This window comes from Homalodisca vitripennis, chromosome 4 (assembly GCF_021130785.1).
Source record: "Homalodisca vitripennis isolate AUS2020 chromosome 4, UT_GWSS_2.1, whole genome shotgun sequence".
Lineage (NCBI taxonomy): Eukaryota > Metazoa > Arthropoda > Insecta > Hemiptera > Cicadellidae > Homalodisca > Homalodisca vitripennis.
This window is the reverse complement of record NC_060210.1, coordinates 32,663,527-32,724,474: the sequence shown is the minus strand read 5'-3', so window position 1 is coordinate 32,724,474 and position 60,948 is coordinate 32,663,527. Positions and strand designations below refer to the sequence as shown.

Sequence of the window (60,948 nt, the reverse complement as noted above, 5' to 3'; positions counted from 1 at the left end):
ATCTTGTAAAATAAACAGAAAAAAGTTACAAGAACCAAACGAAAATATGTCCCAAAATTGTCATCCATTTTTTTTAATAACTTCGTTAATTTTCATTTTACAACAAAAAGTTACAAGAGTATAGTTATAGAGAATTTTACTAACACAAAAAAATGTATAAAAAAAGTTTTTGTAAAACGAATAGTTTGTATGATAAATTAAGTTCGTACCCCTTTTTTCAAGATGGCGGCTGAGAGACAAGAGTGGCGACCCCACAAACTTGGAATTAAGCTTCTTCTAACCCCCCTGTTGAGGTTAAAAAAATAAAATTGCACCCTCTAAAAAAATGCAAAACCATATGTGACTATTTGTAAATCTATTACATTAACACTTACTAGTCTACTGTTGTACCAACAGTCTGCATTGTGGAAGTGCTATAAATAGATAATTTGGGATTCTCTTGAGTAAGTTCTGGTGCATCATCACATTTCCGGTGCACTTTCATTTTGCCTTTGAAACGTTTGGACGTTATTTTTATAGCTGAATAAAGTTTGTAAAACTGTGCATGATAGCCATCGTTTAAAGATATTTCATTCGAAATTTCGATAAGTTTTTCTGCGACCTGGTTTCACTATATGATACTCCAAAATAGTTATACATTTTTTTAAAGTTTCCAGTGTAAACTTTTAAATTTTTTCACACGTTTCTCCTTCACAAAATACACTTTTCATACTTATACCACTCATTATTTTAATGCATATAAACTTATTATTAAATTCACAAAATTGTTTTAAGATACAACAATCAAATCAAAGCGTCATTTCAAATGTTGCCAGATTCTATTGCCTAAGACTACAACAGCAAACATGTTATTGTGATCAGCTGAGATGGCATCACGGCGACAGATGGTAGTGTGGGGATAGTATGAGAGAGATATAAAGAAAGAAAGAAAAGGAAAGAGACGTGGAGTGTGTAGCAAATGTAATAGCTTTAGCTACATCACCCCATGAAAATCGTCACATTATATTTTTTCGTAATCCTTAAAGGATTTTCTTCAAATTAAAAAAATTCAAATGCGCTACAGTATTTCAAGATGACTTTTTTATAACTTTGTGACTCGCCTATTTCCTTATACCACGCTCAAACCATCAGATTATTGAAATATACACTTTTCTTCATGTACTTAACTAACTTACCTAGTCTTCATCTGACGCACTCAAGTTTTTCTGAGGATACATTTTTGTACTAATCTGATGCACTGCCCTCACCACACGCCTCTATATTAAGGGTTCATATATGGTAGGGGTCATTACAGGGTACAAAGTTTCTCCTATGATTTTCTGACATGCTCAAGTAAAGCAAAAAATTTCCGCTTGGGCTATCCTAATATGAGATGCGGTACATGTTGCTACGCATTTCATTATTGCATTGTTATTGTTAGACTGTCTTGGTGGTTTGTTAAATGTGATCCAGTGCTTAAATAAATACTTTATACTAACGTGTAACCCGGTGAGCGCACGATTGCTTAATTTTCGAGGTAAATTAATTTTTTAGATACCACTTAGGGTAAACAAAATCATTGAAAAAACAAGTTGAAATAAATTTTTTTGTGCAAAAGTGGGAAGCCTACATAGATTTGCTTCCTATGTAGGCAAATAGGATGACACGACGCTGTTACTTGCTGAACACTCACCAGATGAACTCGCCGTACAGTCATATATTGCTCTGGAATTGCTTACCAATACTGCCATGAGAACGATCTTGGCGTGAATGTTTCCAAAACCAAGCAGCTGGCTTTCGGAAGAAGAGGTCTTGGTTCAAACTGTGCCTGGTGTGTCTTTGGAAGAATACTCTGCATTTCTTGGAGTAATTATAGACAACCAAATCTCTTGGTCTCGGCATATAGATGCCTTAACAGCTAAACTCAGCTCCTGTATTTATGTTCTAAAGCGCATCAGACAATCACGTAGTCTAGAGACTGCTATGATCGCCTATTATGCGCTCTTTCAGTCACACCTGCAATATGGGCTGGCTGTTTGGGGAGCATCAACAGCAACAAACACAAAACGTATCTTAGTATTGCAGAAAAGAGCAGTGAGAATACTGGCCAGTATAAACTCTACAGACTCATGCAAAGAAGTTTTTGCGACATTAAATCTAGTTTTTTTAATTCCATTGTTATTATTCACATTATACTGTACATTGAAACAATAAATGATTCTCATACAATGTTAACTCATTATATGTAAAGTAGATTTTTAAGTAGTATGAACCTCTCAGTAGTTTTTTAACTAACCAATAAAACTATACAACTTCTGCCAATTTACATGTATTAATAACCAACGGGAATTTGATGAAAATAAAAACAAATTTTCATTAATGAATTTTATTCAGAAACTAGATACTTAAAAAAATAATTCACTAACAGCGGGAGGGGTCGGGGGAGGGGTTAAGGTAAAACTTATGTACAAGCAGGATGTTTATACTAATTTAATATTTTCATATAGTTTTACAATTCTTATTCCAATAAAATTGTACTTCAATATTTAAACATATCACATAATCATATTCTTAAAATTTAATTTGTATTACTGTCAACATATTATTGCATCATTATGTAACAAAATTTGATATTTAACTATACAACAATTACAAAATTATGCAATACAATTTATTTAAAAAATACTTTACTAAAAAGCAAAAAGTGTTAGAAAATATATGTTTACCTTTGTTATTAATTACTAATTTGTTAAATAAATGAAGAAACATTAGTTAGGAGGAAACCATACATACATTGCACTAAAATATTACAGTATCACTACAGTAAACAATTTTATGAAACCTATATCTTACAAAAAATAATGTTTGTTTAGTAAAATCAACAACAAATGCTTTCTAATGCATACAAATAATTAAAACATCAAAAGAATACAAATACTATTGAAAATGTTGAATAATATTCATAAAATTTTCCTTAAAAATGAGTTTAAACAATATAAAAATTTGTGAAAAATATTACAACTACACTGCGCTAGTAAAATCTACCAAGCCTTTAATACATTTTTCCAAATTTTCCTCAAAATTCAAATATTCTTCTGCCTTAACAAGGTTTTATAGAAAACACTGTTTTGTAGCAACAGATTGAGACCTTAATTTTCATTATTAAACATTACATCATATTCGTTGCTATGAAATATGTTCATTTAGACTTTAAAGAATACAAAAATCACTTAGATTTCAGCTGTTATAAATAAGCTGTTTTGATCAAATGATAGAATTTCAATCAGGTTTTTTTAACTGAGCAGTAATAAAATATGTAAAATCTTACAATGTGCATTTTATTTTATTTTGATAAAACACTGCATTAAAGCTAACTATAGTATGAGGACATATCATTGCAAGCCCGGCAGTTTAGCTTTAATATTTATTATTAATGTAAAAAAAATCTCAATCAATAGTTTTAAATACTAATTTTACAGCAAGAAACTAATCTTCTATATGGATGCAAAGTTTAAATTGTGTATGACAGACATAAGTGCATTAAACAACAGTGTATTTCACACAGTTCAGGCTTGCAACATGTCTTGTACTATAACCAAATAATGGCATCAACTTTTACTGTTAATACAGATGATGCTTAATTGCCTTATAAGATTAACATGACATCAATTTATTTAAAAAATATGATTATACTTTGAAATTATAAAATTAAATACACAATAATATATGCAAAATATGTTTCATCACTCTTAAAAAAGTAGGGTAAGTAGAGTGCTATTATATATGTAGGACAGTATGACGTGTGACTCAGTAATGGTCACATGGTACTTATTATGTAAATTAAAATATTTTATTCATAAAATGAATTATGTTCAGCAGATAGATGACTAAATAAAGTATGACTAAACTGAGTTTTAAAATGCTAAAATTAAATTCTTGTGATTACAGTGGAACCTTGATATATCTAATCTCCATATATCAAATTCCCTGATAAATTGAAGTTTTATCATTCCTCTAGAATGTTTACTTCAATGCTAATTTTACCTCTATACATCAAATTTTTACCCTTAACTCTGCCTACTGTTAACATCTGTACGAGGTTTAATAAAATTCTATCGATGTTTCAGTTTATCAGTGCAACAAACAAAAGTACATTACCGTACTTTTCATGTCTTGTGACTTGAAACCCTCACCACTCTGACACTCCTTTGTTTTCTATTGTCACCAGAGGTAAATCACCACTCCACCCTATTTGTTATGGACGTTACTGTAATTTAGGCAAATTTCCAGTGAACCGTGGGTAAAGTTTCCAATATTTCATGTAAAGGTGCAATGGCAAACATATTGTATTTATTTAACTTTTTCAATGATTATTTCATGTTCCCATTTATACTGTAATACTGTACGCGTCACTAAAATCATAATCAAGCCTACATTATTACTGAAGTTGTAAACCTCTTTATATGGAAATCTGTCCCAAACACCCTTGATATACCAAATCTCACAATATCAAAATTCTCTATGTATAGAAGGTTTGTATTTTCCCTTGAGATTCGATATATACAGGCTCCACTGTATAATGCAAAAGTAAATACATTTTAAATAATGATTAATATAAATTTAAAAATATCGGCTAATCTTCTTCTTTCCATTTTGTAGGCACACATTTTATTTTGTTTATATAGATTTAATTTTGTGAAATGGAAGTCCCTAGAAGCGTAACATTTGGACAACAATAGTATTAAGCTGTGATACAGCAAAAAATAGATGAATATACAACAGCTATCTTTACAGTGACTATTACATTTATAAACAATTAAAAAGGTAACTGGCAAGTAACAAACAGACATTTTTTCTAGGAATATTATATATTTTAATTTTTATTACAATTATGAGTCCATTCTTTATAATGAATATCAAGTTTACAAAATATGAACCGGCTAAGGAAACTAATTTAAAATAAAGAGGAAATCAGTTAATATAATTTTTGATAACATTATTTAACGGCTGGAAAATGAAGAAAACAGCAATATCTGTGAACTTAAACTCATATATAATTAATTGGATAGCAATTTACATCTTGTTTTTTTTAATGAATACTGAAAGTTATGAAATCCGTTTTCATGTATTTATAGCTGACACAAAAGAAAAATGGCAGGGAGGGTTAAAATAGCTTAGGAACAAAACATTCAGTTAGATACTAAAGAATTAGTTTGAACATCATAGGTCAATCAATAATTTACTTGTAGTCCACAGCTATTTAAATTCACTACACCAGAAAAACAAGATATTTTTTATTGTATTCATAAAAAAAATGTTTTTTAGTCTCCAGATTAAAAGATGCATATTTCTGTATCAACATTTACTACCACAAACCCATTTACCACTAGTGGAAATACAAACACAGCTTTAAATAAACTTTTTTAAATATCAATAAAAGCATTTGAATATACAAATATGTACAATAAAGTATGAGTAAGCATAATTATCTTGCATACATTATGTTTTGTAAGGCCTCATTTTCTTCCTCGTAATTTTCTCTTAGGTGGTGAAGACTTCACTGGAGATATGCTTTTTCGCCTGAAATAAGAAAAATAATCAAAATGCCAGGAATTGCAAAAATCCAGGAATGTAGATATACAAGAATCACCTAACTCACTGATATTTGTGAATAATTTTTGTGCTATTTACATTATGAAACTTTGTGTGAATCCAAAATAATTCCCTGCAATGTTAACCCTTAAGCGCGGTATAAGAATATGTCCATGCCATCAGAATTGCACAAAACGCAGCATACCAGGATACCCGTATTGTCGTACTTTAGTTTACTGTATACATTATAATTCATGAAAATGCTGTAAATGTGGAGAAATGCATAAATGTATTGATTAATGACCATCAAGAAGCAAATTGGATTGCATGTCACGTACAAAACCAATAAAAAAAAACCAGTGCTATTCTTTTATTGATGCTTACAATGCAAGGTGCGGCATGGCCATGTATATTTTAGTCTCACATTGCAAGATCACACAAATAAGGCTACTTTCTCTAGAGAACTCCAAAGTTTGTATAGCAGTCCTAGTACCCAACATACTTGCTTATAGGCAAATGTATACTGAATATAAATTATACAAATTAGTATTAACAGATTAACTGTATTTTTTAACAATTAAATAGCATTAAGACATTAAAATCTAAGCTTCTATAATATAATGAAATATTTTTAGATTTGGGACGAATTCATATTCATAACACAGTTTTAAACTTTAATTTCATGTTAAAGTGGAGCCTCAGATTTGCAGCCGGCAGCTGACTCACGTTCCCTCTGAATAAAAAAAAAAAAACAACAAATTACATCAATCTTAAGAAACAAGCTATTTCTATCTATTTATTAACCCTTTTAACCCCTTATTGGACTTGCCAGAAAGCCCATGGCGATAAGGGACTGTAGTGCAGAATTGAGGGAAAATACATCTAGTTTTCTTATTTTTGAAGATAATTTTGAGGTTTTTGTTTTAAATTGTTCACAAATAAGTGTACTTTTAGATGTAATAGTTAAAAAGTACTTGTACAGAATGATTTCTTTTTTTTTAGCGATATATACATAACATTTTTTTATATTTTTTATAGTTTGGACATACATAAAGGGCAGAAAAAAAAATTGTAGGCCCTGAAAAATGAAACAATTTTTGCTGTACACATATTTCTTACTACACACACAAAATATGAAGAACTTATCTAGATAAATGCAGAAGATATATCCTATTCATTGTATTGCTGCATAAGCACTTCTTCATATATTTCCATGTCAGTAAAAGTATACAGATATGTATACTTGTTTTTGCACTTTTGAAGTAATAACAATTGTAATTGTTTGTAACACTAAAACTTGTTTAATTTTTCAAAAAAGTAAAAGAAATAATATAATATTTACAATATATACATTTTATATAAACAACTAAGTTTCATTGTCTTCAAAAATAGCACCTTCACCACTAATAATATTGTTTATCAAAGTGTTTTCACTCACTGGTGACTTTTCTCTACGACGTTTACTCATGTTTTTACTAATAATACAATAAATCACACGAAAAACAACCGCTTTCAATCACGCAAATAATTGAGGTTATAACTTCAGCATACAACAACAAATGCAACTGAAGTCGTCTGACGGCTGACATCGACAAATAAACTACACTCAACGACGACGAAATATAATGCCAATTGGAAGGTTTATTGTTTTTGCATGTAGCCTGTTTCTTCACCGACCACTATACCAAAACTGAGGCATTTGGACATATTATTAGCGAGCTACGTTAAACTCTCGAGACGTCCGGTATATCGAACGTTGGGCATTTTAGCTAGACCACCTCTGTCCGATATATCGGATGCCGGGACTAAAAGGGTTAATATAAAATTAGCCTATATGCAATGAATAAATTGGGATTGAAACGTTTAATTGAGATTGCAGTTGTTATTATTAAAAAATGAATCAATGTTAACTTATGTGTTAGTAGAACCTTATTCACACAGAGCAAGCACATCTGAGTCCATATTAAGATTTTTGTTAAGCCAGAAATCAGACAACGAAAGATTTTTCTCACCAACCAACTGCTTCTCCTCATCCCAACCAACAGATATTTACTTAACAATGACAAATCAGCCTGTTAGTCCCGGACACTTCCCTGGTTGTTTGACTTTAGTATTCATCATTAGTTTTGCTACAAAATAAACTTTGAATGATAATATTTCAAATTTCAAATTAAATTGAGTAATAAATTGCCATTGTTAAATTTGATTCAGCCTTTTAGATACTCCCACATCCTTGAACTTAATATATTTTCTGTATTTATACAAAATTAATTTACATCTATGTTACTTATATTTCATTTATATTAAATTATAATAACTAATATCAATACTAGTAATTTTAATTTGTTTACACCTTAGATTTTCAGACTAAGTTTAATAACTGCAGTGTATTTCAATATTACTTCTGTCAAATTAAAAAAAGAGCATTCTAATTTTAAAAGATATATAAAAAATACACAGTTTTAAGCACATTTATTGCTTTTTTGGTTTAGAAACAGAGTTGAAAATTACTTTCAATGTCAGTTATTTAATGTGGATAAGATGTTTTTTGAAAACAAAGACATGGAGTGCAAATGTCTTATTGGTAGAATATTTGATTTTCCTCTATAAATCCCATATAATATAGGGTGTTTAGATAAATCTTCATAACTTAACCCTTTAACCACCACGCCAGAGATATATCATGCAACTCTAGTTTGTGAACAACCACCATGCCCGAGATATGCCGTGCAACTGTAGTTTTGTGAACAACCACCATGCCCGAGATATGCCGTGCAACTGTAGTTTTGTGAACAACAGCTATGCCCGAGTAAACTCTTGTTTTCATATTATCAGCGGTTTTATTTTTGTTGTATTAGCTGTTTTATTTTTGTGTTACTTGGTGCTCTATTATGTTAGAAATGTCTAAGAAGATAGACGTCCAGTCGGTGGTACAAACTTGTAAACACTATTCAAATTGGACGCCACATGCTTTCTATCGTACACGAGATTGGGAATGGTTAAGTTGATATTTTACAAGGCGTTTCTGATGTTTATTTGTAGACAGTTGTGTGTGATAGTAGCAATATGTTGTAATGACAGGACGAAGAGGATCTACTACTACTGTTACTAGAATTTCTTAGTTCACAGTAGGGTCCTGAAGATTTCTCAGACGGCGACAGATGGACCAGTGATGTCTCAATAGAAAACTGGGTGGAAATAGATACAGTAACTGAGCTAAGTATTCATGTAAACTGATAATGATTCTGTTGGCACTGTAAGTGATACACAAGTCTCAAGTGTGTAAGCACACAACAAGATGGAAACAAACATTACAACAGTCACTAAGTAGATTCAGAACTCTTGTAACAAATCAGCACAAACCATGAAAATAAATGTATTTGAATTTTTTAAACATTTATTCCTCACTTTATTACTACGTGTTTCCAGTTTTCATCTTGGATTTATAAATTAACTACAAATTTGTTTCAAATTTGTCTACAAATATGAAGTGTTTGTATTTATTTGTCTAATGTTACAATTACTAGAAATTTCAACACAGTTTATTATTTTTTTTATAACTTTTAAGGATTATATGTTACTTATTATACTTTTTTGGTTAGATTCATTTGAAGCATTTAATTTAGAACAAAACAAATTTAAATTTAAATATTTATCTAAATAAAATTGTGTTCAGTAAGTTTTAGACAAAAGCCAGCAAAACCAATGATTTTCAGCATGCTGCAGCATCAAGTAGCTGGCACTCTAAGGGTTAACCCTGGAACTGACTATAATTTTTTCCCAAAACGCCAGGCACTTTTTGTGATTCTGTAAGGGTTTGTTATTTTAATCACTGCTCTCTATTTTTCAAGATACATACATTTTTTAAACATCAGTGTTTTTAGAAATACAAATGTAGTTTACAACAATACAAATACTGAATCATTTTAATTAAGAAGTTTGTTGGTATTTTTTAATAGTACATCTATAAAAACTACAAAGTCTGCAAAAATCTGTAATTCCACAAGTGTGTTTGTGTAATTATGACAGTTTGGATTCTATTGGATGACCTAATTTTGTTTACTAAAATGTAATTTGTGTAGAAGAAAAAGATAGACTTGGTTGTTCAATAGTTTATGTAAAAGCAAAAAATGTGAAATAAAGGCCTAACCTTTTTTAGGTATTTTTGTTTTCATCAATTATTTATACACCTTTAGAAAGTACATTTATATAAATTTACAAAAATGTACAACAATGTACTTTTAACTTTATTATTTTCAAAGTCAATAGGACACAATGAATTCAAATCAAATCAAATCAAATCAAATCAAAATGCCTTTATTTACAAGCGTTTCTCAGTACATACACTGTTTTGCAGAACAACTCAAGTCATTTAATGGCCTTAAATACTAAATAACAAAGAACTTGCGATTAAAACTAAAAGGAACAACATTGGATTATACTAAATACTAAAACTTATACACTAACAATTTAAATACGTTATTTATCACCACATATGTAGTCCTTAAGTTTTAATTTAAAAGAATTGCAACTGTATTGCTTAAGGCTAAGGGGGAGGTCATTGTACAATTTAGGGCCGAAAAAATACGAAAAACTTTTCCTCCCCGACTTCATGCCTGACTTTTCGAAAGTCAAGAAGGTAGCCATGGCGGGTACTCTGCGTTGCGAGACCCCCTCCCGGAACAACAACCGCTCGCTCAGGTACTGCGGCTCCTGGTGTGATAGGACCTTGTGGACCAATTGTGCAAGTCAACATCCTGCAGACGGACTCCACTGGTAGCAGGCTGGCAGCATCTCGAAAGGGGGACACGTGATCAAAACGTTTCAAGTTGAAAATGAAACGCACCGCAGAGTTTTGAAAGTCTCTGAATACGTTCTACGTCCCCCCCGCGAGATGCTGTTACCATAGGCTGGATAGCAGTAATAAATGACGGAAAAAAACCATCGACTGCATAAGCTGAAGCTTCGCAAATTCCGGCAGTAGAGATCTGAATCTGTATAGACCTCTTAATCTGCCAAGTGCACGTTGTATGACATAAGTGACGTGTTCAGAGAATGTTAAAATCGCTATCAAGCATGATGCCGAGCGTTTTCAACCTGTCACTCAAGGTCAAAAACTCCCCATCAAGAGCAATCCCTCACACCACTGTCTGTCAAGGCCTGTATTGTGTTGTGTGGTATAGTATGAAGGACAGTGCACTTGCCAACATTGAGCTTTAACCCATTGTCTACAGGACCATTTACTGGATGTTTTCAAGATCAGAGTTTATATGGGCAAAAGCCACCTGAACTGAGCTAGGGTCATAGGACAAATGCAACTGGCAGTCATCAGCATACATATGAGCCGTGTACAGTGTTTAATAATACACTTTGGGAAGTCAAGTGGTGTACAGGTTAAACAGTACAGGACCAAGACAACTTCCCTGAGGCACACCTCGCTCCCTACTTAGAGAGGCAGATGTCTCGCCCTCAACCCCTTGTCACCTGGCTTCTTCCTCCAAGATAAGACTTCACCCACTCAATAGCGTTTTCTCCAAAGCTGTAATAGTGCATCTTGGCCAACAACATTTTGTGACTAATTGAGTCAAATGCCTGCGAATAATCCAACATAACAATGGAGTTGTATTTTCCACTGTCTTTAGAGTCAATCAAATCTGAAAATAAGTTCATCAGGGCAGTGCAAGTACTATGATTATGTCTGAAGCCAGATTGAGTTTTAGGAAGAATGTTCTTATCATCCATGTGGCTTCATCAATTGCTTAGTAACAATTTTTCTCCAATATTTTGGACATCGCTGGTAAAATCGATATTGGCCTAAGTTGATTAACACTATGAAGGGTGGGTACCTTAGGTAGGGATGAAACTATACTTTCTTTCCATCTTTGTGGAAAACATGCCTTCAGACAAGGACTCATTTATCAAATGTGTGAAGGCACCTAGTGCATATGGACTCACGGCTCTTAATCATCCTGAATAGTAATTTCATCGCTGCCCGCTGCTCTGGTTTTTATTTCATTCATTGCTGATTTTCACATCCTTGTCAGTGACTGCATGGAAGTTAAAATTAACGTCATCATTATTTAACTTGTTCGAGTTCAAATAAATTACTTTTTCTTCGCTAACCTCATTTGCACTGCCCATCTCAACAAAGTATCTGTTAATATCATTTTATATTCAAAATTATGAGGTAAACAGTTATTGGTAGAATTTCCAACTACATTACATTTCTTGAGGCACGTCCAGAAATCTTTTGGGTTACTTGAAGATGATAATTTTTCAGTGAAAATATGACTTTTTTGCTTTCCATATCATCAGGTTCAATTTATTTCGTGCCTCTTTGTACAGTTCCCAGTCTCCATTAGTTCTGGACTTCCAATATTTTCTATGCCAGTTTATTTTAATTTTTGTATTCTTAATTATTTCATCATTTCTCCAAGGAGCCTTCTCTTTTGTAACTCTTTTACAAACAAGAGGGGCGTGTTCATCAAATACCTTTTTAATATTCCTTGAAATAAAATTGTTCAATATTATCTATTCCATCTAATTGCGTTTGCACTATTCCAGTTAACATTTGCGATTGCAGCTACAGCCCTTTCTTCATTGAAATGTTTAAAATCTCTGTAGATAATCATTTTAGGCGTTTTTTTCTTATATTTAGGAACTTTAACCGTGCAATAAATAAGCCTGTGATCCGTTATTTTTATTCCTCTGTGATCTATAATACTAGGTGCGTCTATGACGCCGGTCCTCTCGATTTCAGCCGACTGTCCACGATTATGTGGTCTAACAAGGTGGCTGAAGTTGCAGTAACTCTTGTTGGTTCATTTATAAGTTGTAATGCGTTTGATTCTTTCAAGAGTCGGCGTAAACATTTAGCTTCATGGCATGTCTTTGATAATAAATTAATGTTAAAAATCCCCGAAACACATTACTGTGTTTACTTCCATAGCCAGGCAAACAAAGAGAGAGTGTAGAAGAGCTGACATCGAAGTGTACCTCACGTGTGGCGCCTGTAAACCACACACAGACCAAACCTCACCCCTTCCACTTTGGCAATAATGCAAAGAGTTTCAACTCCAGGGTCCACATCCGCTAGAGTGTATCGCTCGAAAGGAATACTCTCTCTCACGTACAGGGCCACACCTCCACCTGTCGTATCAATAGAGGAGTCGTTTAGGGTACCTTGGCGATCACAACGAAGCAGAGTGTACCCCGGTATATTGAAACCAACTGATGAGGTTTCAGGACGAAGCCAGGTCTCAGAAACCCCAAACGCATCAAAAATCAAAGTCACGCACGAAAGAACTCATCTCATCAAAGCCTGTATTAAGAGACCTCATGTTTAGATGCGCGACCTTGAGACGTCTTTCACCCCCCCTCTCGGCTAGTTTCCCGACACCCGCGAGGTGTCCAGACTTCCACAGGCATCGTGGTTGTCATTAATGTCCTGCACGGGTTCGGGACTCGGGGCCGAGATTTGAGACAACTTCATCCTGAAAACACGGGGGACAGGTGTTTTGTGCATCGGGAAGTTGCAAAGCTGCGGAGATAGCCTCCACAAACAGTGAGCCTAAGCGGGCGACACCTCTTCTATTGAAGTGTACGCCATCCCGGGTGAGATCCCGCTTACCCACACAAGTATTGGCCTCCACGAATTCAACACCAAAGTTGTTGCACATGAGCTCCAACTGGGCGTTGAAGTCGTAGAGGGCCCTGTAGCCAATATCTTTTCGAATTAAAACACTGTCTAGGAAAACTTTTGAAGTTTGGAATCTAGTCCTAACAGTGTAAAGCAGATCCGCCATAGCATGAAGTGCCTCACGCTTCCCATGCCCACCATTGTACCCCGAACCCCCCCGATAGCCTCGTCGAACATTATTACACCCTACATGAATATAAATTACACTTAAATCTACACCTATATAGTTCAAACAATCGGTCCCTTAATGTCTAAAATTTTCCCTCCAGGGCAGCACTCAAGATAAGCTCCCCGAAGAACACATTCCCTGCTAGAATATCTCATGTGCGAGTCACCTATTAGCAGAACATCGTTGAAGCCTTTATTTTTACTGCTGCCCTGGGGGGTAGGGGAGGGAGTGCGAGATTGAGGCACTGGAGGACTGACAGCAGGCATAGGGGAGGCAAGCAGAACACTTCCTTGCTGGTAGTTGGAAGGTCTGGAGTCCGCCGCTCTGGTGCTGGGGTGCTCTCCAACAGGGCCAACTCCTCCAACAAGCTGTCATCAACCGAGACACTCCCGCCTTCTCGCCTGGGTCTCAGCTCGCCTCAGCTCCGCACGCAGACATCTCACATCAGCCTCCAGTACCTCGACACTTGTTAACAACTGCTGGCGCTCTACAGTCAACACATCAATCTTCTCTCTGCACTCAGCGAGCAGCCTAGCACTGTCCTCGGGCCTGCACTGGTTAACAGAGATAGTCTCACGTTCATTCTCCTCCCTACACACCTAGCCAATTGTGTGCTGAGCCTAGCTATGTCGGCTTTCATATTGAGCTTCCAGCTCACAACACTCCACCGACATGTTCCTGTAACTTTTGTCCAGGTTTGAAACACCTTTGCTCAGCTGAAGAGAGATTTTCCCTCAGAGTTTCAAGTTCCTCACTAAGTTCATTGTTTGGATTTGGAAAGTTCATTCAACTTAGTTAAAACCAAAGTAATGTGAGGAATAAGTTTAGATATTGTGTCCTCACCGAATGTGGCCTGAACAAGATTTAAGTTCATTGTAGAACCGGGATGCAATATCTATCACCTCTTGATCAATGAAAAACATGCCATCAATAACATTTAAACATTTCGCTTGATCTGGTGATGGGAGGCATTTTTTGTCAAAAACAATAAAATATCTAACCTAATCTAATAATAAATATATATTTTAATAAAATATTAAAATAGTCAATAAATAAAATAAATTAATTTAAAATGTAATATAAAATAGCAACAATAATATAGTTATAACATATAAAACAAAACAATACTTTAAAAACCTAACAACAACGAACAACTACAAATAACAAGGCTTCAATAACTGAAAAATGTAAAGACATAAATATAGTCTATACAGATGCCTTCAAGTTAAGCGGCGATTTAAGTAGAGCTCAGATGTTGGTAGGTTGCGTCAATTTATTGAAGGCGCAAGATAAAATCCACCGTAGCAGCAGAGTGTAGTACAGCGGCTCGGCGCGTGACGAAGGTTAGTAGTGGGACAACTAGTGCCGCGATGTTGGTAGCGCCAGCTGTGCCTTGCAGATGCGCAGTAGTCCCAGTTGCCGTTCCGTCTGACAGGCCGCTACAGACTTTCCTTCTCCGCTCCAAGTAGGCTATGTTAGTGACGAGACTGACATACACTACTTACAGCTGCGTGTCGTTTTCTTTGGCAACTTGGAATGTTCTCCTTTGACACTTATTATTACATTAAAAAACTTCCGTGAACAAAATAATAACTATAACAGTTTAAAATATACAACAATCACGGAGCATAAAAATAAGTAGACTTGCAAGGCTGAGCAGGTTTACCAACCACGAGTCAATGGTTCATTGAAGCCAGATAAAACTTCACCCATAACAACCAAACCAACATTGTCTTCTGATTCACTACCAAATACATTCCTAAAATCATTACTGTTCAAATTAGCACTTATTGTGGAACATACAATAAATTATTTACTCCATAATACAAATATCATAACACAAATATAATATGAAGGCCAACCTGCATTGCCATTAAAATTCAATCAATCCATTAAAATCTTACACATTTTTCACTTTACTAATTCATAAAACATTACACAAATACCTATTTATACACATTTAACAATGAAAAATCTAAAAGATATATAGCGAACAATACACAAATGGTGTAAAAAATCAAGAAAAACACTATAGCAACCAGATGGATGCTTAAATTCTTATCTTCTAGCTGAATCTGTGATTGTACAACAGAACAAAAATAAAATACTAGTTCAACATCTTCAGTGATGATACTGTTGCTTAGAGAAGCTCTTCTTTGTTTCAATATGCTTTTCACTACTTCCAGAAAGCGACAAAGTAAAGCTATTTTTGAGGCATTAGGCATTTTAGGATTTTACAAAACATAATCTTTTCAAACAACTATTGTACACAAATTCAATATTTGCTTACAGTCTTGCTTTCATAATAATATATGCAATATATGTATAAGAAGAAAAACTTTCTCCAAGCATACTGCTCACAGTGATAAGTGAAAACTAATGATTTGATTTTCTTCTGCTTTCCCTTTACTTTCTAAATTGTGGAATTACTTAACGCCTATAATCTGAGTTAGTTGAAGTTTTTAAAATCAATCCAGTTCGAGAATAGTAAAAGGCTTAACCCCTTAAGAGCTTTGGCCAAATTAATTCTTCGCCAACTAATGACTAAAATAAGAGCCACTGATGAGTTAATCCGTTATGAAGCTTTGAACTGTATTATTTCGACCATTAAACAGGTGTTTCAACAAGCAGGAAAACAGTGAAATAAATAATAGTACGTTGTTTACTGGTTTGTTGCCTAGATAATGTGTGCAAGCTGATTGATTGGCTTACATTTGCATGAGAAGTTTGCTCAAATCTAGCGTGCACCGAGAATCGTGTTACTAGTGCAGTGATTATGATTTAATTTGTGTGTGGCTTCTTGCTTCAAGGTTTCCCATTCCGAAAAATATTTAAACTGGCATTCACAAATGAGTGTATTTAAGTAATGTGTGTAATGGATGAAAAAGTGTTGTAACTAAATTTTTACTAATTTAAAAGACCAACGTCAAATTCAACAAAATGCAATCAAATATCGGTGTTTTTTGCAAGTGTTTAGCTGAAAAATATCATTTTGGACTTGTTGTGGTTAAAAATAAACCAATAACTTAAAACGTGTAATATAAACAATAAGCACCTTTTTGATCATTTCTGACATTTTTAAGACTATTAAGGAATTAAGTGTAAATCATGCATGACTTTCAAACATCTAAACATTCATCATAATAAATCAACTGAATAAAACTTACTTGACAGCAAATTTGACTGCTGACCCAGCTTTTGCTACAGATCCTCTTGTCTTCTTTTCTGTGGCTGGTTTTTGTGTTGTTTCTTCTGGCATTGTAACTGATGCCCTGGAATCAATAGATTGATTTTATACTTACTATACACAATTCTGGTTTAATAGATTTTACTTTTGTGAGCTGGTCTAACTTTCAAGTGCAATTTTTCTAACAATATAAACTTTTTTTAATATAGCAAAATATTGTTAATAAGTTAATTTGCAATTATGTATGATTACTAAAATTGTTTTGCATGGTATGAAAGACATTCTATTGGAATTACATTTTTTAGAAGTTACACTTATCTACACTGCAATTAATGTTCTCTTACAATTTTGATTTTTCAGATCACCCTAGATTATACACGGTTAGACGAATTTAGTAAACTATTATATTTTTAGTAGTATGAGCTAAAACACAGTGAGAAAATCCCAATAATTGCCCACCAATAGTCATGTATCTCAATCCTTTAGGCATCAGACCAAATATGGTAATAACAATCCCCTGTAACTCGCAGCTGTTTCGCAGGGCACTAAGAAATAATATTTAATTAATAACTTTTAATTTTAATAAAAAAAATAAATAAGAAAGAGTTAAATGTGACACTTTAAATACTATTTACTATACACAAACATACTGTGTTGATAGTTAAAAAAGTAATTTGTAATGATAATTTAAATAAATATCTTCAATGCGAAACCAACAGCTAGGTTGCAGCAGGTATATTACATATTGCTCACAAAGCAAGAAAAAAATAACATTAGCACTCAAAAGTTATGGATTTCCATGAGCAAAACAGTCAAAATATAACAGAAATAAACAGTTAATAAGGCTATTTTTAAAGTTTTTCATTTTTATATTTTTACGTTTTTGTACAAACGCGAATCAAAAAGCATTTTGCATTTCATGGTTAAAGAATGGTTCATTCTCCCTATAAAGATTAAGGAACATTAGTATTTGATTTAAATAGCATTATATACAACTGGCATTATGGATGGATATATTTAAGAAACAAATATCAAGGCAAAGAATATGCTGGACCATGGGGTTCAAAACATTAAGGTTATACTTTATGTACACAGTATCCCTCACACCCTCACGCAAGCATGTCTTAAACATCTAACAATAAGTTCATCATGAAATTAGGAACATAATGATGATAATTGACAAGACTTGACAAAATCTCTTTACTTGTTTTAACAGTATTCATTATTGCTTTGTATCTACTTAACATTTTGCCATTTCTTTCATAACAATCATATTGTAATACTTTCCTAACATTGCACATTTGTAATGTCAACATTTTAATTTACTTTTTTAATTAACAATACTGACAAAGTTCAACAACTGATCATCTATTCTTGGGTTTTAAAGAAGATTAAAGCAAGCACGTTATTTGTATTGTTAAATGTACTCGGCTTTAATATTCTAAATCTGTTTACCTTATGTTTATCCATGAAAAAGCATTTTTTTTTCTCACACTTAACTACTTTCTTAATTTATGGAAATTTGAGAAAATTATCAATTAACTTGGTTGGTTTGAGAATAAATTTGTGTGTTTTCCTCTTAACATCATCTTGTGCAACAGCTTAGCAATTGTTGGTTTTACATTTTCAACTTCTAGAACTTATCTCACTTCTAAAGTGATGCCATAAATAACATTTACACTTTTTGGTTCATACCATAATCGAAACATTGCTAACACAATTAAATACATGTAAACAAAATTATACAAAACAAAAGTACTTGTTGGAATTTCCTACATAATCCCTATAATTCGCGGAAAATAACAGAATTCTTAGAAATAATTGACAAAGAAAATAGTCAATTTATATCAGTGACAGAAATTCTTTTGCAAACAGTTATCATTGATTTTGCTCCATGGTTGTCAAGTTTTATATTACACTGTGTGATTATATGGTTCTTTATAAAATGAAAGGTATTTAAAACTTTACATTTAAGTTCTTAAGGTTTTCTATCAACTTTACTAAAACGGCCCATAAAACTCCTCAAAACAAATGTGCATTTCATAAAATATAATGGATGGTTTGAGGAAAGTATTTTAGACTAATTAAAACATAGATTGCTATAGGTTTATGGTAAAACTATAAACAAAACCCATATTAAATAATTGTTCAATTAGCCTTACCGAGCACCTCTAGATGGCAATCGTCTAACCAAGCTTGGCGTGATAGAGAACACCTTGTCACACCTAAACATCATGCAAGGCTAACTAACAAGCAAGCAATCATAATTTAATGGTGGTTACTAAATATTTGGCTTGTGTACACAATTATCCTTACCGAGCACCTCTAGATGGCAATCGTCTAACCAAGCTTGGCGTGATAGAGAACACCTTGTCACATCTAAACATCATGCAAGGCTAACTAACAAGCAAGCAATCACAATTTAATGGTGGTTACTAAATATTTGGCTTGTGTTCACAATTACTAGCATATTCAAGTATTCAAATGGTTACTTTTTTTTATTAAGAGAACCAATGTATTTAACCATACAAAACTTCTATCATAAATGTTAGTTCCAGGTAACCATCTATTTCCTTGTGTCGCCAAGTGCTGATCATGCAGTTACTTCAAACATCTCTTTCCTACAATAAGATTATACTAACTCTCTCGGTAGCTCTGCTTGCAAACACAGGTATGCATGCTTCTATGTGTGAATGCTTACTTTGTCCAAATGGAAAATATGCAAGTCTAATCATTTACTTCTAGTATTCATGTTGAATATCAGTGTGATGAATTAAAAACTAATATTTCTTGGTAGTTCACTAGAAAAATAACTGTTTTTAAGTTCATTGAAACCATTGAATTTCAGGTAAAAATGATGTATTTTTATCTGTATACAATAACTTTAAACATAAGTGTGAATAATTATAAAATTAAAACTGCTCAAATTCTACAAAACCAAACAAATGTTTTGTTGTTGGTGGAACAAAATTAGATTTTAAAGTGTGATTTAGGTTATGTTTAAAATCTGAATATAACTTTCAGGTGTCACAAGAGTTAAATTAGATGAGACTAGTTGTATTAAAGGAAAGTTGAAATTTTTCATATTAGCTGAGTTAAAAATATATCTCGCCAATACATGCACTTAAAGGAACATTCACTAAAGATTTCATTTTAAAAAAAAGTACATTGACTGTGGTTCTATACCCTGTGGAGGTAATGAAGGCAATAATTATGGAATCTTCCACAATACATTTTTTTAATTGAAATCATCTTTTAACTACCTAATTAAAAGTGTGTGCATTGACATATGATACACCCATACTTTTTTTCCCAGTTGATTTTTAGTTTTGGTAGAACAAAATAGATTTTGACAATGAAAGTAAAAAATAAGCTTATGACCACACATCTTCAAATGTTGCAGTTATAAAAATTAATAAGATTTTAAATTAAGTATATTTATTGTGACATGTTAACATTCAAAATCAGGTTGATTTTCAGAAGAAATATTAATACTAGTTCAAAACATTCAATTTCATGCATTTTTCTGTAGCTAACTTAAAGATAGTTGAAATTATTAGGAAAACACTTTGAATTATTGCATCACTTCATAAAACCATACATGATTGAGAAATAACACACACATCCAAAATATTGCAACTAATAAGAAATTTAATATTCAAAACTAAACTTGATCTGGATGTATAAACATTTTTCTGATTAACACTAAAAGTTTTATTTGCAAACCATGTTGTTTGGTAATAGAATACTCCTTTGCAAAATGTTAAATAAAAAGATATTCCCTGCGCTGTATAAAAAACACCTTTAATTAAAAAATAAATAAATAATAAAATAATGCCATTCATAGAAACAAAATTTTGAATATAGTGAAATTCCTCAAAATTACAAAACAAAATGTATCTATCAAGTACATAGTTTTATGACTAGCTTTCCAAGATTACTCAACAATTCATATCAATGAATCAGCTACATAAATGTGGACAACTCCTTAACCCATTCAGTCAGTTGACTGTGATGTGTCTCTATTATGACCAATTAGGAAAGAAAATTTCCCTTCCAGCTTAATAGAAAGAAAGGTAGATTACACATGTGACCTTCACCTTGAAATGTCAAATTATAGGCAAACCGTTTACAAAAAGATCCTGGGTGATTTGAGTTCACGCAGGGTGGGGTAAAATGCTGTGATGCCGCCCTCTCCCAGTATCCCCAACACTGCTCGGCATTCGCTCTATCAGATCATCTGATTAATCCGGCTCAGTCGGTCTCGTTCACTGCTGCAATTTGTTCAGTTGAACCGGTCAGTACAGAGTTACTGAGCCTTCCCACTAGAGTGTGTTATACCGGTTATCGCGTTGACAGAACAAAATGAACGAATAACGACTGAATGTAATGACCGCGTGAATGAAAGGATAAGCTTGTACAAAAGTGTTCGTATAGAGGAAGAAACAGCATATCGTACAGTGAAGGAATAGGTATATAACAATAAATTGTTTTAGGTATCTAGTAATTGTAAATATATTTATTAAAACTGACCTGGATCCATTATTGCCAAGGATCTGTGACTTGGTTTTCCACAAATTGTTCCACTCAAATAGGGTACTCAGGGTCCGCTAATATAGAAATTATTATTCACTATTTGCCCCTCCGATATCCAAACAATGTGCACGATCTCTTTGATATAAAAAAACCACAATCATCAAGGCTTTGAATTTTGATTTTGTCATTCATGCTCTTTTGCTACATTCCTTGTGTTTGTGATAAACACTCATCACCATATACTTGTTTTAACATTACAAATGTTTCATTTACAGATTTTCCAAGATTAAAAAGAAATTTGATGTTCACACACTGTTCTTTCTGGATACTCAACAGTTTTCTGACGCAGAGACAAAAAGTTCACTGCTTATAACTGGTGCTACGGACAGAATAAATACGGGAGAGTCACGTGACTGGTCATACGATATTCGACCTTATTGCGTTTTTTCTGTTGATCCACCAGTACTAATCCAGTCATTTTCTAGCCACACTTTGTATTTCTAGGAAGGCTAGAAACTTCAAATTGGCACACAGGTGGCACTTAATGTGTAATTATCAGAAAAAGTCTGAATACCGGACCTTTTTTATTTTTTAACGCTCAAAACAATTCAAAATGGCAGAATTTCAATTTTACTAGTGCAGGACTTATTTTGAAGCTCGATAGCAACCAAATTAGAGAACATAGCTCAATTTTGATGCCAGAATCAAATTGTCCACAAAAAAGATCTAGTTACTTTTTGTTATATCTCTTAAACCACAAAGCATAAAATTTGACATAAAACATGTTAGTATTTGGAGGATCTCTCCTAAATGCATTAATCTTTTAAATTTACCTCAATGGTCAGGTTATAAATTACATGACGTATTCACCTCTTTTAGCTTACTCTCTAATCCAGTAAACAGAGACCAAGAGGCCAGGATTTGCTTTTTTACTGGTTTATTCTTTTTAAGTCACCCTTACAAATTACTCGTAATTTCCTACAAGTTATAGAGTTCTCTGGTTGACTTCCACTCTTTTGCCTACAGTTGTATACCTTTCAGTAAACATAACTTTTTTTGTTAATGTGATCTTTTCTATGTACTTCCTTGATATATACATCTCCTCCAGTAAAGTAAACTTCTGATATATTTGCTGCTCAATATTTTTAATATGTCTGTAGCTAATGTAAATAAATTGGTTTACTAACACATGAGCACACAACATAATTGGCCATGAGAGAAACACGATTATCTAAATGTAAGCCACAAATGGACATTGTCTGGCCTTGAGATTTGTTAATGGTTATCGCGAATGCTAATCAAACTGGGAATTGAAGCCTTTTGAATGATATTGTGGTATCTGGCGTTATCATTGGGATACGTGGGAACAGGACAATTTCCTCCTTTAAATCTTCCTGTCAAAATGGTTGCTTCAATAACATTTCTGGTGATCCTTTTGATGACCAAACATGTGCCGTTGCATAGTCTAGGTGGATTCAAATTACCAGCGATCAGTGATCGTAAAGGTTGTGTGGCAGAGTAGTCCGAGATGACAACACTTCTTTGTATCAGCTAGTAAATAGTAACTTTGTCTTTTATATATACATTACAGTACTAACCAAGCACTACACACTTAACATTTACTAAAATGTAGAGTTAAAAGCATATTTTTATTTAAATTTTCTTACTCTATGCTAAACAGCAATTGTAGAAAATGTTGATATAAGAAGTGATGTTGCTATCAAACTTACACTATGCTTTCAAGACTATAAATGTAAATCAATTTAAAAAAATGGTTTAATCAATTATTCTCATAAAACTATGTATACACAAAACAGTTGATTAATTAAAAAATTGAAACCTTAATTTGCTGTAAAACAGTTTATGTTTATTAATCAAGATAAAAACTATCTCTCTTTAAAGCTGGACCAAACAATACATAACAACAAAATTTCATTGAAATCAGTTCAGTGGTTTTTTAGAGATTAGCATAAATGAACATCGTGACATAAGATTTTTATATATAAAGAAATATGTGTAAATATATAATATATGTGTGTGTTTTCATATCTCAACATGTTTCATCGTGGATAAGATTAGGTTGTAATTTGTAATGGTAACAAAATAAAATCATTTAGCATATTAAATTCTTAGTTACTATTTATGATTAAAGGGGACAAAAACAGAGAACAAGACTGTTAGTTTGAAATTACCCAAAAAATAAACAATTCTCGAATGGCAACCCAAAAACAATGCAGGATAAGTTCAAGAGAACCCAAGAATTGGAGTGATATCCAGTCCACATAAACGACCAGGTTACATTACAATATTGGTATGAGTAATCTGTTTTATGTTTCAGTATCTAAATAAAGTCAAGCTACAATTTCAAATCCTACTTTGGGAATATAACAAAAAAATCAAATATTAAATATTAGGTTAAAACAATATTAATACTTACGTATTAAATTTCACTCTTCTGGAACCTCTTGATGTCTGTTGAATCTCTTGTCTAGTCTTTGAATGACCACGACTCCTTGAAGGAGTCTCCGTTGTTCTATCCTTCAATACTTCTTCATTGAGCTTGGCTGCGAGTTTGTTTTCTGATATCAACTCTTCTTTCCTTCCCCTTTTCTTTAAATTTTCATGTGAGACTTCAGTTTTTCCTCTTCTTGTATTTCTTGAAGTAACGATTTCAGTGGCAGTTCTGGATTTAGTTTCTACATTTACTCCTTTATTAACCTTTTTGGCTTTTACATGTGATGTTTTCAAAGTTTCATCAAAAGAATCAGAAACCTTTTCACTTTTCTTGTCTTCCAAGGATTGATTATTAAGTTTTGACGGTTCAACTGATTCAGGAATCTCCAACTTATGATCTTCACATACTTTTTTCCCTCTTGTTTTTGTTTTTATCGGTGATAGTTTGATATCTTTTTCAGCAGATTTACTTTCCTTACCACGTTTTAAACGGCTAGCTCGTTTGGATTCCACTGCTTTAACTGGAATCTCTTCTACTTTATCTCTTCTTGATCTGTTTCTAGACATAACTTGTGACTGTTTACTTGTTTTTTCAGGAGAATTACTTTTTTCATCACAATTATTTGGCTGTTGGTCTAACATGTTTTCTAATTGACATACACCTTCAGTATGTGAAATTTCAATCCCTAATTTTGATTTTTCTTGTACCTCTTCTACTGGATCTTTTCTTAATCTGCCAGTTCTAGTTGAACCTGGTGATTTTCTTATTTTCTCTGAAGATTTTTTATTTACTGTAGCTTCTTTTGATTTTAAATTTGTTTTATTTCTTAAATGGCATTCATCTATTTGTAAAACTTCAACTTCTGACTCCTTTGATTTTTGCTTTACTCCCCTTGTTTTTTTTCTAGGACTCTGATTATCTGAGGTATCCACATGATTAGAAATGGCTTTTCTCTTTCCTAAAAGAATACTTTTATTTTCTTCCTTGTAAATAGGTACCTCTGGTTTTCCTCTAGTTCTCCTACCTATAGGATGTGAAGGAGCCTCATCTCCTTGTTTTTGTTCAGATGAATGGGATCTTTTACTGACCACAATTTTAGAATTCTTTTTTCCTTGAGTTGTACTCTTTGTTATTACATCTTCATCAACCCGGATTGGAGATGATTCTTTGGGTAGTTCAATTTCCTTGTTAATTAGTTTTAATACACCCTGTTCTTCAATATCATCTTCTTGTTTAAATGAATCAAGTCTTTTACTGACCACAGTTTTACGAGTTTTTCTTCCTCGAGCTGTATCTTGTGTTATTACCACTTCATCAACCTGGGTTGAAGATGGTTCTTTATGTAATTCATTTTTCTCGTTAACTAAATGCTGTTCTTCTACTACTGTACTTATATCTTTTTTACTTTCATCATTATTAACATTTTTACGTGGTCTGCCTCTCCTCCCAACAGCTTTTGGTTTTTCTAAAGTATGTTTTGTAGGTTGATCTAACTGTTCATCATTAGTTTTTGATTGCTGAGGTTTTCTACCCCTAGTAGTGCGCTGTGTAACAATCTCTTCAGTTTTATCTTCATCTTTAGAGATCTCCTCCAAATTGTGTGTTTGAACTTCTTTATACTCTGCTTGAATATGTTCTTTACGCCTAGTTTTCCTTGTTCTAACAGATGGAACATTCTCATTCCGATTTGTGTCTTCTACAGCTAAATGTGATGTTAAGCTTTTGTTTTGCCTTGTATTATTTCTTCTTGTAGCAATGTGTTCAACTACTGCTGGTACAGATTCAGTATTTTCAACCGTTTCATTACCACTTACATTTTTCAAGTTAGAATTCAATCTTGACATGGGAGGCACCATTCCAACAGGTTTACATGTTGATGGTTGATTAAATTCATCCATTCCTTTTTTGGGTGAATCAAAGAGCACTTCAACACCTGTCACATCAGGAGAATTTGGAGATTTAGATTCTTTAAAAATTCGTCTCACACCCTTTACATTCATGTAATTAGGCTCAGGTGGTGCACCATATATTCGTTTAACACCAAGTACATTTGTGTAATCAGCAACAGGTGATGTTTTAAATAAATCTTTAATACCTTCAACATTTGTGTAATTTGCAATAGGTGAAGTTTGCTGAGGGGTTTTAAGAAGTCTTTTAACTCCTTTTACATCAACATAGCTTGATAGAGGAGAATTTGCTTTTGGATTTAAAACTCTTTTTACTGCTGTAAGATCAACTAGTTCATCTTGCACTTTGTCTAGTGAAGAAACTGATTGAGGAGTCTTAAGAAGCTTTCTAATTCCTTTTACATCAACATAGCTAGATACAGGAGAATTCGCTTTTGGATTTAAAACTCTTTTTACTCCTTCAAGATCAACTAGTCCATCTTGCTCTTTTTCAAGTGGAGAAACGAACATTTCTTTTGGTACTATTGGAGTTACAGCAGAATTAAAATCAAAACTAGTTGTATCTAAAGTTTGTCTACTAGTAGAAGCTAAAGATTTACGTTTTCTTCTTATGCTACCACTGAGATTAGTTTGTTCCAAAGGTGAGTTTGAGTTCATGCTTGGCTGATCACTTCCAGTTGGTTGGTCGAAACCACTACTCACTCTTGAATCCAAAATTTTTTGAGCAAGACTTCTATCCAAACTCCTTCCACTAACATCATTAATGATATCCAAGTCTGGGAGAGATACTGACTCTGCAATAGAAGATGCAGATTCATTATCTTGATTCTTCCTTGCAGATGGTTTTACTGCTGCAATGGGGAGTTGGTTATTTGAAGTATGTATGGTCTCTAGTGAATTAGAAGCATACATGCGAGCACTTCTTTTTCTTGTTCTCTTTCCAGGAGTTGATAAAGGTGTTTTGAAACAGACACCCTCCATAATTAAATCTGAGTTTATAGTAGATTCATCCAGTATTTTTGAGTCACTAACATCACTGAAATGTTCATTTACACTCACCAAACTTTGATTTCTGAGGGACCGTCTACTAGAACTCAATATGGGTGAACTTACAGGAGAGTAAATACTTGTTGAAGACTGGAATTTTGGAGTGCTTGAAATCCTCTTTGATACTTCTGTACTGTCAATAACATGTGATGAGATAGATTGTAAAATGTTGCTATTTTGACCAACTTTACTAGAGTTTGATGAATCAGGTGATTTTTCGCTATATGTATCATTTAAAGTTGATGATCTTGACCTTTTCTTTTGAACACTTGCTTGAGACTTTGGTGTTTCTGAAATCAATGAAAAATTTCCTATTGAATGAGTAGATCTTGTTGAGCGCATACTTTCACTTGACTTTGAGTGTGGTGAGTTAGTTGAAGCCTTAACAGAAGGACTGTGTTTGGAATTAAAAGGGGAAGATGGAAGTGGTATTTGAGAAACATTCAAAACTTCAATCTGTGAAATATTTTTAGAAGATCTAGTGGATATTTCACTGTTATTTGGAGAAAATCTTAGTACCCCCGATGTGTTGATAGAATTATCATTACAAAACTTCTTCAAACCTCTTGAAGACCGACTCACTCTGGTATCATCTGGGCTTGATCCAAAAAGATCACTTCTAGAAAGTGTAGCACTTTTATTGGGACTTGGATCGAATTCTCCTATCGGAGACTTAGTAACAACTGAACTAGCAAATGAAAATCTTCTATGTGATGATGACTGAGCGACAGAATCATCCAATGAAGGCATAGATGGTTTAAGTTTCGGGGTACTTTTAATACTTTCAGATTCAGGTGAAAAGTCACTAAAATCAATTGATTTTCTTGCAAAATTTGAAATACCAGATATTTGAGAAAACTGGAGAGTTGGTGATGAAGGGGAGTAAAGACTGAAGTCTAATGATTTTTTTGATTCATTAAGTGATGCTAATGAACTTCTCTTTGATTTTCTTTTAGATGAATTTAAATTAAATTCTTCTGTTGTACACATTTCTTGGGCAAGAGGTGACTCTTCTGCAATGCTTGTATGCAAAAGCGAATGTTCACTGATTTTAGGAGGCCTTGGTGTACCAATATAGCGCATTGGTGGTGCAACAGGAGATCCAAAGTGAAAAACTTCCTCTTGTTGCATAGCCAAGCTTCTTCTTCCTGATGGACTTTGAACATCATTTTGCAATGAAAACCGAACTCTTACATTTTGGGGTTTCTTTATACTTGTGGCAGTTTTCAAAGATGATACTATTAGTTTTGAAGGAGTTTGAAATAATTCCTGAACACCTTCCAAATTCTGTGTTCTGCCTGATCGTAAAGAAATATTATCTCCTGATTTTCGTCCTTTACGTGTTTTTAGTACTGGTGTCTTCTTCACTTTTTTTGTTATAACAATGGTTTCTGGAGAATTAGCATGTCCAGTAGAGTTGAAATTAAAGGTTTTAGGCACCTCCTAAAAAAACAATAGCATTAGAATAGTTATTTTGTACTATAATTTACAAGTTATAAATGATAAGTAAGTTATTTTATATTAAAGTATTCTTTACCCATAGTTAAAGAACAAATAAAACTATCCCTTGAGGAAATAACAACATTTTGCACAAATTTTAGAGTGAGACATTTTTAATAATGATAAACAGATTTGGGACTGCAAAAAAGACTGAGTTTAAAGCACCAAACATGTTATAGTTGAGAGTTATCAGTTGTTTCTTGCTCCTGGTTTCTAAAAGAGTATCTTTAAAAAGTGGTCGAGCTCGCTTATGCAGTGACAGAATTTGTTTACATAACTGCCGTTGGAATTGTAATAACACTGTCCGAAAAGTTGGTACCTTATAACTTTGTTATAACTGATGGAGTACAGCTGAGGTCTATCAGAATGCAAAATGTATGCTGCTTCTGTCTTGTGCAAGTATAGCTTTAAAGTGGTTGTGCTCGCTTATGTCTAGACAGATATTGTTGAACTAGTACTGTTGGAATTGCAATACAATTTTTTATAACTATACTGGTTTTTTTTGTTTTCGACTTTAAAAATTTCCAATAGACATCATTTTGTTACTATTAAAGAAATTAACACCATTTTTTCCTCTTACCTATTCAAACCTATGTGCCAAATTTGGTTTCTTTATCTCTACTAGTTTTAGAGATAATAATTTGTTAATAAAACATTCAAAATGGTAGCTCGTGCCTAAACAGAGTGGACATTGGAAACAATTATTCTTCATTTTTAGCTTAGAATCACACAAAATTTGAAAATACATATAGCCAGCCCAACCTTTTTGTTACACCCTTTTTCATATACATACAGGGTGTTCATTTGAAAACTTGAAACTCATATTAAAACACTTATAGCCCAAGCATCAAAATTCTGTACATGGTCTATTAAAAGTCTTTTAATACGAGTTTGAAGTGTTCATATGAACACTGTGTGTGTGTGTGTGTGTGTGTGTGTGTGTGTGTGTGTGTGTGTGTGTGTGTGCACGTGTGTGTGTGCCGCGTGTGTGTGTGTGTGTGAATATTTGATTTATACTAATTTGTAATTACAATATATTTACAAAAAAAAAGGAATTATAAAAATTAAATGTAGTTTGATCAAAATATAAAGAAAAATGTACATAATTTTATGACCTACCTCACTGCTGTAGCCTGGCCTGTTTTCTATGTTAAAGCTCTTAATTACTTACACTATGATCAGATACAAGGCAACATAAGCATTATAAAACAAAAACTCTATGGCAAAACTTTTACAAGGATGACGTATATAAGGCATATAAATTTTACTGATACTAAGTACTGTACTAAGATAAATCACCTGTTCTTAAAAGTGCTAATATAAATTAAATATAACTAATGAAATGATAAATAAAACACAGTTTGTTAGTGTAATATTTAAATAGTTCAAATGTTTATAATAAAATTGTAAGTTAACATTAAGCAAATATTTTTAGTTTCTTTTACAAAAAGAATGAAATTAGATCTTTGGAAGAATTTCTTTGAAGTTAATTGTTCTAAAAACAGAAACAGAAAGTCCTAGAAATTGAAAAGCCAACCAAGGAATCTTGGACACTGAAAAGGAACCACAGAAGTTTCCCTGGACCGATCCAATGGCCAAACCCAAGAACTACCATTGTTAGGACATAACACGTCACTAGTAAATTCTCTTAACTGGCCCTAGTTATTAACCTCAGTGAGATGTCTGGGTTTGGACAGTCTTTGACCTTAGGTTATGACATAGCACAAGGAAATGCTCAAGACTTAGGGTGTCAATATGTCTACATATATCAGTGTTCCTTGGATGCAATTATATCTTTGGTAGCAGCCTTATGCTGAATTCAATACCTCAAGTAATAGGTTCAGCCATTTGACATAACAATTCTCTAAAGATAAAGAGAATTGCCATTGCTGTGTTTTGCCATTGTGATGTATGTATTCTAGACTTAACACATTCAGCACTGTGACATCTTAAGCAATCCTTTCGTAACAGACCATGATTATCAGAAATACCTATTTTTATCAATTCGGATATGTATTAACATTTCTGATACACACATCAGTTTCTAGTTTGGTGCATATGTATAAAAACTGAGCTCTTAACACATTGACCGCGGCAGAAACCTAAGGGAACAGTAGACCTGTGCACTAATCAATATTACTCAGTGAAGGTGTTAGCTACATATATACTACACAGATAATGTACAGTAATTTAATATATTGACTGCGGCAGATGCACTATTGAGAATAAATCTTGGGCACACACTCAGTATCCTCAGTGAAGACATTAAGCCATGATTTTAACAAGGACCTTGAATCTCATGGCCCTACTATAGAACCCAGTCTGTTCTGATCCAGGATATCATATTACTGTTTATACTTCAGGTTTGTAATAAAGTAGACTTCTATTTCAACACATAGACGTGTTTCACGTGAGGTTGGTACAACTTCAGGACGTGATAGTAGACACAAAAACAAGCAGAAAAGTTCATATGAACACATGTCCTATCTCGCTTCGTTTAGTGTCTGTCTATCCACATGGGTTTTTTATTTTTAAATCGTATCTCAGAAACCGTTGGAGCAAATAACATGAAACTTGGCAGTTATGTTGAGCTAATTAAAGAGAAAATAAAAAACTAAATACCTATTATCACTTTCCATTTCAAAATGACAGCATTAAAATTTTTTCTTAACTTAAAAACAAACATAAAAAGCATACTCCTCATTGCTGTACACACAGGACTTGTACTTAAAAATATACTTTTTACATGTAAGAATACCTTAAAACTCACTAACTAAAATTGATGTAATTATTTTAATCCTCAACTGGTTTTAACAAATTTGGTACTGTTACTTTCTTCTGAAATTTGCAATAAATAATTATTTTTGAAAGTTTTAAGTGGAATTAACAGTTTTTGGTATACCAAAGTTTGAACAATTTTAAATACCACTATTTTTATATGGAAAGTGATAATAGTGCCTACCCCCCTTTTATTAGCTTAACATAACTGCCAAGTTTCATGTTATTTACTCAACGGCTTCTGAGATACGAATTTTAAATAAAAAATACATATCGACAGATAGACACTAAACGAAGCGAGATAGGACATTTATATTCATATGAACTTTTTTTGCTTTTTTGTGTCCAATATCACAAACTTCTGTGGGTAATAGTGTTCATTATTTCAAGCAAAAAATGTCCTATAAATATAGGTTGAGAAATGTATTATTTAGCCGCTAGCCACCATTTTGTATTTTATAAAAATATTAATATCTCTAAAACTATTTAAGCTAATGAAACCAAATTTAGCACATAGGTTTGAATACATAACAGAAAAATATAAAAAATAATTCTGTTATTTTCTTTAATATTAACAAAATGGCATCTGTTAGAAATATTTGAAGTCAAATAACAAGTTATATAACATATACTTAATACCAACTATTTGAGCAATTTCATTACAAATCCAACAGTACTTGTTTCAACGAAATCCATCAGTGCATAAGTTAACACGACTACTTTTAAGGTAAACTTGCATAAGCCGGGAGTAACAAACATTTTGTCTTTTCATAAGCATTAGTTATATTACATAAGTTAGAAAAATTTTACAAGATACCAACTATTTTAAAACTGTATAACAATTTCCAAGATACTTATTTCAACAAAATCCGTTAACGCATAAGCAAGCACAACCATTTCAAAGATACGCTTGCACAGGCCAGGAGCAACAAACAACTGATAACTCTCAACTGTGACATGTTTGGCACATGTGCCAAATAACCTATCTGTCTAAAAGACATCTGAAGAATGTAATGAGCTATAACATTTGAAATTTGTAACACAACCTCAGTGAAATCTTTTATGCAATACGTCATGTGGTACAATCCACCTGTTATAAGTTTACAGTGGATAAAAAAAAACAATATTGTAACTATATTTTTAACAGACATAATTTAATGAACTCATATACACCTGGAAGAAATACTTACCAGGGCCGGTTCCAGAACCTTCTGCTTACTTTGCTTCTTTACCACAACAGCAGATTTAACAATTACTGACTTCTTTTGTTTTGCTGCAGATAAGTGAGATTTCAAAACTTCTGAGAAAAGTGGTTTTCTCTGTATATTTTTGGGAGACCGCCCATGGCAAACTAAGAGAGCTGCTACTTTATTTTTACCTACAACAAAACAGATCTAAACTCAAAAACATGTAATTGTGAACATATTAAAGTAAGAAATGAAGTAGATAAGCAAGAGTTATATATAAATAAGAATAAGCAAGAATATGCTGAAGGAGAGATTTCTTTTTCTGCAGTTGTCATCATTCTGGTGAAAGCACCGAACTGTCTGATGCTTCTTTCTATTATTACCATCAACAAAAGCTGCAGGTAATTTTGATTCTTTTTAATATTGTTTTAAGTGCAACGTGATGTTTTGTGTAAGAAAATATAAATATACTTACTAAGAGACCTAGGTGTTTCCATTTTCAATCTCTTAGCAGCCCTTTCAGCTCTTGCTTCAAAGTCGGTTTCAAATTTTCTCTTTGTACTATTTTGCAACTTGGTTAAATCTGATTTCTTCATTGATGACTTTAACGATGAATTTTCAGTGACTGAAGTGTCAAATTTTCTCGAAGATGAAAGCCCACTTCGCAATGCTGACCTTCGAGCATTTCTCACTGCAGGATTTTCTCCTTCCAGAGCTTCATCTGCAGTTTTTGACAAAAGAGAAGCTGTAAATGATTTCCGTAATGTAGAGGCTTTATTAGGTCGTACTCCATTTGAAACTGGTGTTACAACTGAAACATCATTAATTGGTGAATTTGTTCTTGATGAAAAGATGGTTTTAGAAAAATAATTTTCTACGTTTTCATTACCATTATCAGTAATATTGATATCTGTTTTATAATCCAAAACTGAGCTATCTAAATTTTTTGATTTTCTCTTTTCTTGTGTTATTGACATTTTAGGTGTATGGCTGTTAGTTTCAGAACTATTAGGAGTTCTCAGATTTGCTGGAGAGATGTTTCTAGACTTTGGAGTTAGAGATTTACTTGTAAATGATATTGAAGAAGATATGTCCTCTTCAAAAATCTTAGAAGTATTTTCATGAGTTCCCACTTCCATAGTTTGCTTAGGGGTATGCCCAAGTGATATTTCCTGGATTGGAAAACTGTCAATTTTTGGTGTTATTGAAAGTGTTGTAGCTGGACTGCTATCCTTTATAGGACAATTACGAGATGTAGGAGTCAATGGAGAATTGGAAATATTCGAAACAGAAACTTCTTCTCTAGAGGTTTTTGATTTTCTTCTGCGGGTAGTATCAGGCTTTTCATCTTTAACTGTCAAATTAATACTCAAAAATTCTTGAGTGGGAGTTTTGGACAGATTTTTTCTTGAAAAAGACACTTCTACAAGAGAACTGTCTCTGGACATATTTGAAGAAGTTCCTGATTTTGTGAAAGAATGTTCTTTAATAGACTCAGATCTACTTTTAGGTGTTCTTCCTGATGTTTCATTCATCACATTTTTTGGAGATGTGAGAATAGGGGTTTTATTTTGTAAAGAATTGTTACGAGATTCTTTTGGAGTGTGTTTACTAGATTGTGAATGAGACCTTGAAAGAGAAATATTGAATCTCTTGCTTGATCTAGTGAGTGGAGGAGATTTGTCTGGAGAGACGAACTTCTTTGAAGAATTAATGTTTCCTTTTTTCATTTTTGGTGTTTGAGGCGTTAGAGAAAAGGAATTACTTAATGGAGTTACCTTCTCCACTGGAGATTCATGTCCAGTTATTTTGGCAGGTGATTTGTTTTTTGTAGGAGTATTCCTATCTAATCCTTTAGGTGAGAAAGACTTTTGTGCAGAGTTAGGTTTTCTTGGTGAAGATATCTCTTTTGGAGTTTGAGGAAATGTACCAGATACCTTAGCTTTCATAGGTTGACTGTTATGAGGCGATTTTTCAGGACTATAAATTTGTTTAGAAGAAAATGTAAGTGAAGCTTTTCCTCTTAATTTTTTAAAAGGTGTATTTACACTTGTTTTGGGGGAAGAAAGAGGAGGTTCATGTGGAGAAGGTTTTGATGATGTTTCAGGTGTCCTCTTCCCAGGTGAGCCTTTATTTGAAGTTTGTGATTTGTTCATCAATGTTTTGGGAGTTTGTCTAGGTGATTTATTTTTCAATAGTGTGTTCGATTTTCTGGTATTGCCAGCACTAGCTGCCAACTTCGGTGTATTACGTTTAGCTACACCTGAGTTCTTATCTGGTGTAGGAGTCCTCAGTTTCAAACTTTTTCTTTTAGTTTCTGGTGTGCTTAAAGTCTTCTTCTGCAAAGATTTTGGAGAATTTCTCAATTTTGGAGTTTTTATTTTTAATGGAGTTGCTAATGTTGATTTCCTTTTAGTACCAATTCTTTGCTTAGGAGAAGGACTTTTTGTTCCCTTTGGAGATTTAACTACATAAACTTTTTTGGGAGTGAAGTTTTCATGTAATGATGACAGGTCAACCAAAGGACTATTATTAGATATATTTTGTGGTGAGTTCTGTTTCTTTTCTTCCTTTGAAATTACATCTTTTTGTGATGATTTACTAACAAACCCACTTTTTGAATCAAATTCCTTAGACATCTTTTTTGGAGATATTTGCTTTGAAGGTGAGAGTGATTTTGCTCGTCTAATTTTTGTTGAAATTATCTTCTTAGGTGGTTTTGGAGTTTTTGAAATTGTTCTGATTGATTTTCTTCTGAAACAAAAAACACAAGTTTGAAAATAGTAAACATCATCCACAAAAAATAACACTTTTTGAAGTTTAATTGTTTTTACTAAACTTAAAACATAAATAAAAAAGAAAAAAAAATCAAATTTTTAGAGATTGTAAGAGGGAGTATGATCATAAGAATGAGAAAGAATCAGTAAGTATTGCACAATATACTTTTGTAGTCCCTCTTGTTTGTAGTCTTCTGTATTCAAACAAGAGTGATACAGGAGAATAAAATCCTACCCTAGTAATTTGACGATGAATAATGGCACTTGTTTATATATATATACATTAACTAAATGTGTATAAATGGCAATAGCCTAATTTAAGTTTTTCAATAAACATTGAATCACCAAAAGTACTTGCTCTGCCAGAACTCAAACCCGGATCTCTCATTTGCCAGGTGAATGTGCTACCATTACACCACAGAGCACTTAGTTTTTACGATTGAACTATTTTGTATTTGGCCGTATCTGTCACATATGCGTTTAAATAACCAAACTAACATATGATGGGAAGACCAAATACCTGTCAAACGATATACATATATATATATATATATATAATTTATTGAAAAAAATTATATATATATATATATATATATATATATTTAAAGAACACTTTTAAATTGGTAAAATGTAAATTATGAGAAATTGCTGCATAAATTTGTAACTATACTGAGCACAATCATGACTTTTTAACTTTTGACACAGTAAAATATATAGCTAGGTGTGGATATGAAATTTTCCATCATTCCACATGGTGAGACATACTCTTACATTATAGTAGTAAAGAGCTTGGCATTACAAACAATCAAAATGTAATACTCATAAGTTTTAATTCTTTTAAGAAATCCAAAAACTATTAATAATGATAATGAACACCAAAACAGTTAAATAAATAAAGGAATACAAAATAAAATTGTTTTCCCCACCTTTTTCATACATACTAGAAGCTAAACAAAAGTTGTGTATGCCTGTGAAGTTAAAGAAGCGCTGCGTAATTATATGTCATTTTGTTAACGACCAGTAGCATTAAATCATATGTCAAAGCCTTACATTAGTTCAATTTATTGGCAACTACAAATTAATATTGTGTGTAATTATTGCATTATGTTAACCCTTTTAAGGCCGGCGGCGGTAATAGGCACCCATGGTCAAAGGCCAACTGTTTAATAGTGACATGTCTGTTCAAGGCCAGGGTGTTTCACAGCTGATAAGCATAGTTTTAGGAAAATATTCATAGGAGCATTATTTTAAATCTTAAACCAATATTTTTTTATATTTATTTAAAATTAAATTATTTTTTAAGAAAAATGTTTACCCTCAAATATTGCAAAAAAAAAATTAAAACACAAAAAAAAGCATTTTGGACTTTTTATGTTTCAGGAGATTTTTAAAATATTCAACTATTATAGAATCCTTTTAAACATATATATTTTGAAACTACAGCTAATTACGAGAAAAATTACAAATTTTGAAGTGCCTACCTTGATGTGACATTAAGTTGTAGAACATCAAATAAAATTCAACTATGTTAGTAATGGTCTAAAGTAAAGAAACACCACTACTGGCTATGCTGTTTATCAGAGCATTTTCACTTAAAAATCGGTGATCTCTCCTGGCACCTTTTACTCATCTTAAGTTTAAAACTCACAATATAATATAATACTGATTAAAATATATTTAGTTTTTAGCCATAAACAACAAAAATAACCATAAGCTAGATGTCCAAACAATTACGACAACACAGAGTGCCGGTGTCACACCAGCTGTCTGTTACGTCATCTAAATGCATAGATATAAAATACAAATATTGGCAAAAGCAGCAGTGTTTGCCGTTATTTATGAAGCCCATATATCCCTCAACACAAGAATATCATGTTTTGTGGCATTTGGAAAAGGAAACCAGCCAGTAAACGGGAAAAATGGACGGGTGCCTATTACGGCTGTTGGCCGCAAGCGCAATTATGACCATGGGGAGCTATTACGGCCACCGGCCTTGAACGTGAATTTGACCACGGGTGCCTATTACGGAAAGGTTAACAATTATAATGCAACAGACAAGATACAATGACTTAAACCCTACAGAATAGCGTTTTTTCAAATAAAAATAAGGAATGTCTAACCACTAGATAAGCAGTTTCTAGCGTTTTAAATTGAAAATCATAAAATACTGGATTTTATATTAAGAACAAAACTCCAGTATAAAACCTTACATACTACATAATAACCTGTCAAGTAATTACATTGTGCTCTCATTAATCTCCCTTTCAATCCGTGTTGGTCTTGTTACAGCCACTATCAGGTACGGACAGTGAGAAAAACAGACATCACGTGATTTGGGCCAAAAACATAACCATTAGCCTCACTTTCCCCTTTCTCCCATTTGTTTTTAAAAAACATTATCAGTAAAATGCACAAAGTGCAACACACTATAACTTTTTAACAACAAAGTGGTGGCCACAACACATGTAGATTTATTTATTCTCAAGTTGTAAAGATTTCAAAGTTTGTAAACAAAATTGACAGTAAGAAAAATAATGGTGGGATTAAAGGTTTGTTAATGGTGAATAAAATCCATGGCTTAATAATAATCATTGTTAAAATATTTTTACAGTCGGGTGGGAACCCTGACAATATAAATTAAATAACTTTATGAATTAATTATTTAAGTGTCTATACTTTAAACTTGTTGCCCTCAGTGAATTGACTTTTGGGACACCTGCATTATATACACTGTACATCTTACATTTAAGAAACTTACTTGTTGGCAGATTTGAGTAGAACTTTGAACGTATTGAAGCTTTTCGGACTGCTGGCAGGCTGGGTAACGGCTAGAAGCCTTTTGTTCACTGGTTTTGTTGAATTGTTCTCAACACTCAAGTCAGTTACATTATGAATTGTCTTTCTCCTTTTAGGGTTAGGTTCTTTCTCGCCCTTTAAATTATCACAAATTTTAGAACATTCAACATAGTCAATTACAATAACATTTCTACACAAACAACTAAAATATAAAAATAACCCTGTTTTTTAATTTTTAATTGGCTATTGATAAATGGTTTAGAAAACTTGTTGTGTATAAAGGGTAATGCCCAAAATCAAGTCACTCTGTAAAATCTTTCAAGGCATTTGAGAAACCTATTTTTGGACTAAAGAACAATAGCTCTAACAATTTTAGTCAATTCTTAATAACTATAAACTACAGTTAACCTTAGTTATGAAAAGATCTGATAGATATCATTTCCACGTTCCATACTGAGAAAATAAACTAAGAAATGAAGTAACTAACAAATGACTGAAGGTAAGGTAAGCTGCAGTTAGTCTTTATAGGCGGTATTACACGTAGCTGCTTGTAGTGCTAAAAAATGACACATGCTGATGGATATATCATGTTAAATATTACATGAAGAAGAATGCAAGACTATAACATGTTGGGCTTGCAGGCTGGGATCCCAAGCATCCACTTGTCCATGCACATATTAGATGGGGAAAGGGTTAATACTATCGGATTTAATCGGGTTAATAATAACTGAATTTGTCCAGTTAGTACTAAGTGAATATCTAAATAAATGTCTGAGTACGAAACTGATTCACTTTTAGCACTGTTAGGTATCCCATGATTCTAAAGCCTGCTAAGGGGCCATGACACATGCGCAGCAAGTAAAGCTGCTGAATGCATGCTGACAGGCCTATTACACGTATCAGCATGCTCGAATGCATGTTATCAAAACAATTTGATATTCGCCAACAAGCTGTTAGCAGTTTGCAAATGACAACATCTGTACCGTTGTTACACAAACAACTTGTAGCGCTACATGTTGAAATCAGCATGTAGCGCTACAAGCCGCTAATAGTACAGCCTTAACCCAATGTGGTTCGATTTGTTCGAATGCGAGCATCCCAGAGTATGAATTAAATTTCACATCAGGTCAAAACACTAATAGCGATCCACATCAAAGTGCCCGCTGTTTATACTCAACCTACCTTAAAATAGAACCTTATTCTGGTTTATAAATACATTTTCTTCTATATACAGTATATAGCATTTGCTACATAGGCAATTTTAAATTTATTTATTAAATATTGATGGGAGAAATTATATACAGGGTGTCCAAAAAGTCCCGGGTCAGTTAATTAGTGATGTTAAAATATAGATAAATTTTAATTATGTAATTTCTCAAGAAAGGGCCTGCGGATGTAGGATGATACAGTTAAACAACAGGTTTTCTGGTAGTCTGCTTTGTGAACGGGTTTGTTCCCGCTGACCTTGTTTTTCAGGAAATTTTTAGAACAGTTGTATTTAGCCTCGTTTATAATAGAGAAAAGTACATTTTAATCTTATTTAAATTATAATTTTTATTTTATTTGAGTTTTACAAGAAAGTTAATTTGTAGTTCAATTTTACCTTTAAAAAAAGAAGTTAACATTAATTTATTTTGTTTGAAAGAAGAAAATATTTTCTTGAGGAAAACCTTTACAACAAAATTGGTTGTGTAACCTTTTGGGAATTTAATTTAAACATCTAACAAGTACAAGGATTTTAATGAACTACAAGTTAATAAACAGTTTTTAAAATGATTTGAGAAAATATTCTCCAGTCTATCTACCCTAATAAATATAATTAATTAATTTCCAAACTACGTAATAAAGTGCAGTTGAACTCTACACAGTAGAAATCCAATTAACTGAGCTGAATGGGACTAGGACTACCTCAAATAGAGAAAAACTCAGATAATAGAGATTAGAATAAAACATCATAACCTACAGAAAACTCAATATTGATTAATAAAAAAGGGTTTATGCATACAATATATGAGGTGTATCTAGAAAATAGTATTGGCAGAGCCACAGAAAGAATACAATATAGCAGAATGTCATACAGCCGATCATGTGACTCCTCCTCACTCCATTCCTCATGTTTCGTCTGGCTCCCGTTCTTATTCTGCCTGTAGAGTTATAAGCAGTTAACCTTTGGTATCTGCATCAGAAAAATGTTGAGTATCCAGAAAAAAAACGGCATGTAAACATCAAATTTCTTTTAAAACGTGGAAAATCTAACATTTGTAATTTTACAAATGTACGGTAACGACTGTTTATCACAAACACAAGGGTTTCAGTGGTTTAAGCCAATAAAAGATTAAATTACTACATTAGCATCCTGACTACCCTATGTGAGCAAACGAAACAATTTGTGGTTCCCCTACCTAGATAATGCTCCAACTCACAAAGCTTTGTTAGTGAAGACGTTTTAAGCCAAATAAATCTCCGTCTTGTATCATCCATCCTACTCACCCCACTTGGACTCTAGTGACTTTGTTCACTGAAGTAAAGTCAGCTTTAAAAGGAACGAGACTTGAGACTGCTGAAGCCGTAAAAGAAAAAGTGACAGACAAGTCATGAACAGGATTACAGAAAATGATCAGCTACAAGTAGAAGTATGGGAACTACATGAAACACGAGGAGTACATGACTTGGTCGTATGACATTCATACCCCTTATTGTGTTCGTTCTGTGGGTCCACCAAAACTAATCCGATTTTTTTAGCCACACCTCATATTACGTGATTTATTACCCCGCTGCAACTAATAGGTGTGTTCTAGCTATGTACCATTATTGCTCAACTAAGAAAGGTCAAGAAAGCCATGCAAATTGCACAACACAGCATTTTGTTCTCCTGCACATCAAAAAGAGCCTTGGTACCTACAGCATAATGTTGTAAACACTCCCTAAAGGAATATTTATTTATAGAAATCATCCTTAGGTGGTTTTGATAATCAGAACTTGGATAAAATGAATTCTGCTGTACCTAAAATGCCTGCAGTGGTACTGAGAACTTAATAGCAATAATAGGCTCACAAAGTTCCTGGGAGGTAGGATGAAGTTTTAGTCATAGTCTAAATATTGCACAAACGGCTTGGGGAAGCCTTAACAGTATCTGGGCCACTATCAAGACTGAACTAAACCCACCAGTATGTACTACGTACATTAGGGTTATCTGAGTCTGTGTCAATAATCACAAAGTTACTTGACTTATAAGTACACTCATATGGACACAAACACACTATATCTTTATTGTCACTTTCATTAACACTCTAATGCCAAACCATTTCAGAGGATTACTAATTTTCTATTTTCAACAGTATATTCACTATTTTAATAAAAGTCAACTGATGCCATAAATAGCGATACTAGTTCTATACAGCTAAAGAAATTAACATAACAGTAGTGTTACATAGTAAAAGGTATTTATTATATCATCATACAATAAATTGCAATCTGTAGAATATTTATGAATATTCAACAAAATTAGACAAAGACTGTTGTTTAACTCTTTGATTGCCTTGAGCCAATGAGATCAGCGGGTATTCCAAAAAGTACTGATAGCCAATGAGATCGGCCCGTGAGTTTTTCCGAAAAGTGCTGAGGATCGACTGGATCGGCTTTTCTAATATTTATTATTCTTTTACTAAATATTGACATATGGCATCAATGCTAAAAATAAACTACAAGAGATAGAGAAATAAAATTTTGGTATTTATCAATAGGATAGCAAATGCAACAATTGTGCCAAGTTTCATCAAAATCTAAAGAGGTGGGTGTCAAATTAATTATTTACTGGGTGATTTGACATGGAATGACCCATTGTACTTAGTCTCATTTTATACATAATAAAACAAATACACATAGATTATCTATCTTGGTTTAATTTGTTACAGCTGGTAAAAGCTATTTGCCAAATATGAGACACAACTTATATGCAAGTACAGATTTTCAATATTTTGAACCAATATATAAGAAAACTCATATTTAATATTATAGATACTCACTTTTGAAACTTGGTATGTTATACCTGTTCCTACTTATACAGGAAACAATACAAAAAGTTGTATATAAATGTATTAAGATCAATAAATAACAATTTTTCTTTATCAACACATACAAGCCAATTTAAATTTCTTTGTGTATTTTTTAAATTTTTAAATCTCAATGAATTTAACATCCAATTTTCATTTAATATTTTAAATCAGATCCTACTTTTCCCCTAACACAATAAAACAAAATTAATCCCATTATGTTTATTCTTGAAAAAGTTAAAAGAATTATTTTGTGGAACACTATAAAATACCAAACACAAAAAATCAAAACTCAGTTATACAGATACTTAATATTTTGAAATTTGTTATGTTCATTCCTATGTACATAATGAATAATCAAAAAGATGCATACAAATAGATTACGTAATAAAATTACAATTTTTGTATTAAAAAATTAATGTTTGCTTTTATTATTTTAACATGTTTTATCATTCAAATAAGTATTAAAACTTATAACTTACTTCCCTCTTAATTAATGAACAAAAATCATCTCATTATGTTCATTTTTCAAAAGTGTGTGAATTATTTGGCTGAACACTATATAAACATCAAAAGTGCTCGACACTGAGAGAGGTGACCTGTCAAATGCTTGCACTGATCCCCTCAAAAGTGCTTGGCATTTTAAGTGTTAAAACACTCAGTTAAGACTAATAACGATGATAACACAATTATTAGAACGTAAGAAAGTAAGTTTCAATATGTTTTTACAACCTAAACTCGTCATCGTGCCATGTCCCAGCCACTGGATGAAATATTTTGATATCGATCCACAATAGGTTAAAAAAAAATTATTATATTACAAGACACTTACAGACTAATACTGATAAGCATTACCTCTTATATGCATGCTCTCAAGAGTGTGCAGAATGACTCAGTTAACTTCCATTTAATGTATTATAAAAAAAACCATTGTTTCATGAACTAGGTATGAAACAAAAATCAAATACTTAAGGCTTCATGCAAGTAAGTTTCTTCTGTGCACCTCATATAAACTCAATTTTTTATTATCTAGCTTGACATCCACCTCAATTACATGTATAGATAACACAAAATAGTTAAATACTAGTATTTTAAATTAAGCAATCATTACAATTACTTACAAAAGAATAAAAATGGCATTGTTAAGCTAGAACTAGTTTGTTGAGACAAATGTTTAACTTTGAAAAAAAAAACCAAATGGTTCAAATTAAACAAGACATGAAGAATAAAACTATGATTGATTACAAAAATGAGATTCTTATTGCAAGTAAGAAATGATTTATAACTTTTCTTAAGTTTAACAGTTAATCAAAAATCTGTTGACATAAACTTAAAAAATAATTTTCTATTAGATTTATTACAAAAATATCTACCTGAGATGCCATTGAAATCATCCTGTTTACTCTGGAGTTTTCAGAACCAAAAGAAGAGTGGCGATTCTTGTAGACGGCCATGGGCATCTGTACCATACTCATTTGGCCTTCACTGTTTCCTTTCTTCGCCGACTTTGGCGTACTAAACATAGTTTTATTTTTACAATGACAATTGATACTAAATAATACTATACATTATACTAACATCACAATATATGTATTGTTAATTGTATTCATATCTAAAAAATCAAGTTTTAACAGGGTATTCTTTTACAAGATGATGAACATGAATGAAGAGGACTAAGATGAAGTAAGAGTAAATTATATCTTCCTTGTTAAAATGTGTTTTCTAATCAAGTAAATTAATTAAATTATTACCCCAATATGAAATAGTAGCTAAGATAATCGTACACTTTTATTTCAACTCTGAAGTATAAGGATTTCAGAATTTATAAAATAATGGGCTACTGATATTTATTATCTATTCCCAGATAGATAACAAGAGTAACACAAGGTCACATAGATCAGTGTGCCTGGATAACCAATATACTGTAGTCTTAAATCTCCTAAAACTTGGGTATCCATGACTTAATCCACAATCCATCCAAAAACTAGTATCTCCAGGCCCTTACACCTTTACGAAAATCCATGTCATCTTGTGGATTAATACAGACATTGGGTGAATCTGATACCTATAATCTCAAATCATCCTAAAACTTGGGTATCTATATCTTTATAACCTGAGATCTTTACAAGATATACCAATAAATCTCATCATAAACAATCCACAAGTTTATATCTCCAGGCCCTAACATCTTTACAAAACTCCATGTCATTGTATGGATTAATAAAGACGTCAGGTAAATCTGGTACATATAAACTCTTTAATCTGAAATATAATTTTAAAACTGAGGTATCCATAACCTGATGTCTTTATAAGATATACTAATAAATCTCACCATGCACCACCCACAAATGTGTCTCCAGGCCCTAATGTGTGGAATGGTGTATGTATAGCTTATGGATCTATGTAAAGAGAAGTAGCCCAATGCAACAAAATATTTTGTTATTAAAATAATTCAAAGATTGTATAGTGCAGTATTCAACGTGACCCAAGTCACTAAATTTGTTATTGTTATGAATTACATCATTACAGTTACAGTTCTGTGAGTTTGATTCCGAGCTTTCTCTAAAATAAATTTTAGAAATTTGTTTTGGCCATTAACCCTAGAACTGGCGGTCATTTCATCCTGTAGTGTCGGGCTGTTTTGGAGCTTCGCACAAGGTTTTTTTTAAAAAAATTATTAAAAATATAAAATAAAAGCAATATAAATAAGAGTATATATTTTTGTGTTCAGAATTAAACGTAGAATTGCACTATATTGTAAAATTAACCATAAAAAATTTTCTAATAAACACTTTTTTAATCAAATATAAAATTTACGAAAAATATTTCTTAAATTTGGGGGGACCATACCTAGCAAATGAAGTTATAGTGAGAAATATTTATAAGTGAGATAGCCATTCTGTGTCAAATTTTATCTAGTTTCAGAAAAACATAAACATTATACACATTTATGAAAGCATCATAAGGCTATAGAACAAAAAGCAGCGATGCGTATAAATTCTGAAAATCGGGTGTACACGTAAGACTTTGGTAAAACAAGTTTTGCTAACACATTTATCTATGAATACATGTTATATTGCATATTTTATTACTTAGAATAAAATAGAATATACAGTACTAATAAAATAATTACCATAAATTATTTCTTGAAAAGTAAAAAAAAAGTTAAATTTTGCGAAAAATGTTCATTCAGCAAAATATAAAATCGTTTCTAAAGCTTGTACTATATCAAAATTTATAAATTTATGGTTTATGAGTAATAGGAAATATTATGTAGTTAGAAAACTATAAATATAACTAAATATATTGAAAAAATATAGAATAACCCAAACAGTTATTATATATAACCAAAGAAATTACAGGAAATATATATTTTATTGTGAAAACTATCTATTTAACAAAAATAAATAGTTACTTCAGAGCTAAAAGAGTGCTATAAATAACGTTTAGTAAGTGAAAACAATAACAAACTATGTGAAATGAATTTTAGCCAAGTCATTTTGCCATAGCCTACACAAAGCCGGTAATTTCTCAAACATATTTCAGTAAATAGAAATTGATTTATTCTAAAATATATATGTTTACACTACTACGACATCAAACAACACACTACATTAAATACGACACTAAAACACACGTAAAACTATTAAAACTTACAAATATCCACAGCTCGGCACGAAAGTGATACAGAACGGCAGCGGCAATATGGCGGTCACAACAAACTGCGTCGTTTTCTTTTACGTTCAAAATGACAAGCTTGCTACGTCATAACCATAATACAAAGAGGAATAAAACTCATCTGTTACCTAGCATATTTCTTCCCGAATCCAATGGTGCATGAATTATATCGATACGTTACCGGAGTATATTGTAAAAAGTAATTATACGAGGGAATGTTTGACCGACAAAATTTTGACGGTTAACACCACAGAAGCGGCATTGACCGACAAAATTATGTCGATTAACAGTTCTAGGGTTAATTTGTGGATAGTTAATAAAATTATAAATTAATTCTTGTACTATCAAGTTATAAAATATTTGCTTGTCAAGTAATCACTTGTTGCACCATTTGCTTTAAGGCTATCTACTGTTCTTAATAGCTACCAAAAGCATCAGAACTCTTGGGAGATGTTCATTTCCAAACATCACTATCCAAGTTTACAAAGCTTCAAGTGACTGAGTGGCTTATTGAAACATTAGGTGGCATATGCACCTGATACCAATACAACCTAATCACAAACCGTCCTCAATGGATTACTTAAATTATTCCTCACTGAAATTTTACTAAAAAAGTTTGCTGTTTATTAATATTCTATAAAAAAATTTACAAATATAATTTTTCAAACTATTTTGTTATGAGTTTAGCACAACAAAATTGAAATTTTTGTATAAATACAAATTTGAAATTAAGTACATACAAGGGCGGTTTGATAAGTCAGTTAATTTTTTAATTTCCCACGCATTAACTTTAAGTGCAACAGTGCTACAGTCAACTGTAATCTATCAGTGGACAACTTTCTAATTTTGAGCAAGCTGCGTCTTGCATTTGGTGCTTGATCAAACCGTTCAAAGCAGACAACCTCATACAATTTTACAAAAATAGAAAAAAAAAAATATAATTGGTATGTTTTAAACGTTTATTGCTACAAATTTAATTTCATCATCTTTTATTACAATATTGTAAAAAATAAAAATAAAAAACAATAATGGTCATATTATAAAACCAATTTATTCAAACTGAAACCCACCCACTGCAAAACGATTATAACAATGCATTCTAGAAGCTGTCTTCTTATTGGGATTCGTTATTAATTTAAAAACAAACACTCCAATAATATTGGTTTTTATTTCTGTGAGGCCTTTCGTACTCAATGAGCACATCAGACCAACATAATTTAGGAAACTTTTAAAGCTTTTTACGAATAGTTACAGTGAACCCAACAATTAAAATAATTGAATAAAAATTTAAATAATTAATTGAGTGAAAAACATTTGTGCAATGTGCAATAAGGGTCCCAATGTCAGCCCTCAGAAAATATACGTTACAGTTCTAGATTTTTTCAACCAGGTGGCTCCTCATTCTATATTACCCTATTGTAATCTTATAATACATCAAATACAATTATTTACTTCAAGGGTTTAGAAGAAATGGGATATTCCCAACGGAAGTGCCTGTCTCCAACAGTTATGATGTCAGCATGTTTGAGCTCGTATTGGTTAGCTTCAATAGAGTTACCATTTACTAGAGTAGTGTTGCTGGGTGAGAAGTTGCGGATGTAAGCCTGCAAATAATCAGAATTTACAAATTGATAACACAAACAAAAATACATTAAGTTATGAAATAATACAAATTAATTTTTAATACATTAAAATTGATATTCCTATAAATATCAATTTTGCTAATTCGATTTCGCTAATCGAAATTTCTTGGCCAATTTACAATAGTTGATATCAATAAAACATATTTGTTAGTAAAAAAAAAATTGTGGCACAAACAAACAGGAAAATTTGAAGTTATAGATCTGCAATAAGTGTGTGGGGATGACATTATTCTGCAGAGTGGTAATAAACATTAGTTGAAATGGAGCGGTGCAAAACATTCAATCACCATGAAACATTGATAACACAAACATCAACACGGTGACAGTTTCATAATGAGTTTCAACGCCATTAAGAGGTTCTGCCCAGCGATCATGTTTCCTCTTTACACATAATCAAAAACTCTGAAAACATAACAAAGATTTGATATGACTGGTTAGGCTTTAAAGAAAACGCCTACTGAGTGTGCATTGTCTTTTCAAACCCCAGATAACATTGATGCTGTATGGCTGTAGTGGAGAGGTATCCTCATTATTCAATGCAAAACATTGCAGTCATTGTACTCCATAACCTTAGCTATCATCCTTAAAAGCTTCAGATCATTCAAGAACTGAAACCAAAGTATGGCGAGTTGTGCTTATACTTTGTGAACAGTTACGTCCTAAAATGTATGAGGACACTAATAATTTTATTTTAAAAAAAGATGTCTGATGAAGCCAACAACAGCTTAACGGATTTATGAACAACCAGAATGTATGTTGCAGACAAAGATTAATTCTGCTGAACTTCATCAGTGTCTAAATACATTCCTTAAGTTATAGTATGGTGTGCAGTCTTAACTCATGGGGAAATTAACCAGTAGTTCTTTCGAGATGTAGATGACTCTACTGCAACTATTTCACGTTTTTTTAAAAATCACCAATCAGAACACCTGGTTTCAATAAGATGGCATTACCTCACATACAGCCTGACTGTCTATGGCAGCAGTAAGACATTTTTTAGGAAACACATAGTTTTAAACTTTTCCACACTATCCCATTTTTAATAAGTATTTCCCAAACGAGCTAAAGTGAGTTTGAAGCATGTTTCAAGGTTATACATAATTTAGCCTAACTTTTCCATATTTATAATTTTTTCTTCAATATATTTTTTGTCTATAAATTTACATTATAAATAAGTCAATAGACATATTACTCATTTACATTTATCCTATGTGGAAGTATGTCTATTTTTCCCTCAAACATGCCACACATAGAAGTTGACCTTGATGCTGGAATGAAGCAGGAATAGAGCAATATGCATCATATTCATATACATTGAGTATTAAAATGTGAAAATGAAATAAGGATATTCATCAGGTATCATCCACTACATTACTAATATATTTGTTTTCACACAAAAACAAAAGTATTCTACGTTTGATTTATTAATTATATAATAATTCAATAAATTTGTCACCCACAAAATTCACTCCTCTCCATCAAGTATTTTCACTTAATATTGATATATCTCTATCTCATTTACACATTTTGTAATCTAAACATTAATAACGACACGAAATATTCTCTCTAAAACAAGAAAAGTATGCACCAAATTAGCACAGTGATTGTTACAATGATTCAGACTGATATCAGAACAGCCGGTGAATATAAACCATAATAGGTTAAATCAAACTAAATAGCCAACAACTGTACCAAACAGTTACAAAACATTAATAGCTTATAAACTAACTATTTGACTATTGAATAGTCAAATTTCAATTAATATGATTACTTTAAAAGCCAATAATCTAAATATAGCAGATGTCTTTATGGAAGATATGTCGGCATGCCAAGGGTTAAAGAGTGCTAACGTCATTTGGCCACCACAGTCTCCCAATCTTTCTATATTTGATAATTTTTATATATAGGGATATCAAAAGAGAATTGTGTGTCACAGTAGACAAGAAAACCTTGAAAGTTATACATAACATAACAACACATCACTCATATCCTGAAGAACACACACAGCCATACTAACCTGAACCATAAGATCAGCTAAATGAATTATGAGGCACAATGGGCAGCACTTAACTGATGCACGTGGCTAACATGCTGAAGAACACATTATACCACACTATTCTGAGTCATTGAATCAAGATTAATTATATATAGCTAAACTCTTTGTAAATAGTTTTTCTTCTATATTATGACCAGAAATTAATATTCCTGTTTTTAATTCTTACAACACAATTATACAAAAAAGATTTATATTGATTTTTGTAAAAAAATCCTAAACGACTGGACCGATTTTGATGAAATCTTGTGTGTGTGTTGAAGGGGATTCGAGAATGGTTTAGATTCATGATTTGGTCAGATTTAAATAGTTTATTTTATTAATTTTTTATTTATAAATTGTTGTTGATGTTAGAGTGTTTTATATTGGATCCGGCAGATTGTGCTACGACATGTAATACAAAGTGAACTGATACTTTCAGCTCAAGTTCATCAAAGAGGCAGAAACATTTGTTTACATTGAAATTTTAGTAACTATTAAATTACTGTAAACTGCTTGATCAGTAGTGTAATGCAGATTGCAGAGACGAAGTTATTATCTAATTTTAAATTTTGATTGCGCCAATGATCAATAATCCATCTAATGCCATGGACATGTTATTAGCTGTTATAAAAACTACCTCATTAAATAAAGCTGTGAATGTTTGCAAATAAAGTAATCTAATCTGGTTAGCTCCTTTAACATTGTGTCTGGCATTTTTACTGTAGTTCTTGAAAAGCAAATGGGGATAACACACTCTTGCCCTTATGCTAGAAGCATATACCCCTTATACATATTTATTGATCGGTAAAAATATCAAAATCACTTAATCACCAAAATTTAATCTAAGTTGAATTCTGAAACCAAAATATGAGACCATTGTTTTGGTTAGTGCAACAGCATAAATCAATTGTGGAACTGTAAATAGATTAGACCGGGGGTGAATTTAAACAACCAGAACAGACTCATATTGACTGTACAGCAACTTTTTAGTTGGACGTTACACTTTCGTCATTGGGATAAGAAGGCTAACTCTTATTGTTACTGAAATCGTCGGAGCACTTCAATAAATTATCATGGAATGTTGGAGGGAATACGAATCTTATAAAAACTGTTTCACTTTACGACTTCAGGACCCCAAAACACTGTTCTTTAAACTTAAATCTAAAATGGATCAGAAGATTGGAATAGCATTGAGTGACTATCGATTATCTCAGGAGTGTTTATTATATCATACATACAGAATACATGAGTATATTGTCTGAGTTTTTAACAGGAAAATGTGTGCGAAGCCGTGGGTAACTGCTAGTATATATATAAACATTCATTTATATATAAATGAACTACCTAAGATGTTATAAAATAAAGAAAACCATCAATTTGTTTAATGTGTATTTACACACAAAACCAGTATAATGAAATATAACTACAATTTTATTGAAGTTTGACTTTTTTTGTCAATTCATGACGTCAACTTGAGCAGCCTTGATGTTCGAAAATAAACCATCCATTCATGCCACCACCTATTGCTTTGTAAACAAGTTTATATGTAATGCAGCATATGCTTTCCAATGGAGAATTTTGTTAATAATAATACAATAGATATCAAAGAGTATGTCGTCGTCGTCGTCGTCGTCATCGTCAGACGTTTTCCGTTCTCACGGGTTCGTCGTACACAGCCTCCTCCCACTTTAGTCTATCCTTCCAGGTCTCTCTTCATCCACCTGTATTTTCGGTAGTCCCCTTCTCTCTATGTCTTTCCACACTTGGTCCTCCCATCTTCCTCTCGTCTTCCTCTTGGTCTTCTTCCTCCTTCCTCCTTCTCCAGTGCTATTCTAGGCATTCTATTATCTCCCATCCTCTTCACATGCCCCATCCACTGTATTCTTCTTCCTTCCATTGTCTCTTGCAGTGAAACTACCTTTCAATCTTTCTCTGGTTATTTCGTTCCTTATTCTATCTCTTCTTGTAGTCTTCTCTATCCCTCTTAAAAAATCTCATTTCTGCAGCTTGCAATCTGCTTAAATCATTTTTAGTCCACGTCCACGTCTCTGCTCCATATAATAAAATTGGTTGGGAAATAAGATTTATACATCAATACTTTTGATTCTTTCCCAATGTTCCAACTCCACACAATCTTCTTCACCATATTGAAAAACTTTCCACTCTTCCATATTCCTGTTTCCTATCTCTTCTCTTATTGTGCCCCTATCTGTTATGATACTTCCTAAATAACAGAATTTCCTTCACCTTTTCAAGTCTTTTTCCTTCAACTAACACGTCTTTGTTATTTCCATCCCTTCTCTCTACTTTCATTACTTTACATTTTTGTATGTTCATCTCTAAAACCATATTTCTTCGCCACTTTTGCCCATTTGTTTAACTCTCGTTCTAACTCTTCTACCCTATTTTCCCATATCATTATGTCATCCGCATATGCTATTGTCTTAAGTTCTTCTGCTCCTCTGTTTCCTTGTACTTCTAGAATAATTTCATCCATTATAATATTGAAAAGGAAAGGTGACAATATGCTTCCCTGCCTTACTCCTCTCTCTGTTTTAAAAGTTTCTCTGTATATTTTTCTTCAATTCTCACCCTGTTTTTACATATGCCGTACAGGTTCTTTATTCTTACTACTATATTCCCTCATGCAATCCTCTCTTTCTCATACTCTCCCATATCCTTTCTCTCAGTACCTTATCATATGCCTTCTGTAGGTCTATAAACGCTACCATTGTATCTTTTCCGTATTCCCACCTCTTTTCTAAACACTTGTCTCATCACAAAAATAGCATCCACCGTTGACCTACCTTTCCTAAAACCACATTGCTCCTCTCTTCCTGTTTCTTCCAGTACTGGTCTAATTTTCTGCAACAATATTTTTTCATAAATTTTTTATGTATGGCACAACAAAGTTATTCCCCTGTAATTCTCGCATTTTTGCTTATTGCCTTTCTTAAAAATCGGCACTATTATTCCCATTTTTCCAGTCTTCTGGTATCTTCTTTTCCTTCCAAATCACTCTCATCACTCTGTACAACCATTGAATTCCCCAATGGCCCGCCGCCTTTATCATCTCAGCCGTCAGCTCGTCTATTCCGCAGATTTCCCCTCTTTCATCTCTTTAACCGCTTTTTCCAATTCGCACATACTAAAATCCTCTTCATCTTCTGTCTCCTCTGTCATATCTCTTCTTTCCTCTTCATTTTCTGTTCCTTCCAGTAGTTCCTTAAAATACTCTTTCCACGTCTTCAAAACCTCTTTCTCCTCCCATTTGATTTCCCCTGAAACATCCACCACCTTAGTCAACATTTCTTAGGTTTCGTCTTGTTCCTTATCACCCCATAAAAAAATCTTCTTATTTCCTTTGAAGTTTGATTTCAGTTTTTCTTCAAAATCCTTCCATGTCCTCTCCTTTGCCTCCTTCATCATCTTTGCTGATGCCCTTGCAAGTCTCTTCCATTTATCCCTCTTTTCGTTTGACCTATCCTTAAACCATTCTCGCCAAGCTCTATTTTTGTTTTTAACTGCTTCAGCAATTCTTTCATTCCACCAAGGGGTCTCTTTATCCCTTCTTTTACCTGAAGTTCGTCCACATTTTTCTTCTTGCAGCTTTGACTATAGCATTCTTGAAATTTGTCCATTCCTCCTCTCCTGTTTTGACCTCCCCCTTGGGTATCGTTCCTCTAATATTATTTACAAACTCCTCTCTAACTTTCGTATCTTTTAACTTCCATGTCTTGATTTTTGTTAGTCTTTTGCATGTATCCTTTCCAAACCTCATTCTTTGAAAATCAGCTACCACCAGCCTGTGATCTCCTCCCATACTTTCACTGGGTATAACTTTTTACATCTGCCATGTATGGCTGCAGGCATTTCCTCACTAATATATAATCTATTAAACTTGGCTGTTCACCATTCCAATTGTATCTTGTGTATTTGTGGCTATCCCTTTTCTTGTTCCAGGTGTTCCCTATCACTATATCATTCCTTAAACAAAAATCCAGTAAATTTTCTCCTTCTAAATTCCTTGTTCCTACTCCATAACATCCCATTACCTCTTCATATCCTTGTCTAAACTTACCCACTTGTGCGTTAAAATCCCCAATTATTATTGTTCTCTCTTCTTTTACTTGTCCTTCCAGATCCTCTTCAAACTCTCTCTCTTCATCGTCCGTGCATCCTGTTTGTGGTGCGTATACCTGTATTATGTCCATTATCTCCCCCTCCATTCTGACCGTAACCTTAATAATTCTTTCACTTACCACATCCACTTTCATCACTCTGCTTGTCATCTTTTTGTCCATGACTATAAGCTACTCCATTTCTTCTTCCAATTTCTCCTCCAGACCACCAAATCCTGTATCCCTGTCCCACTTCTCTTACTTCCACTACCTTTCCACTTTGTTTTCACTGATTCCCATTATGTTTATATTCTTCTTCTCTTCATCATCTCTACTACCTCTTCTAACTTGTTCCTAAGCGTCACAACATTTTATGTACCAAATCTTAACCTTAAACAATTGCCGGGTCGTTGCCGTAAATTTCCATCCTTTCCGAGGCTGTTCTTATTTTTGAAAGCAAGTTTTATCCACTACCGGCTTGCTAGACCTGACGTAGCTTCACCAGAGTATGTATAATCCACAAAATTAGCATTACAGTATTAAGTAATATACTACAATCAAAAACATAAATTCCATAAAATTATGTGATCTACAATCTTTAAGTGTTTTAATATTCCTTAAAATTGCGGGACCCACACTCAAAACATATAAAATAGTTATTTAAAGTCTATCAAATCACCTTTTAATTTTTAATCTATTTTAGCCTAGTTAAATTATTTTAGTCAGAATATAACAATACATATTGTAATTGTTTTATGATGATTACTGTTTCATGTTATTTCTTGTTTGTTTAATTTGTTGGATTGTAACATATTCTTGTATTTTATTTATTAAATTATTTATACAATAATTACAGTCTTTGAATCAATGATAGTAACACTCATGGTAAACTTTGTTGCATTTATGGTTTTGATAAAGTATGAGAAATATAACATATGCTATAACGTCTGATGTGTCTTATACATATCTTGTTTTGTAAATAATCAAATTATAACAATTAAATTGATTCATTTAAAATAACATACCGGTTTCCCAGACTCGGCAGTGATCACACAGTGTTTCCTGGCAACATTAGCCACAAACACTCTAACATCACAGGTGATGCTATGACCAAACACACACTCAGTAGAAGTCACAGGATACCTTCCTCCCAAGGACCCATTGCGGGTAATCACCACAATGTATCCTTGCATTGGTCTACTCCTAAACATAAGAAAAACATAATGTATTGTTATAGATTTTTAGGTAGAATTGATTCTGATAAATTTATATCTAATTTCTTGAACCTGGACTGTAGCAATAAAATCTTAACAATTTTGGTAAAATAGTAATATAGGCAAAACTGCAACAAAAACTGTTGATTTTCATTTTTCCTCCCATAAGATAGTTCCAAATACTGGACTACTAGAGATTGAGATGATTTCGTTCTAACTAAATATACTAAAAAGGTTGTCCTAAGAACTATTTAATTTTGAAAATGTTCAACTTTTTTTGAACAAAAACGATTTCCAAATATTAATATTTATATAAATACAACTTGTCATGATACTTAAAACGCAGAAGTGGTAAATTAAATCTAGAATTGACAAACAATAACTCAAAACTTTTGAAAATATTTCCTCATAGGAAAAAAATATTAATCTTACAATTGTTTTCGGAGATTTTTATTCCAATAGACCTAGGTTAGACAAGTCTATTTTTTATTTCAAAACTAATAACCCAATTTATAAAATGTTGTTGACCTCCTAATAAAGTTAATGAATAAGCTAGTATTTTATAAGTTGAGATTAGAGAAAATAAACTCTGTCCTACACTTAACTTTTAAATCAACAACTTCAGATGAATCCTGAACAATCTGGTCACTAACGGTGAGGGATGAGACTGCTAGCACAGAGAAATGCTACGTACGAGCATGTCAACTAAATTGTCAAATACTATTCCAAAAAAATATGCCTTTAGGCCTACACAGTTTTAAATTTACGATATGAAATACCGGAAATTATAAGTTAAAGGCCGACCTGGCAAATCACGAATTTGACGTTATCAACGTATTCTGCTCATCCTCCTAAACAAAAAATATATGGCTTTAGGGGGTGCAAATGACAAATAACATGATTTTAGAGGGTATATACATAAATAGTTAAGTTCTTAATGTTTTAATGTTCTGTTTGTGTGCTGTGTCTGGACATCTCTAAATATTATCTGCGGGTGGGACTGATAGCGTATCTATTGTCTGAGCGCTCTGGGGCAAAAGTCAGAGATAACGTGTACTGTAGGTTGGATCGAGTGAGTGCGTGACAATCGTGGATCAACCATCCACTAGTTCGACCAATCATAGTGAACTGGTGTGTCGTAAATATTATCTGCGACTGGGATTGATAGCGTATCTATTGTCTGAGCGCTCTGGGGCAAAAGTCAGGGATAACGTGTACTGTAGGTTGGATCGAGTGAGTGCGTGACAATCGTGGATCAACCATCCACTAGTTCGACCAATCATAGTGAACTGGAGTGTCGTAAATATTATCTGCGGCTGGGACTGATAGCGTATCTATTGTCTGAGCGCTCTGGATTTACTTTATCGGTTTTACGGATTCTTTCAAATTTTAGTGCAATAGTTATAATAATAAATATATGTAAATTTTATTTTTAACTTTAAACTAATCTTAAATTAGTTAATTTACTCTATAGCCTACTCCTACTTATATGAAGAAGAAATAACCCAAACTCTTAAACACTGTTTTGTTTTCTTGCTGTTGGGGATTCAGGAGTTCAGAACTAGGTCCCAATTGGTTTCTTGAGAGCTGCTGCATACAGGGTAGGCTAGTGTTTGGGTGATTTGTTGCAGGTGGGATAGCGACATATGGCAATGTTATTCAATATAGTGGGTTAACTGCACAGTACAGTTTTCATAGTTAGATGCCTTGTCACTGTCATTACATCACATGCAGAATAGTGGGAGACTTAAATAACACTCGTAATTCTTTTGTTATGACACCCATGACACTACATGACACCCATGGAACAATGAAATATTAACTTACTCCGATCGAGAAAAATAAATCCACTTTCAACGCTCTATAAGTTCATTATATGTCATTTCTACCCATTGAAAACCTAAATTGTTTTGTTGAGGACAATAGCAATAACACAAAACTTGTAATTTGCTGTTCCAGCCGTTAACTTGACATTTAGGTATACCTAAATATCTCCAGTAGGTAGGTCAAAGTTAAAGTTGGTTTTGTTATTTGTAATGCCATTGTTAAATTCCTTTTGTTACTGTAATGTGTTATTCTTGTTATGTACGATTATTATATAATATCAAAAGTAGGGTAATATATAGAATATTTCGATAATAACAAAAGAATTACGAGTGTTATTTAAGTCTCCCACTATTCTGCATGTGATGTAATGACAGTGACAAGGCATCTAACTATGAAATCTGTACTGTGCAGTTAACCCACTATATTGAATAACATTGCCATATGTCGCTATCCCACCTGCAACAAATCACCCAAACACTAGCCTACCCTGTATGCAGCAGCTCTCAAGAAACCAATTGGGACCTAGTTCTGAACTCCTGAATCCCCAACAGCAAGAAAACAAAAGTGTTTAAGAGTTTGGGTTATTTCTTCTTCATATAAGTAGGAGTAGGCTATAGAGTAAATTAACTAATTTAAGATTAGTTTAAAGTTAAAAATACAATTTACATATATTTATTATTATAACTATTGCACTAAAATTTGAAAGAATCCGTAAAACCGATAAAGTAAATCTAGTCCTAGATTTTCAGATACATTTGAGATGTCACCAAGACTGACATACTAACCTAGGATAGTTATTTAGATGTATTTACCTTGTACGCCTATTTTGGACGAATTCAATAAGCTCAAATAACAATAAACGTAACTATAAAATCAATCACGGTTTAAATAAATGAAATGTCGAATGAAAACGCGAAGTCAAACTACACATAACAAACAAACTACCGCATCTTCCAGTTTCAAACTAAATCAAAATCAAAGCTAAGCTACTTTTCTAACGGTAACGGGTAACTGCCAGCGTAAAAGCTAATAAAATAGTTCGATAAAATACCACAAACTATTGAAGATTCGGGGGATATTAATTCAATTATGATAAGTATAAACAATTAACTCAAACATTATGGTAAATTTCCAGCTCAATAAAACAATTATGAACAAGAAACGTTTAACTAAATTTTAACTAAAATCATTAGTTTGCGGAGTAATATGTAATAAGAAGCCATGCCTTATTGCCATTGGTTGGTTTGTTCAATGAAACAATCTTTAGCGCCAAACGCTAGTGCCAACAGACAAAGTATATATAAAAACAAAGCTGAACTCCACGTAAGGTTTTATTATTTTTATCTATGATACATGTTAATTCTTTACAGCAATACCAACAATACATTTCAGGAAAAAGGATTTTATTATTTATTCAATTATTGTGACCTTCTCTCTTTCTACTTTTGAAAATAGATGTACACATTATTTAAATTAAGCAGGGGACATTTTATATTTTCCAAGAATGTGTTTGGTAATTTATGTGTTCTGTTTTGGTTACTCAGAAGACCTAAGCTTTTAAAACCATACAATAATGCTAAAATAAAACTCGCGTGCTGCTTGATGTACAATTTCAAGAAAAAATTCTGCAGATCGTACAAACCACGAGAGACTTGTGATAAGGAGGATTTAGGAACAAGGATTTCCTATTACATAAATCCTATATAAAGTATACATTTGTTTTGTTAATTAAAATAGTATTAATAAAGGTTTCCGAGCTACCAGTGTCTATAAAGAAATCATTTTTTACTTTAACTACAACCTTAGATAATAACTCATTTCCAAGCAGCTGTCAGCAATTCAAATTCCCTACAATTGTTCTTCATAGCTGAATGTTTAGTATGTTTACATGGTTTTATAGTGATAAACAAACATATAAAAAAAACAATTATTTCACAACTTTGACAGTTAGCATCTCTGGCAAGACAGACGTTCCGTGGACTTTTTCTTATAGTAGTTATTTCTCCGGACTTCCTTGAAGATTACCGAATTTTGGGGATAAAAATAAAACTCCTAGGTACTTTAGAAAAAAATAAACTTCCCCACTTTTGATATGTTCAAAAAAATTCATTGCATTGTATAATGGAAAGTTTGTTTTCAAATCGTATTTGATAACAAACGTAGGTATGAAGCTTTAACAAAATTACGTAATAAAATAATTGACAAAGCTAAATCCACACTCCATTTAGGCTTTGAACTTTATTATTGTTATCCTATTGACGGGATACTTCATATTAGTTTTCATCACATTATTTTATAATGATTGTTGTGGAACGCTGAAGCGCTAAGGCTACGAACGAGCGGCTCGACGAAATGACCAAGCGAACCAGAAATCAGAAATTCTTTATTGTCAGACAGTAGAACACTGCAAAATAGCGTCAACAATATTATGTAATAGTTAATTACATTAAGTTGGTTTGGTGAACCAAACCAAATCGAAGACCGAAGGAATAAAGACGGGATAAGTCTTAAGTTGTTTATGAAGGCAACTTAGTATTAGTTTAATGTTAAATTAACGTAGTATTTACCATGTTTGATGTTTAATGTGAATTATTTGTGACTGAGATGAAAGACAAATAAAAAGAGGAAAGAAATCAATGTACCATAAACATAATATATGTTTTAATTGTTGTTTCCACAGTTGCCCGCGGCTTCATATGCAATTTCCTGTTGAAAACAGGAAGTCCATATACTTTTTAAATTCAAAGCAGTCCTGAGATAAGCGGTAGTCATTGAAAAATACTATAATCTCCTAACCCATTTTAGATTAAATAAACAGTGTTTTGAGACCCTGAAGACAGGGAGTGAAACAGTTATAAGTACGTGTGAAATAATTCTAATTCTTATCTAACATTGCACGATATTTCATTCAGTACCTCCAACAATTTCAGTAACAATTGAACTATTTTGAGGCAGTGTAGAGGAATCGTAAATTAAAATTCATTAATTTCTCAGCGAACCCACTAATGATGTAATAAATAATAGGGTTCTATATAGATTAGAAACGGACGTATATTAACGAAGGCATATTTTAGGTACGTATGTCAGTGTTTGTGGTTAACATCTTTATGTGTAAACGGAGCAACCATTGGCTCTTATTTTAGTCTTATGCGTGTATGAGCTCTTATGTATAAAGAATTATAGTTCCAGTGCCAAAACTGAGTTTACACTGTTGTTTTGAGCAAAAAGGGCAAAAAGTGAAAGCTCAAGGACATTTAATTTGTCTCTGAACTAATGTATTTCTGGTGTAACAGTTGAGGTTGCCTTGTTTCCCCGATCAACCAATCAGTATGTGTGGGTTTGACACACACACACACACACACACACACACACACACACACACCTGAGAATTTGTATGTAGATGAGCTCTGCTGTAGGAGAGAAACATCCTTCATTAATGCGCATGTAAAGCACACGATAAAAACTATGTATCAAATTTCAGGTCTCTATGTTTTATGGGTTTTGCTATGATTGGTGAATCAGTCAGTAAGTCAGGAAATTCCTTTTATAAAAACAAGTTAACTAGATAACAGCCGATGTTAACAATCTGATTATTTTTAAGTTTGCCCTTAGATGAAAATATTCTTAAAAGGCTCATTTATTTTTCTCTGTACAGTTTATTACAATACCATTCAAAAGTAAATAGTTTTAACACTTTATATTTCAATATAGTATTAGTGTTATATACATTATACATGAATCAACAAATGATAAAAATATGTCCTAAAACAGTTGTTAATTATAGGATGATATCCAAAAATAATTATATACTATAATTTATTTTGTACATTAAAAGTGAATACAGAAATAACTAATACATTTACAATATTTCAGGAAGGCTATTCTTGAATCACTCATTCTTCAATGATATCCGCTTGTCATCCTAAATCTCACCTTTTACCAACATTATCTTATGCAACTTATATATTCCATTATACCTGAAGTGAAGGTCATCTGGCTACATGTGGCTCCATGTAGTCCTCCAGGTTATAGTCTTTATCTTCTATGGCTTGGACATGGCTGTCTTTAAGAAGCCTGTCACAGTTTCCATCAGTTTAACCCATTGTATTCGATCATTTAAAATACTCTGAAACCACGTTAGTGCTGTCCCTCTTATAGCAAGGCATCTCAGTTTATTCAGTAACAGTCTGTGGTTGAGGCAATCAAACACTTTGCTCAGGTCAAAGAACATGCTTAATAAGGTGCAACCAGCGTTTAGACTGTTGATCAAGTTTTCTATCACCTAGTTCAAGGCCGTGATGGTCGATTGACCAGGAACGAATCCATGTTGGCATTTGAGATCAACACAGTTCAGATGGAGATGGGTTTACGGCCTGCTAAGAACAATTCTTTCAAGCATCTTGGAGAAAGATGTTTCCAAAGAAATAATACAGGTCAAACATTGACACTACACTATAAACTAGAGGCCATAGGGATTGAATCTCACTTCAATAAAAATTCACAAACTTGTTTTTGAATGAGGCAAGAGAGACACCGAAGAAGTAAATTTCAGAAAACACTAGGCTTCCCTCCCTCACCAACCTCGTCAAACCGTTATTATAGCTGCAGCTTGTAGGCAGGCAATTTCCGCCGAAATATCGATTTGGATCTCGTACCACAAAGGACCGCAAAGTCAATACTGTACAGCTACGTATTGCAGTCAATGAGGCTTTACCGTTTTAAAGAGCAGGCCGCGGATTAGAGATCCCCTACAAAGGGGTGAGGTTTAA

General features: G+C 32.8%; 1 protein-coding gene across 3 annotated transcripts; it reads right to left on the bottom strand.

Moving 5' to 3' along the window:
- Positions 1 to 2,349: 2,349 nt before the first annotated feature.
- Positions 2,350 to 57,195, bottom strand: LOC124359131 (serine/arginine repetitive matrix protein 2-like). Of its 3 annotated transcripts, none has more exons than XM_046811612.1 (11): positions 56,992 to 57,195; positions 54,164 to 54,341; positions 46,792 to 46,943; positions 43,035 to 43,176; positions 37,572 to 37,744; positions 32,512 to 34,790; positions 32,040 to 32,227; positions 23,600 to 28,014; positions 18,943 to 19,005; positions 16,607 to 16,711; positions 2,350 to 5,559 (listed from the first exon to the last, which is right to left on the bottom strand). In XM_046811612.1, exons 2-11 carry the CDS (start codon positions 54,329 to 54,331, stop codon positions 5,496 to 5,498), a joined length of 7,749 nt encoding a protein of 2,582 aa, XP_046667568.1. In that variant the 5' UTR covers positions 54,332 to 54,341; positions 56,992 to 57,195; the 3' UTR covers positions 2,350 to 5,495. The 3 variants fall into 3 exon arrangements, with proteins under 3 accessions (XP_046667568.1, XP_046667567.1, XP_046667569.1); XM_046811611.1 differs by lacking the exon at positions 18,943 to 19,005 and adding an exon at positions 18,789 to 18,851; XM_046811613.1 differs by lacking the exon at positions 18,943 to 19,005.
- Between the last annotated feature and the right edge of the window lie 3,753 nt (positions 57,196 to 60,948).

Bases quoted from the DNA above. Each gene is read 5' to 3' on its own strand.
- LOC124359131 (XM_046811612.1), bottom strand. From the start codon at position 54,331: ATGCAAGGATACATTGTGGTGATTACCCGCAATGGGTCCTTGGGAGGA. The intron at 37,745-43,034 runs GTAGATATTTTT...GATAATTTAAAG, and splicing joins TGATTTCAATGGCATCTCAG to GGCGAGAAAGAACCTAACCC. The intron at 19,006-23,599 runs GTAAGTATTAAT...CATGATGTTTAG, and splicing joins AGAAGAGTGAAATTTAATAC to ATGTGACAAGGTGTTCTCTA.